Raw genomic sequence first — 58,250 nt, forward strand, 5'->3', positions numbered from 1 at the left:
GGACAAACCTTATGAGGAACGACTGAGGGAAGTGGGGTTGCTTAGCCTGGAGAAGAGGAGGCTGAGGGGAGACCTTATCACCCTCTACAACTACCTGAAAGGAGGTTGTAGAGAGGTGGGGGCTGACCTCTTCTCCCTGGTGACAAGTGATAGGATGAAAGGAAATGGGTTCAAGTTATGTCAGGTGAGGTTTAGATTGGATATTAGGAATTTTTTTTTCACTGAAAGGGTTATTAAACATTGGAATAGGCTGCCCAGGGAAGGGCATCCCTGGAGGGTAGATGTGGTACTTGGGGACATGGTTGAGAAGTGGCTTTTGTCAGGGTAGGTTAATGGTTGGACTTGATGATCTTAAAGGTCCCTTCCAACCTCAGCGATTCTATGATTCTATGTGGCTGGATGGTGAAAAAAATCAAAGGTAGTTCATCTGTTCACTAAAATAACCCAAATCTCAACTGCTGACTACACCACGTAACACTGGCTCCCACGGACCCCAGAGCATCAGGGCTGCTTTGCCAGTGGGGCTCTTGGAAGCGCCTCCTCCTCTTCCTCCTCCTCCTCCCAGCATCAGGAGCAGGGTGCACAAGGCCTGTAAAAATCACCTTTTTCCTACCATGAGTTGCTTTACGCACCGTTAAAAGAGCAGAAATGCCATGGCACAAGGGCAGAAATACCTCATTTCTCCAGGTATTACCCCGGGGGGTTCAAATACAGCCCTTTCCAGGGGCACTCACAGCTCTCCGTAGATATTTGGAGATATGCCTCCGTGCATCCCTCACTGCCAAAGCCAGAGGTAGATGAATGCGAGGAAGATACAGTCCTGAAAATACAGCCCTCCGTGACCACGTAACCACGTCCCCGGTGTGGTGAGGCAGAGGGTCCCTCCGTGCACTCCTTCACCCTTTCGCTTCTGCGGACCAGAAACACGCACAGGCACCTGCAGCGAGACCCCGATAACCGCACACGCCCCAACCGGTTTGCAAAATCTGAACAAAGAGCAGTTAGATCGCCCGGAAAAAATCCTTACGGCGTGCCAAGGGCTGCAAGTGATTCATGCTGAGGAATGGTTCTGAGGTTTGTTTGGGTTTGTTTTGTTTTTTTTTTTTTTTTTTGCAAGCCACGTGAGTAATTTCTCATCAGTTTATGCCCTGTTCATGCGTGAACGCACAAGTCAGGGGCTGCGTTGGCATGAATGTTTTCATGTATTTCCCGCAATAACGCTTTCGGTTTTATAATGTGTTTTTAGAAATGTGCTGGACCTTTTCAAACGAGTCTTCGTTTTAAATGCTCCCTCTGCTGGCTATAGTGTGAATTATTACATTTTAATTAAAACCCTCAGACTCAAATTGGATTGCACTGAAATTACTAGGTTAACAGCAAAAATCCCTTTTCTTTAGTCCCCCACCGTACTCTGAATCCCGCATCTCGATGGCACTGAGTGTACTGCACCCATCCTGATACTGGCACAGTGTTTGTGGGAGCAGCAGGTTCCTAAAACACCAATTAGTGCTGTTTTAAATATCTTAATATAAATTATATTCTCTCCTTTAAGAAACTCTGTCTCTCCGATATCCCTGGAGTGTCTTATGATTGGAAGCGCTGTGGGTTTTGATAGAACTTTTGCTTCAGAACAGAACAAGTGGTTGTGATGGAAATATTTAGTGTTCTCTTGCTTATATAAAGCCAGAAAGAGGTATTTAAAATGTAGTTTTTGTAAAAACAGAGCCATTGCAGGGTTTCTTTTCTTTGTTTTCTTTTGCCTGTCTTCCTGTTGAACAGTTGATAAACACTTTAAACTGCTGTAGAAAATCATAATGAAAAATTATTACATTTATGTTAGGGGTAAAACGTAGTCTTATATTAATGATGTGCTGCCAACTATTTAAACAACATTTATAAAAGAAATAAATTGGATTAGGGCCAGGAAAACAAAACAAAACAAAACAAAACCAACCCCAAAAAACTGGAATTAAGAGCAAGGAGAAAATGTGTGCCTCCCTTGGGGATGAACGAAATTGTATGCGGCCCTGTTCCCGAGAGTTTCCGAAGTGCGAAAGGAGGAGGGACACAGGCGAAGGAGGGAATTTGGGGATGCAGGGACACCCGGGTCACAGCCCCACCACCCACCCACTGCTGCCGCGGTCCCGCCAGCGAGGGTAGGAAGGAGGTGGGAGACAGGGTGCTGCGATGGGAGCAGGGAAACACAGCTCCAGCCCCATGGAGGCACCCAGCGCAAGCAGAGGTAGGCTTGGCACCGGGCTCAGCCTCCAAGCTCGTCTCTCCCCCGAGGTCTGACGTGTCGCACTCAACAAACGCGTGGTGTACCTCTGGCAGATCAACGCCTGAGTAAAGGTGCCTCACGTCCTCACCTCGTGCCATTTGAAGGTGCTGTTGAGGATTTTGTGCCAACCGCTTTGTCAGCCCTCAGGTGGCAGCTGGGTGCCTGCGTGTCATAGAATCATAGAACGGTTTAGGTTGGGAGGGACCTTGAAGCTCATCGAGTTCCAACCCCCCCTGCCCCGGGCAGGGACAGCGAGAGGTGTAGGTCCAGCAGAGAGGGCAGCGGGTACTCGCTCTGCATCCTCCCGCCGCGGCACCCGGCACGGGGCGATGCGCAGGGCTGCGCCCAGCCGTGGGAGGCACTGCCCCGGCCTCGGCAAGCCCTGCACAGTCAGACTTCTCACTAAATCTAACAAAGACTGATTGGGAAAAAAAAAAAAAAAAAAAAAAGTTCTCTGGGGCCCAGCCTGTTTTTAATGCATTCAGTTTAATGCAAGCAGGCGTATGACTCCCGCTGACTTAAAAATAGGCTTATAAGACCTTTGAAGCTTTTTTCCCCAGCACTTTTTTTTCAGTAGGAGGAAAGCTTTATATTCTGTGAAAGCCACAGGACCCTGCTGGACAAAATGGCAACCCCCCACATTAGGGTATTTCAAAAGTAATACTGCTATGACCATTAACAAATGAGAGAGCAGGGGGAGAAAATGGGTAACGGTTCAGAAAAAGAAAGGAAGGCAAACAGGAACGAAAGCAGAACTAGGGCTTCCACTGGCCGAAACAGATTTCAGATGTATAAATAATGTATAAACATATAAAAATCTGTTTATAGATCAGAACGGAGAACACGAGCTGCGCTGTCTCTCTTGAAAGAGAGCGGAACAGCAGCAGCGCAGGTATTGTCCATTATTCAACGCCAGCAGATGCGGTCACCGTTAACCATTTGACTGAAACGAAATAAAAGGAGGGGTCACCCTTGCAGCCCACAGACACGCAGGCAAGGTCTCCTGCCTTGAAAACACCCACCTTGGCTTTCGTTCAGCATTTCTTGAGGAACCCTGAGGTCTCCCGTTTTGTTTCACTGACCTCTGCTAAGTGAAAACTCAAATTGGAAATGTTGTACAGCGGAAAAGAAAAGTGGTGGTCCCGGGGAAAAACAAAATAAATAAATTCACAAATCTATTTCACTTTATTTATTTGTTCTTCATTTTGATAGCACATCTCAATCACACTTGCTAATTAGATCTTACAAGATCTTTCCCCTGCACTGGGAAAGATGCAAAAAATGGTCATGCATAAGATATTGAATGCATTCACATCAAGTATGTTGTACTTTGGGGTTTTGAACATCATAAATAAGCAAAACGGTAAACAAGTCGGTTTGGTTTTTTTTTTTAAACAACGTTTCAGATCATAGCAGCTTAAAAGGTTTAACACAGGTTAATCTACTTCTAAGATTATTGTTGGAAAAAGTTTCTAATAAAGTTTGGTAAAAGATTAAAAAATATAGAGGCCCAAACTCTACAAAAGAACATTTTAAAGATAAAGCATTTCTTTTTAGTTTGTAGGGCTTAAACCCCACAATGGCCTTTCTGCTTTGGCTAGGGATGCAATTTTGGAATTACTTAGATGAAGGTTAGGAAATTCAACTTATTTGTGACTTTTATGCACCATGAAACATCTTTAAATGGGGCCGGATTTTTAGAAATGCTGAACAACCAGCCTTTAAGAGGTCCTAAGCTACGGAGAAAGAACCTCCATTTATTCCTGTGAATATTGGCCAAAATACTGGGGACCTGCTAATACAGTTCCCAGGGCTGTGCACGTAGGTTACAAAGGACTATAGGTTTTGTTATGCGAGCTTTTTTCCTTTTTTAAAGTTTACATTTGAATGCTCTGACGGCCATCAGGAACAAGATATTCTTGCAATGGGTAGATAAAATCTAATTATAGGAGGGGGTGGGGGGAGAAGCAATCTTCAAAAAGTAGTTAGCCATAGCTGTTGATTTAATGAAAAGACAAGTAGACAACTTTATTGACTATCTTCTTTCAGAAGACTGACTTCTTGCCACGCACAGGTGCAATACCCTTAGAAATACTGATCCTACAATATGCAAAGCGCCCTAAACTGCTTTGTGAAATAACGGCGGTGCTGGGTACGCCTGAGGAGAGACTTCAGGAGGCGTAGGACTAAACACACGGACAAATCGAGGTGTTGTAACATGCATTAATCTTAATCTCTTGCTCTCAGGCGGCAGCTTTCTGTCCCCGTGCCTGCCAGCCCCGGCCGAGCTCTCCGCCGAGTTAGCGCTGTGCCGCCCGCAGCCCCTCGGCTGGGAACGTCCCTCTACCTTCAACTTCGGGCACAGGAACTGCGTGCAAAGGAGAACGACACAAAACAGGAGGAAAACCGAGTATGGACTAACGCTTACTTCAAGGTTTACACTGAATTTTAATCGAGTGTCTTGTGCAGCTATATAGGAAAAGATCTTTTTATAGCTGGAATTCAGACCTTTTTTTTTTTTTTCCTATGTTATAGGACCCATCACATATCCTTGCAGCTATCACGTGCTTTAACCGTAGCTCTGCGTGATAAAAGCAGTCAAGATATTTTGACAGAACTAGTTAATACTGTAACATCTCATCCAAGTTGTGCAGCGACCCTGGATGTCGCGTCAAGCTGGTGATGACTTAGTAAACACATTCAGTCCAGTTATATACTTGCTACCATTTCTTGTGCCAAGACTTTAATGTGCTTCAGTGCATGAAGGAAATTTACAACCGACTCAATGAATATATATATATATATTCCAGCTCTCCATTTCATTTCAGTTAAAAAAAAAAAAGCAGCAATTCAGCAATTATATTATAGCTTCATAGGAGATATTTATAACTTAGCTATAAACAAATGCTGATCTAAAGCTTTGCAGACAGCTGTCAGAAAAACTTAATTATTATAGAATTTATAGGAATATTAACCACTTTTTTCCCCAGTACTACACTTACTGCTATCTTTTAATGACAGTGGGTGGATATAAATTACATCTTTTCTGACATGGGTTTGCTCTTTAAGTGGGAAAGCCAGGAAGAAGCCTGTTGTTACAATTCAGTGTAACAGTATTTTTTTTTTTTACTCTTCAAATCGTAATTTAAAGTCAGGTAAATGGAGCTGTCTCCATAGAGGGGAAGAGACTCCGGAGGAGATTAGTAATTTGTCTTATGAATGAACAAAACAGACAGTGACCAAAGTTATAAGTGCAAATTACATCTACTGAAGTTGTGTTTATGGGGGAAAAGGAGGAAAGAGGGTTTAAATCCAGAAAAAATTTTGAATTCTTCTGCAGTGTCAATTGGCTATCTTGACCAAAATTTATCCTGATTCGGATTGTCACTCAGCTGCTCTAATTCCACCGAGTCTTTGTAACGATCTAAATGGAAGAAGAATCTGGGGCACTGTTGAGAAAGCTTTGCCTTGTGAACCTATGCCCAGAAATGAGTTTCAGCCTGTGTGACTGATTCTGCATCGCGGCCTCGTTCATCAACAGCTTTTCGTAATATATACAACCACATTAACAACCTGATGTTTCTAGGAAGCAATGATTTGGCAAAGACATTCCCTTATTTAATTTAAATACCAGCGAAAGTGGACTGGTCTGTATATACTTTTTATTGACAGATGGCAGTTTGATCGACCAGTGCCTTTTTTCCTTTGTTGGTTTTCTGTTTGTTTGTTTTAAAAAAAAACAACCAAACACTTTTCAGAACCCTGCCATAAGAAACGCTCTCATGAAATTGCCTTTGTCATGGTCTCCCGGCAGCCAAGCAGTCTCACCTGGCGGTAGTCTGAGAGGAGCCAGGACAGAGATGAGCCAACTGCCCGGGAGGACCAGCAGCACCACCCGGCATGGGGCAGGATGCTCGGGGCCAGCTACGAGAGAAGGATGGAAACTCAAAAGCTATGGGAGCCGTTCAGTGCCAGCCAGTCACTGTCATATCCCTGCTCTTCGCTGATGCCTGCGGATTCAGCTTCACAGCTCCCTTGTGAGGTAGGAAATTCCAGCTCCCGCTCTTGCGGAAGAAGAAAGTGAGGCGTGAGGAGACTCAGTTGTTCTCCTGGAGTCCCACAGGAACTCTGTGGTAAAGCTGAGGATGAATTTAATCCACTAGTTTAGTCATGGGGCAGCCTTTCTCTCCTCTTTGCCTAGAAACACTGGGCTTTTGTCACAACCTTCATTTCTGCAAGCAGTAAGCATCCTGGACAACAGACACTGTCGCAAGTGGTTTCACTTCCCTGTCCTGCTCGGCTGGAATTTACAGACCGGCTCAAACTGTAGAGATTTGTTGCACAACAGCAACATCGTCTTACCTAGTGTTTTGGGTCAGTCTACAAGACAAAGTTTAACTGCAAAGCTCAGATTTAAATCTTCTGTATACATTACAGCCCACTTCTCTCTGCTTGCTTCCCTCTTTCCAGGAAGCATGAAATAGAATAAACACTACAAGCACAAAAGAAAAGTCAACGAACTAAAACTACTATTAATTACAAACATTAGTGCAAACCACACAGTAGATTTTTTTTTTTTTTAGTACGTTCGGTATTTTCTGTAAGGAGGTCACGAAGCTGAGGCTTTAAACACAGACGAAGTCACATTCTTTAGCCAAAGAAGTAGTCAGCTCTGAAGCTCGCTCGCATAAACAACCTGGATTCTGCTGCTACACATAGTATTTTTTCCTATGTATCTGTATGTATGCTGTAATACTTTTTATTTAAAATATATTTAGTCCTGTGCTTTTATAAAATATAAATAAGTAAAAGGCAATAAAGACCAAATTCCAAAGCTGAATTACACGTTTGGCTAGGAGACTTGTCTAGCATCATCTTAACTGCCTAGAAGAGCCTCTTTTTTTTTTAAATTTAAGTGAGTCATTTGTCTATGTGCCTAAAAGCCAACACCTAAATCCATGGTTGACATTCAAATGCATGGCTCTGCTGTCAAAGGTGAGAGCCTCACACTATCTTTGACATCAAGTGCTCACCACTGTTGAGCACTAGCTCCCATTTTTACATATTCAGATGTAGATGTAGGCGTTTGGCTTTTCACATCATTTGAAAATTGGGGCCTTTGTGCCTAATTAAGAGTCAAAGCTTGAAAAGTTCCAGCCAGTTAAGAATGCTACAGGAATGCTGATCTCCCTGCTCAACATTTGTTTATGTTTGGCAATTGTCATCTGCAAGAAGGTGGGGGGAAAAAAAAAACAAACCAAAGTTTGCAGAAGTATTTCTCAAAATCCTTTGCTGGGCGAGGCCAACGGAGCTAGTGAATGCTGTAGTTAGTGGTCTGTCACCCCCAGCAGCTGAAGTCTGAATTTGGAAAAGTGCACTTTTTGATTGCTTGCTCTTTTGCAAGAACAGATGCCAGAGTTGGACACCCTGTGTCTTCTAGAGAGACTCTCTCTTCAGAGGTTTTCATCCAGCCATTTTATATAGCTGTTCCTGGTCTGAATGCCTGCAGAGAAATCAGTAGGCCAAATGGTGAATATCATACAGCCATGAAAGCAGTCATCGAAGTGATCGAGCGTGACTTCCACGCCAGCCTTCTCCAAGCGCTTGGCGTACATCACCCCGTCATCTCGCAGGACATCGTTCTCACAGGTCAGGATGTAAGTCTTTGGCTGCAGCTGCAGAGTTTCATTTTCCGCAAGGAGCGGGACTGCCCGTACATCAAGCAGCGCTGGTATCTGCTGGATGATTTCAGCCTTGCCTGTGGTTTGTATCACAGGCTTGTAGTTCTTTTTGAAGGACGAAGGCAGTAGAGATGTCCAGTTCAGACGTCCTCTGAAAGAGAGAGCTTGGCCAACGTCAAGAGCAGTGTGGTTGTTAATCAGCAGCGAGTGAGCCAAGTCATAATTACCATTGAAATAATCTATCCAATAGTTGATCATGACATAACGAGGCAGAACGGGCATATTCATGTTCTGCTGATAAGAAGGTGTATTGAAGTCAAATGCCTGAAGGACTGGGTAAATTAAGGCCTGCAGTTTTGGTCTGATGGTCAAATGCTCATCTTTGCTAAGCTGTGGGGAAAAACATAGCATAGATTTGGGATTACAAAGGAAATAAACATTACAATACCAACCTAGAACTTCATACAAGAAACCATTCATTTTACAATTTTTAGGCTGAATTCTGCTCTTACGCAGATAATGTTGCTGTTTTGTCTGAAATATTAGCAGCCTGATCTTTTTCTTCCCTTGTAAGGACAGCCATTCAGGCAGACCTGTATCCTGCCTCCAACAGGAATCAGTGGCAGAAGTCTACTGAAGGGTGTAAGAAGACAAAAAAGTGTAAAGTGGCATTTTGCTAATGCAGTTCCCAGTTTAACAATTTGCAACTGAAGAACTTCCTGAAGCAAAGGAGCTACTCTTACTTTTAACAGTTTTTCGTGGATTTTTCTTCCATGAACGTATCCAATTGGGTTTCTGAGCATATGCAAACTGTTGGCACACGCAATTTTCTCTAGCAAAGGCTCACCATGTACAGAAGCACCTCTCTGTTTGATTTGAACCTGCCATCTGCATTTGATTTGAGCCTACCAGTTATAAATTTGGTGCCCCCTAATCTTTTTCTGGAACAATCAGCAAATACTTGTTTTGCTTCATCTTCTACACAAGATACACAGTTCTCTGTCATATCTCATCTTGTCTGTCTCTTTTTCCAGGCTGAACAATCTTTGCGTATTTAACCTCTCCCTGAAACAGACCTACATCACTGATTTTAAAAGGCATTACACATTAGGGAAACGAATTAGGAATGCTGCTTCCAAAACACGGTACTATCGTGTTTATCAGACCTCGTTATTGAGACTTTTAGTGTAATTGTCCCCTATTAATTTTTTCACCCTAATTCAATATTGCAAGGTTGTCATGATAATTAGTCGCCTGGACATGGTATCCGCTTTCTTATCACCAATGGTTATGACAGTACAAAAAAGCTAATAATAATATTTCATTCAACCATGAAAAATATTATTACATGCCCCAGGCTGCCTTTAAAATCTTTACTAGATTATATTCAGATTACATTTAAACTGCAGATACACAAAAGAAATTTCCTTAAAATTGCAAAATGCTACAGGAGGACAATTTAACAGAAGAAATTAAACTTCATTAATTGTATTTTTTGTCCTTCATTTGAACTTGAAATAAATAAAAACATGTTTTCATAGACAAGCAACTAAAAATAGGAAGCTAAATTGATAAATTAGGCACATACCTAGTTACCTACTTAGAAAAATAAAAAATTCACCAGCAACAGGGGTAAAAAAAGTCATTCAGCTCCTTGCTTTTAAAATCCAGTCCATGATAACTTGCAACTATAGTAAGACATCGCAAGCTATGTGATTCATACTGCAATTGACTCATTTTTCTTCTGTAAAGTGAGTAGATGCTGGCTTTCTACCATTCTGTCTTCAGGGTTGGCACATCACCTTGTGATGATGCAGCACAAAGAATCTGTCAACTTATATGCATCGCTAAATTAGGGACAGTCATAGTGTAATACATAACAGGCACTGGATGTTACCTGCTGACACACAGCAGCTGCCAAATTTCCTCCTGCACTATCGCCAGAAATTGCAATTCGACTTGGGTCAACTGAATACTCAGCTAAGACGTCAGGCTGCAAAAAATGCTTAGTAGCACGAAGAGCATCATGGAATTGCTCCGGGAAGCACACTTCTGGTACCAGCCTGTATCTACAAAAGAAAAGAGATGAGAGACAATTATTACCGTCAGTGTACCTCTCTTTCAGGATTAATAGGCGATATCAGGTATTCCTTAATGGCAAATAACTATTTCATTAAGATAAATATTACAGGAAAAATATGAGGTGTGTAACACTTATGTAAGACTTAATCTTATAATTAATGCTCTAATTCTGAAAGATTAATATGAACCTACTAGATATGAATAATACCAAGACTGTATAAAATTGTGCAGCACTTTCCTAGGATTTCCCAATGGAGGATTTCATCATACATTATAAAAATGATTAAATATTTAAAACACTCTTGGCAAGGAAGTCATTACAGTCAGGCTGTGTTTGACCCAAATCCCCACCTCAACTAGGATGAGGGAGAATGTGTCATATATGCCCAACAGATTCCACTGAGCCAAACACCTAAGCAGTTCTGTTTCCCAAATTCTCACTTATGCTCAGGAGAAAGTGAACCTTGCTATACCCCTGTGCCATGAAATGAACAATAGCCAAGAAGTGAAGCAATACCAATTTGTTCCAAAGCAATAGATTCAATAATTCCTCTCCTTTGTGGAGGAGAGGAGCGGGAATACACCCATTGCGCAGGTGGAAAGACTGAGGCACAGAGAGGAAAAAACAGTCTGCCCAGGAAGAGCCAGCAGCTAAGTCCCATTCATGAGATTTTCTCAGTTTCTAAATAACAGTGCAGGAGAAGTCTGTTCATATTTACTCAATAATATGTAATATAAGAGTTGTTACTAGGCCTTATGGTACAAAGTATGCCTTCTGCTTGTAGCTTTTCAAACAACAGATTTTACATAGTCTCAGCAGAGCCCAGCAAAACAGGCAAAACAAATCCAGTTTCTGATTCCAAACATTTTCTTTGGAAGCTAAGCTAAAAAAGTTTCATATGCAGAATAAATTTTAAACTTAAGTTACACAAAAAGTGTTTCAAACTCCAGATCTGACCTGCTTTCAGAAAGCAAGCTATATATTGCATCAACTACAAAGAAGTATGAGACAGTCCTTTGGGAACTCCTTGCAAAACTGGATAACAGACTACGCATATATCATGAAAGTGAGACATGCAATTAAATGAATGAGAAATCTAATTAGACTTCACTAATTGAGTACAAACGCCTTGACTGAAAAATATAATGGCTAAGGAGGAAAGGTAAACAATAACTCAGAAACAGGCAGAATTATACCACCATGAATCAGCAAAGGGAACTTTTCAATACTGTGATTGCTGCTCGTCTGGAATAATCAACAGCTCCTTTTTTACTTTTCATTGTTTCTGCTAATAAACAACAAAGAAGGAAAAAAACCAACCCTTTAAAGTATAAGTATTGAATGAGTAACATCAACTCCATATAATTAAGTTGCAATTAGATCACAAAACTTGGTAGGTAACCAACTGCAGGTGGGAAACCTGAGTAGTTATATCAGGTGATTGGATTTGCAACAGAAAATATTGAAGTTGACAATAAGGATGGGGAAAGTACCAATCAAGCTGGAGTCATCTAGGTAATGTAGTTAGCTAGTTGAGAAGTTTGTTTACCTTGGAATTGCTCAACGAGTTAGAAAAAGCAGCCCTGCTTCTCTGTTGTCTGGCTCCCTGGCAGTCCTCTGCTCTTGAGTGGAGTACAAGGCTTAAACGAGATGACTGGAACAGTGGGAGATTGAGAGAGCAGCAGGAAACTGCCAGACTCCACAGCGTATTCTGGTTAATGAGCAGGGGTAAAATGATTTGATAGTTTTCATGTTGCAGACCCTTGCTCAATATGACTTAGAAACTGTGGTTTATAGACAGACTTCTGGGGGGTTAATGTATATATATATTTTAATGTTTTATATATACATAAAAACTTTGTTTTATATATATAAACATACCTTTCAGCAATGGGAGTGGCCAAGTAGCCACTGAGGATGGGAAAAATCCCTCTTGCGACATGAGGAGGGAGAGAGATGTGGGGTTCAACCTTCCTTCAGGTATATATCATGTCCAAATATGTCTGGGTTTTTTGCTTGATTGTTTTTAAGGTTCACAAGTATTTACAGAATCATAACTATGTTACATGTATCTAAAACCTTAAAATTACTCAATCAGTTTTAGATTACTTACTCAACTGAGACAACAACAGCGTTGAGAGATTCAGCCATAATTCTGCAGAGATTGTTATAAAGGCTTGTTCCTGGAATGAAAGGACATAAGTGTTATGGATGTGAATCGATTTATGTCAATAGTTGCAAAGCCATCATACGTAAGCCTTCTCAGAAAAATATAAAGACATCATACAAATATAAACAAAGTAAATGAGATCAGTTTGCAATAGATTAGTTGTGCCAAACACACATTGTAGCAGAAGGAACATAATTCACGCCTTGAAGTCGTGCAGTCTAATGCCTTCTTTCTCATCTGTTTCTTGGTGTCTTGGGCCATGTAATTTCATCCACCTATCACAGTTCTCTCGGTTGGGCAAAATTTAAGGTACCCAGTGGCTTAGCATCCAGCACCTAGTGGCATTAGCATCCAGAGACAGTCATCACTGTATGAGTCACTGCTGCTTGTTCATTTTATTATAGCATGCATTGCTTTGACTCAAATGAGTTGCCCTATTAACGTCAACTGAACTACTCATTTAAGGGAGGATTAATCACAGCTATCCTATTTATCAGTGGACTGATTTTCTTTAATTTTATTCCTTTCCAGTTACTTAATAGTTGGTTCCCAGTACTATAAAATATACTAAGACACTAAACGTTTTCTAAAGTATCTAGTCTTAGAATTTAATATTCAGCTGTAACATTTGTGCCATTAACTTCTGCATCTTGGACTCAAGGATGGCATCTGACATAGCTGAGCTACAGTCATCCTAACAAAGTGCAGTAATTTAATATAAACTTTTTGCACAAGAGTCATAGGCAAACTGTTACAGCACAAATGAGGTGGGCAGGATGCTAACAAACATCCCTTAGGCAGGCCTAAGAAAACTCATCTCAGAGCACAATTCCTCTGTAGGAAGAGGAGCAAAATTTTGACTGCAATAGGACTATAGGACAAAAAGACTGGGATTTCCAAAGCCATTTGAAGGCTAGATTTTAAAGTTATTTAGGAACTTAAATCTCTACTTAAATCATGGTGTAAGTGACTTATACATGCACAGTCCAAAAGCAATCAATACAGTCTTTGTTTTGGAACATTTCAGAAAAACCCATTAATGTTCTTTTTCCATAGATGAAGCCATAGATTGCACAGGGCTGTATGGATTTCACGATGTCACGGGAGCAATGAGGAAGGAAAAGGAGGAAAGACTCCTATCGGATCTGGATCTTACAGCAGCCATGAGAACCACGTCCTTTCTCCTCCCACGGCTTTTATTCTCCTGTACAATGTGGTAGGATCAGTGGTTAGCTTATTGTTGTCTATAGCTGTACCTTACTTTCTCTGATCACGTTTGTGGCTTCCAAATTAATTGGAGTAAATAGCATTAATTTCCAAGGCAGTTTCTGCTAGTGGTGGCAGTGGTCCCCTAAGGGAGGTGGCCAGACCATGGGACAGGAACCCACCTCATCACGCTGCCCGTTGTCTGTGATCAGCAGCACGCATTCCAAGTATATGCTATTTAAGAGCCAAACATTAGCAATGCTGTTACATGCAGTGTTGTTCAGCCCACTTGTGTACTAATTATCGTGTGAAAATGGGGCAAAACCCTTACATGTAGTCACTGGATCCTAATTACCAAGGATTGACTTTTGCACGTGACCACAGAAAACCGGGGACTGACGCAAACAGCCCATCCAGGCATTCCAGGAATTTAACCAATAAGCTATTTTGTCCTCTCAGGATGTAACTAAATTATCCTTTTGTTCCTTTTATGGCTTATGTGCAGATAAGATATGCACGTTTTCTGTGTGTTCGCAATATTTTTGCCCTCTCCTTCCTTAGAGCTGATTTAACAGAGTGGAGACAGTTACTACCGAATTCAGGTCTGTCCTAGCAAAATTGTCATCCCTGGCAAGAAAACCAGCGTTTGGCTTCTCCTGCTAGGAGGAAACCAGAGCAGAATCCTATTTAATTACTGGCAGACACATACTTGCACTTGCCAAGGCCCAGCCCCCTCCGTGGATGTAAACAACGCTGCGCTTGAGTCTTTCATCTCGCTTCGCAGGAGGTTCAAACACTCTGACTTCCACGCCGTCAAAAACAGCATCCGTGATGTTAATGTCTTCGGAGGAGACAGACTTCAGCTTGTCGAAGGTACAAATCAAATAATTCAGAACTATCAAGTGATGGCTGAGTCTCAGATAGTGAATCAGGTGACACTAGGGTGGGAAAAAGAAGAAAAAGCAAGAAAAAAGGAGATTTTTGTTACTTCAGAGCGTATCATATGATACTGCATTGATGTTTAATGCAACTGTCTTCAAAGGGCAGGTGCTATATGAAAACGAATACGGATTCTTAGAATATTCACTGGAAAATGAATGATTATCAAAGACCTCTAATGCTTTTAAAGCTGTATTAAAACAAAACCCTGTCCATAAAAGATTCTCTGTTGTCAAAATAAATCAAACCACGAGTGCTTCGTGGATCAAGACAACTGTGAACGAGCACTCAGATCCTTGCCTTTGAAAGATACCTCTGAAAGGAGATGAGCCCCACCAGCGTGCTCCGCTATGGGACCTCTGAAGCTCCTCAGACCAGTGCCACCAGAGGGCAATACCACACAGGCAAAGTTTCTGTGGTGGTAAGGTATCAAAAATGCAGAGTATTTCTCTTATTTCACCCCAAAGCATAAGTCTTTCCACTTCCAAATTAAGAAAGTTCACAAGGATTGCAAAGAAATCTGAAAACAGGAATGGTCTTAAAGGAATATAATGCTTGTTTATTGGCTTGCCATGTATTTACCTGCTGAATTGGGAAGGATCCGAAATGCTATCCAAGAACTGTGGCAGGTTAGTGATTTTTTTCTTTCCCAACCCCTGAGATTAGTGTGTGTTGCTTTTTTTTTGGGGGGGTGGGGTGTAAAACACTACAAAAATGACGAATGATCTGATATTTCTGTCCACTTACAGTAGAAGGAGAGATTTTATCCCTTTTGACTATCCAGGATGTTTGTTTTTTTCATGTTTATTATTTAAATTTTGCCCTGAGTAGATTAAAAACCTGTTTCTCTCAGCAAACAGTACTGGGATCCAAGGCACTCCTCCAGCAGGTCACAACCTGCTCCCCATGCATGCCCTGCACACTACTTGTAGTGCATACTGGCTCCCATTCCCAAGCTGGTGCAAAAGGGGCTGCAAAGGGTAAGACAGAGGACCACAGGGACCTACAGTGTCCAGACTGGCCTTTAAGAAGTATTGTAGGGTCTTTCCCCTTTTGCAAACTTAATTATCCTAGTGATGAAGGCTAGAAATTGGGTAATCAGCTAAGCCTTTTGGACAACTCAATCAAGGCAATAAAGAAGATTATGGCACTACCATAAAGAAAACTATCAGCTGTGACCTTTTTTTTACATACAGGTAACAGACACCTGGAAGAAAAAGTATACTCTTAGGAGCTGCGCAGCTTGTCTACGCACAACTGTTTTACTGTTTTAATTCTGCTAGTACCAGCAGCACAGCGCAAACCCGCTAGTATGAATTAAAGATGCTGGCGCTTGAGTGAGCAGGGTCACCCAGGTACCGTCTGACCGCATTCACATTGTGAAGAACGGATAGTTGCCATAGTTTAACCCATCTAACAACAAAATGGAAGCCAAGTCTGGTTCCTTGTGACAGACATGATTTTGCAAATAAGAGTTTCACAGTCCCTTTCTGGTTTCTGTTATCTGTTCACAAGGACAGCTATTTCATTTTCTCGACTTGGGTTTCTTTACTGTACTCCTGCAACACCACTTTCAAACCCCTCTCAGTGCCAAGTTTCAGCTTCTCTGCCAGGAGCTTCTGCTCACGGCGAAGGAAGGGTTAACAGAGGCAAACACAGACCCCAGAGGAAAAGCAAATTTTGAAGCACTGGGCAGCATCCATGCCAAAGAAGATCTGTCTTCTTAGGTCTACAGCCCCAGCTCCTTACATGTGACTTTTTAATCTGACATAATTAGTTTGAATGTAAAAAAAAAAAAAAAAAAAAAAAATATACTGGATTTCAGTCAGGTGCTGTATAGAAAAGACCCTGCACAGCCCCGCTTCCACTCCAGACTGCTATAGAAAAAGACAAACTTTGATAATTTTCCCCCAAAAGTCTATGCCAAATACAATGGGCTGCTATGCAAGCAGGGAGAGGAACCCACTTCCAAAACAAGAATTTACAAAAATGACTTTCTTTTCTTGCTTTAGCTTGTGGTAACATCACCCTGCTGAGATAGTTTGGTGGGAATCCAAATTTTAAAATGTTTGCTGCTTTTTGGATGGAATATCATTTCTTTATACTGCAAAGCTTTTCTCTGGGACAAGAAACACAAAACATCCACCCAGCAAGGAGAAATGCTGAATTCACAAGGCTGTTTGTATCTCTGAATTTCAGATCATGCTTTTCTTCCACCGTCACTTAAAAATTCCCACAGGAAAACCCAGTTTGAGTTTGAAATCTGAAGAGCAACACATCTATTAATAATTTGGCATGCAATTTGTTGGGCTGCCACTGATGTAACCAGCTAAAGATCTGATCCTCTATGTGCCCCATGGAGGCTCCTGGGGGGAGGTAACCACTGGGAATCAATTTAGAAATACTGCCAGGGAAAACAATGTTTTTGTAGATTTTTTCAGCCTGACTGTGCTGCAATAGACGTCCCATTTTACGTTTCTCCCACTTTATTTCACATTCTTTGTAGACGAGATTACCACATGTTCCCTGGAATCAGAAATGTTTTATTTTCAAGGCTAGTTAGGGTTGTTTACCGAGAAGTGTTTTTGCCCTGTTCTTTAAACCAGAGCACCGTGGCCATATGCAGGTTATCACACCCTTTCATGCCTTTTTTCTCCCCCCTATAATAGACAGCTCTTTCCAAGAATCCCAAAACCTGGAAGAGATGCTTTGTACACCAGGGCACAAAAGCAACAGTCTTCATTTTTTTGTTAGGCATAGGCAGTTTTTTTGCCAAGCACTTATCAGACAGATTCTTTGGAAGTCTATCTATCTAATCAGCCTATTTGGTTGTCATTTATAAGACACAGGATTGCACATTTTGCTGGCAAAGAGGTAGTCTTGTCCAAAGTTCTTACAAATAAAATTCTTATATATTTTTTTTCTCTATAAATAAATATTTAAATTAGATACATAATATCTTATCACTCTGTAATATAACTACTGGCAGAAGAAGATGTGTTTCATAGTTGGCTAACTCTCTTCTAGGACGCTGTTGCCACCCAAAGGGCAGACTGCCCATCCTGTTGACTGTGCTTCCCTGGCACCTCTCTTGTGTTGGCACTAACGAACGTGAAGCCTCAGAGCATGACGACCTTGCTGCACCAGCTCAATGTGATCCCAGCAAAACCAGAGAAACAACAGTAAACTTCAGTCAGGTCACCATCTTACTGATAACCCAAGGCAGGAAAGAGGGAGCGGGGGAAAGGATGGGAACAGTTGTTTTGGCCAGTCAACAGTTGGATTGGCTTAAATGTGTTATAAAAACTGTATCTGGTCATCTCACGTGAGCAATAATTGGTTTGGTTTTTTGCTGGTATTTGTGATTTTACCACCCTCACCGTGACAGCATGCAGGACTGTTACAGGCTATCAAATACGGCACTTAAATATATAGGAATTACGTGTGCGTGTATATGGAAGAGAGAAATGGTGATGTTCTCTAGTGAAGAGAAGCCAGTGTTGTAATAATAACAGCTAGCAAAAAGCAAGAGAAAGCAAGAGGACAAGGGGAAATTAAAGAGACTACAGAAAAAAGTAAAGACAAACTCACAGAAAAGAGGAGATAGCACAAAGATGAAAGCCCTGTGGGCAATTAGCCCAGAATGGCTGTGCCAGCCACAGTCACCGCCCATCGCTCACTCTGGGTCACAGCTGCAAGTTTTCTCATGTAGCGACTGGTTTTTATGCATCCCTCTAAATAAACACTTTTGTTTTCTGAACAGGTAACTCTGGGGAAACGTGGCTGGCGAACTTCAGGGCATCACGGGCTGGACCGAGCAACGGGGCTGACACGCAGCGAGAGAGCTCAGCGGCGGGGAAGCGGGGCAGAGCGGGATGAGCAGGAGGACCCCAGGAGAGGAGGGTTAGGCAGGCTGGTGAGGCAAAACGGAGTATTTTGTTAGCGTTTGAGCCAATTCAGCAAATAACCACCGTGAGCATATCACAGTACCCCTACTGACAATCTACGGCTCATTTCCGATTGCAGCCTTTCATTTTGGAGCCGTTGGCTCCCTGTGACCCGTGGCTGCCTCGGCAGCACTGTGATTTACGCTCACACTGTAATGCTCCCCAGCTCTCCAACACATCAGGCAAAGCAACCGCTACAGCCACAATCGCCTTCTCTTTTGCCAGGACATTCTCGTAGCAGGGAGTTTCAGGTAGGGACAACCCAGGGAACCCCTAGAGACTAAACCGTTCGAGACTGCCACCTTCCTCTTGGTAAATTCTTCAGTGAGGGCCGCCAGATGTTGAAAGATTTAATCGATGTAGGAGCAAATTTTCAATAAATGAAGAAAGAAGTCAGGGTTGTGATAAAAAGCAGACAGAATGAAGAAAGAACTGCCCTAGAGAGGCACCATTCACCTTTAATCACCAATGTCTGTCCCTAAACTAGTAGTATCCTTCTATTGGCTTCTCAGCTAGTAATTTCAGGAAGAATCCCAAATGCTCACTGCTCCTATGATTATCTCCCTCATGGACTTGTACTCCATATTAGTCGTATTCTGTATTTAAAAAAAAAAAAAAAAAAAAAAAGTTTTTCTGTTGCTAACTTCTATTAACCTCTAACAGTATTCAGCACACTGGAATTCTTTGTCCTCATATGCCTTCCACAGCTGACACTGCCGAGCTTCACATCTCTGACCTCTAGCCACGAAATTATTGCAACAGGTCGCATTCAGGCAGTGCACAGAGGCAGCGTGCCACTAAAGCCAAGCTGAATGCACGAGCTGCTTCCTCTACTGCCTTCGCAGCTGGGCACACCCCGGGTGCCGCGCTGACCTTTCAGGCCTCAGCGGGATCAGGAATTAAGCAAACAGCTAAAGCTCTTTTTTCATACACCACTACTTGGGACTAAGCCAAATCTCACTCATGACTCAAACGAGTACTGATGCTGGAACCGGGCGACAGAACTGTCTAAGACTAAACTTCCTACCTTAGAAGATGCAGGTACTGTCCTCAATTCTGGCATCACTTCGCAAAACACATTTCTATAACATTAGAGCACAAAATGCCAACTACAGTATCGCTAGCCAATAATAGAGATTAGTCAGAAATAAACAGGATCGTTTCCCCATTTAGCTGTGTGCAGAACAGTTTTGTGTGCATTTCAGGCATTTTATCCTGTTTAGAGGTGAATGTCTATTTTCTTTTATTTTACACAACCATTTCTTAATGCATATGCATTATTGCCCAGTAAAGAATATGTACTTTTAATGCTGTTACATAAAGACAGTCCTCAAAGACAAGTGCTCTTAGTTCTATAAGTTTCCTTTACAACTGGAAAGAAACCAAGAAGATAGTTTTACAGTTTATCAATTCGAAGCAGAAACAAGGTTATATTTTAATGTAAGGTTTTGTGCATATACCTATTCACCCATGATGATCTGCTTTTATAGGACATAGAGACAAAAGTCATCTGCTACTGCAAACAGGACTCCCTTTCAGTGTGGTTCAGTTTCTGCTCAGGTGCTACTGCTGTGAGACCTACCTGCCACAACTAACAACTTGGCGTACTGTAAACCAATTCCAAGACTTTGTTCTCGAATGCAAAAACATCAACAACTTACTTGGCTGGCTACAACTATGATTTACATCTGTCCAGAAGTCACATACTCTGAAACATGCTGGTAGAGAGATATTGAAATGTTAGAAAGAACTAATTTTTCTCTAATCCTGAATATTGATGTCCCATGCCTTAGATTTCATTCCAAAAGCAAGTGACCGGCAGAGAAGCATGAAGGAATCGCCTGGCTGATTAGGACAAATATGAGGATAGTTTTCTCCCCTGTACAGCTGCCTACATTCTTCCATATACATCTGTCTGATGGCCTCTATGCTAACCCATCTGTCCTTCCAAACCTCTGCTAACAGCTGTCCCAGTTCCAAAACATCCCTTCTTCCTTGCCATGCACCAGAATAGCAAGTATCTTGACAGTGGTGTTCAGAAATAACTTATTTCAAAGGGCTTATTAAATAAACATATGCCGCTCTCTTTACTCCAATAAGGGAGAATGGTTAGAGGAAGAAGTGCAAAAACCACTGCAACAATCCTGCTGTTAACAGCAGAATTATGAAATGTTGCTTTAGACACTTCTTTACAGACAGCAAGTAGAAGAATAACTACGGTTTAATCTATGGCTCAATCACATAATTAATTTTATGTGGTTGTCCAAATTTCAGTGAAGCCAAGTTCTGATGTACCTGTATACGTACATATGTATATAGCTTTTCATTTCTGATCTAAAATTGTGTTACATCAGAGTTTTCTCTCATAATGTAACCATGATCCATTTTGAGACAGGTTGAGAGGGCCAAATTACTCTCATTCTCAGTTAAGCACCTTCACATCAATTCATTAATAATATTAAAGTCTAATTTTCTCTGTTTTCATTCTGGGGCAGCACAGGACATTAAAGAGAGCGCAGGAACAAGGCTCTGAAAACCCAGCTCCGTTTCCAGCTCTGCCACTGGAATTTTTGTGACCTGAGATTAGGCACGCCATCTCTTCCTATCTCTGTTCCCCCAATTTAAGATTAGGATAATAGTATCAGTCCTTTTCTGAAGTAGGTTTTGAAACCTACTTACAGAAACTGCCCTATAAACATTATGAGGGTTTTTTTTAAACCACTGACTGTTGAAGCGTCTCATGCTGAGCCAGGACACTGAGTCAGTCCCACACTTGTAAAAAAAAAATCTGTAGCTGACTGGGACAAAACTCTACATGGAAATACAAAACCTTATCATTAGTACACTGAAAGCCAGTGACAGTTTTATTGGTAATGATTATTAATGCACTGAGAAAACAAACACATTATCCCTTACAAGAAAACGTCATGCTTAATTGTCAGTCTTCGCAAGCCTATTTCAAAATAAGCAAAAGACAATCAATTGCATTTGAACCACATGCAGTACAGCACATTCCAGAGAGTTTAAAATCGGAAATATACTTCTGTCTGCTATCAAACCTATAAAGGAAAGTAATAAATAGCATCTGAAAATACATTCAGAAGTGGGTGAGAGTTTAATGGTCATATTTAGAGAAATGTTAAACCATTTGGTCTTGCAATAGCCAGTAGAGGAAGAAAGGAGAAGCTGAGCTCTACAAAAGGACAGACACTTTATACCCACAGGAGCTGCCTAACAAAGTAAATACTCAAGATTAACTTTTGCAATCCTAGCTTCCGTTCACACAGTTCCTTTTTAATGCCAGTCATTTATTCTTGACTTTGTGCTGTGTCTCAGTGTTGGAAAGACTTCTGAGCACTTGGAAAACACCTCCTCTTTCTCTCCAAAAACGAATGCCCCGAGGCTTGTGTGATTCACAGCACCTTTAATGCCTCACTTTTATGTTCCTTCCTTTGGTTTGTAAACTATGTTACAGGAGCTGTTACTTGTTTAGTAATTTTTCTCACTAAAGAAGTTTGTATTTCTAAGGCCAGAGGTGTAAACAATTAAGAATTTACTTCCCCCTAACAGAGACACCACAGACTGCGGGACAGATGTGGGCACCTCAGCCCTGCCTGCCACTGTGCTCCAGCTGCCACCCGGCCAGGGTCTGTCCTGCCAACTTCTCTTGGGATATGACCTCTACAATATCCTAAGAGACACCTTTCAGCCTCCAAGCTAGAGGCACCAGAATTCAGCTGACTATGCCCCACATACCACATAAACAAACCGAATGTGTACATAAGCCAATAGCAATATACATATATATAGTCACAGTCATATGATTTTCTAAAGATAGGTCTCCTTCAGCTGGAGGTTATGGCCTTGATTCAGGTGTTTGCGGCTGAACTGTTACGGTGTGGTTTGCAGGCAGCATGCTGGGGGGGCATCGCTGCCCTTCTGTCGGCACCATCAAGGGATTTGGTCAAGCTGAGCACCTGCTGTTCAGTTACTCCAGTTAACAGCATGGAGCGAGTGAACGTCAAGCTATCGATTTTACTGAAGAACAAAGCTATTACGGGCATGAAGTATGCATGCCTGCATAATATACAGGAGGGTACGCAAGCAAACAGGTTTTAACCTTTCATCCTAGAGATGTGCTTTGATTCAGCAATACATTTGGACCATGAGAAGATGCCCCAGTGACTCAGATGAACAGTCTATCTACTCCCAGACTCTGTCTCCAACAGTGGCAACTAGAGAAGCTATTCAGGCAGAACGTTCAAGTCTGGACACTGTGTGTGGTCCACTCTCCTCACGCTTCCCAGCATCTGCAATTATTGTATTAGGCACATAGGAAGTCCAGTCCCATCTAGTCTTTTAGTACCCACTTATGGGCTCTCTGTCCATTAATTCATTTAATCCCTTTTTGAACACGCTGATGCTCTCATCCACTCAAGCTACAAGTCTTTGTATATCTCAGACCCAATTTAGCAAACTGAAATGCGGCTAGGAAATTTAAAAAAACCAAACACAACCACAAACAAACTTTGACATACATAGTACCTTAGATCAGGCCTGACCCTTGCAAAGGGTCAGACCATCCTAGAAGGAAATAAAGTTGACAGCTGAAGCCGCTATCAGAAAGTTTGTGATCCGTTTCGTGTCAGCAGAGAAACACTGGCAGAAAACGAGGGGGGACATCAATGAAGTGACAGAACCGACATGTGCGTCTTGTGACAAAAATCAAACGTTCAGATTTCTGTAAGGCAGTTTAATAGCCGAGACAGCTTCCCCAGGTCTTCTTTCCCTGAGTCACAGCTTACGAAAAACACTAATTTTTTTTTTTTTTTTTTTTTGGACCAAAATCCTTCAAGTTGGAAACCAGAGTGAACCGCATCTAATACGATCTGCACCGTGACACCCAGGAGCGAAGACGGGCCGCCAACTTCACTACAGAACTCGCCCGCTCGCATTCACGGATGAGGAGGAAGCCACGGGCAGCCCGGGCCGACCCTGCCCGGCGCCGCTCGCCCCCGGGCCAGCACAGCCCCGCACCTGAACCCACCCCCCCCCCCCCCTCCGCCTCCTCCGGGATGCGGTAACAGCCCGCTACGGCGGAGACCGGCCCCGGCATCGGGCGCCGACGTCCCTGATGCCGGCGACTCCCCCCCTGGCCTCCGGGTCGGGTCCCCCTCCGGCCCCGGGAGGGCTGTGCGGGGGCCTCCGCCCGTACCGAGCCCACCGGGAGAACGGTGGTGGTCCGTGTGGGGTCTGCCCGCCTCTCCAGAGCCGCCTTACCGTCTGCTGCACCGCCCGGAAGGTGGCATCCAGCAGCATCAGCTTCCAGGGGTCCGACACGGTGCCGGGCAGCGGCAGGTAGATGTAGTAGGCGGAGAGGGCGGCCAGCGCCGTCAGCAGCACCCAGGCGGCCCGCATGGCGGGGCCGCCTCAACCGCGGTTCACCCCCGCACCGCACCCGCAGGGCCGGCCGGCCTACCCCCCAGAGGAAGTCCCGGCGTTTCCGTCCCCGCCGGCCGTGTACCAGCCCCGGCTGCCGGCGGCCTTATCGGCGCCTCGCCTCGCCTCGCCTCGCCCCCGCGCCCGCGCAGCGCCGCCCCCGCCCGCCGGGGGGAGGCCGCGCCGCGGAGTTGGCCGCGCCTCTCCGCCCTTCTGCCGCCCCTGAGGAAAGCGGCATACGGCGGAGGGGGGGGGGAGGCCGCCGGGGAAGGGGCTGCTCCTGGCCCCGCCGCCGGGCCCGAGGGGCAGCGCGGCGGGCGGCCGGAGCCCCTCCATGGCGCGGTAGGCCACCGAAGGCCACCCGAACCTCCCGGCTCCCCTCAGCCGCACTCCGGCCCCGGCCCCGCCTGGGGCGGTCAAAAGCACCTCTGCGGGGCCGGACCCGCAGGTTTTATTTTGGACTAGAAATATTAATTTTTTTTTTTTTTTTAGCCTAGGTCAGTCACAGATTTTGGCTCAACGCAGGAACATTCCCTGTACCTGAGACAACAACGTTTTCTAAATAGGTCTTTTTCATCCCCATAAGCACTTTCTGGTCAGGTAAAAACCCTCTTTGCAACGTGCAGGAAATATAAATACTATAGAGTTCAGCCTCGACACAAATGACTCCTTAATACTTAGCCACAGAGCAAATTCAAATATTTATTTAAATAGCCAGATTCGCATGTATTATGAATCTAATGCAGAAAAAAGACTAAGCACTAATTTTAACAATAACATTGCTTTTAAGAATGAATTCATAATACTAAAAAGTCACACAGAAATATAAATGGGGTCCTGGAAAGGACAATTTTCCTTTACAAAGGGACATGAAAAGGTAATAAAAGAAAAATATGTTTCTAAGAAGTAAAAGGTCAGCTTTTAAGCCCACTTTACTGGAACTGAAGTAAAACCTCACTGATTCTAATGGTTGCAGAAGAAAGTTTCTGGAATTTGTGAGGAAATAGGACTCCCGAGCATCTTTAACCTTTTTTCTTAACAACAGCAAATAGTTTCTGTAATTTTCAGTTTTGAGTAGACTATGGATGTGAAAGGGCTGTTCAGAAACAAGCTTGCCAAGAAAGCACACGGTGAGATTCCTGAGGTCTCAAGCTTTTCGTACAGTTATCCCTTTCTGTATTATTTTGTGCTCACACCTTCTCTTTTACCCTGTGCCCTCCTCTGTTGCCTCCTTTGCTTTCCACACTCCCATTCCCTGGCTTTCCCCAGCTTCTCCCCTAATGTCCGCACCCAGGATCCTTGAGTATAATTATTTGTACCTGTCTCTTTCAACAAAAATCATTGTTCTCAAAGCTCTGGCAAAACTGGGTCTAGTCCCACTCCTCTCTCATCTACTTATCTCTTCGAAAAAGAGATAAAAAGGCTGGGTGGAATTATTCTGAGGTTTCTTGTGCTCCCACTGACCCCCACATACATCTTGCGCTTCATCTCTCCCCTTCTGCATGTTTTGAAAGCTCCCGCTCTGGCTAAAATGAATCAATAACTCATTGAGGAATCTTTTTTTTTTTTTTCCAGGCACTTACAAAGAAGTCAATTGGTTGCAAAAATAAAACACTGTGGGCGGAGAAAAATTCCTTTAACCAAAAAAAAAAAAAAAAAAGAAAAAAGACAGATTAAGCCCCAAAACACTTGTATCTAGGGGACAAGCAGTCTGTGTAAACTCACACCCCAAAGCCAAGACAGCCAACTTCCAGAGACAACGCAGGGCTCCAAGGTCTCCTTCAGGTCTCTCGGGGTTCCATCAGCCTGCCTGGTGTGACCTCGTTGTCTTTTTCCACAAGGTACGAGAACCCTGCTCCCACGAAGCGGATGTGACAGGATTCATTTAATGATTTAATCTCCTGGAACTTTCTCCCTGTGGGTGTTACTGTGAGAGGAAGCTATTTAGCCATTAAATAAATGTTATATTCCTGGGTTACTGATGTCTAGAAAACTGATAGGAATGGCAAGTTTTGACTCCGTGTTACATTTCACACCACAAAAAAAACCTAATAGGTGTTTCTATTTCAGAGCCTTTTATAAGGAAAGCACTTAAGATTTTTAAATGTCAGACATATAAAGAATAGTAATAATTTTTCTCATCAGTCCTGATCTAAACTTTAGCGAGAATAAATGCACTTGATTAAAAAAAACATAGCCACTTTTCTTAAGTGATTGCTGCCTAAAATTTGGCTATGTCCTGTCAGTCCCAGGAAGAAAAGCTTAAGATGGTTCATCAGAATACCTTAGTTGCTTTATGAGATTGTAATTCTACATTTTCAAGTATATTAAAAAAAATGGCCAACGTCCAAAACCATTCTTCATATGTATAGCGAGCCTCTATGTACTGAACATTTAGGTATCACTCACATTCTTTTTCAACCTTTAACTGAGAAGTGATGCATATATCACCCGTTAATCCCTGATGAATATACTTCTCCTGTCTTTGCAGGCACGTTATATATGGCTTTCTTGAGGATCTAGAGGTTAAGTGGAAATTAATATACAACCACCAGTATCTTTTCTAGAAGCGATACTGCAGAATTTGTTCCAAACCTAGGAGAAACCTGGTCCCTGGTTCAGGGTGTGAGGGAATCTGAAGACCTGGCCAAAAAGGACTTTGAAAGAGTGCAAAGAAAGGAGGGAATGGGAAAAGCCGGTGAAGGGTGGCGTGGCCTGGAACTGCAAAATGATGGCCCAAACTGGTACTTCAAGGTGAGGAAAGGACCTCAGGTTAGGCTGTATTTTGACACTGTTGCAATTACTCTCTATGCAATAGAGTAATTATATGACTGCATAATAATTGTCTGACTGAAGATCGAAATTGAAATGACCTCCTTGGTTTCCAGGCTGTTACTCTGAAATCTTTTCCTCAAGAAAGTAATCCTAACTTATGTATCCCCTGCCAGCAAATAATAAACTCACAGAAGCAACACCTCCTATCATCTTTTTCCGCTTTTTCCTTTTGTGTTTTTCTTCCAAATCATAAAAAGTCAGTGGTCTCTTACTGGCACTAACGACTGCTGGATCAGTCATGAAAATGCCTAAACTAATAAAAATCTATAATATAAAAAAAGAGAGTAGAATCTAAGAACTCTATTTGGCATGAGAATCTAGCCTATAATAGAAAATTCTAGAAATAGAAAGTATCTCTCATTCTTTTTACCTGGCGCCAGTGAGACGTTATGCTAAATCCAGTTTCAGAGATGCTGAGCCTGCACGACATAATTCCTTTCCAGATCAGAAAGATTAAAAAGAAAAAGACGGTAAGGCATTTGGTGTAATTAATTTGTTTTTGGGGTTGGTGCCACCGAGTCAAGCTGATTTGACTTTCATCATGGCCAGTCCCATTTTCTCCTGTCAGCTCTTCTCCCTCGTTTCTATAAACTGATTATTCTGAATATACAAGCGCGCTAATGTCCTCGGCAAGGCAGAGCTTACTAAATTATTAATAGCATTAATATTTTTATGGTGGCCACGGTGATTATTTATCCTCCCTTTGGGGTGGTTGGAAGGACAGCCGGACACGCCATGCCCTGCAGAGCCCACGACATGACGCTCCGGATCATGACACGCTGAGGAGAGCGGCGACAGGCGGGCTGAGGGGAAGACCCCTCCCACACACGCTGCGGGCCGTTAACCGCTGTCTCCGTACGACCACCGGACAGCCGTTAAGGGAGCTCCCCGCCATTCGGCCTGCCCTGGGCAGCGCCTCACACCGGCGGGCGGTGCCCACTCCCGCCGCTGCCTCCGCCGCTCCATCCGGGTCTCTCCGCCCCGGCCGTTGGCAGCGTTCGAAACTCGCCAATAGCCAATCAGCGCAGAGCGCCCCCCCGCCCATTCAGCAACCTGATCTCGGGCACCGCGACAAGGCCTGTGCGCCTGCCCAGGAAACGTCCCACCACCAATGGGAGACCGCTCAACTATGAGCGGCAGGTGCGGTATCCAGTCAGAAAGGGCAGGAGGCGAAGCCCGGTGCAAAAAGGGAGGGGAAGGGGCGGGAAATCTCGGAGAGATGCCGAATGAGGTGGCGGCTTACACAGGAGCGACGGGGCGGACAGCCAATGGGCGACGCATTTAGTGTGGCGGCTCGCTTTTTGAATTGGTGGCGGCGGCCGCTTATGGCGGAGGTTGTCTTTGCGGTTGGCGGCGGGCGCCATCGGCGGTGAGGGGGGCGGCGGGAGCGGGCGGGTATGGCGCGGAGGACGCGGAGCGGCCGGGCCGGGCCGGGCCGGGCCGGGCGGGTATGGCGCGGAGGACGCGGAGCGGTGAGGCCGGGCCGGGCGGGGGCGGACAGGGGGTTGCGCCGGGGTACCTGTGAGGCCTGGGGGCCTTCCGGGGCAGCCCCGCTGGTCAGCGCCGCTTCGGGCCCTCTTTGGGCCGCTCGCGGTGTCCCTCGGGCAGAGCGGAGGGCCAGGCCCGCTGGCACCTGCTAGCTCGAGAGGTGAGAGAGCTGGCCGCGTCTCAAATTGCCTCCGGCCACCCCCAGCGGGGAGCTTGGCCACGGTCCTGGGTGGTGCCTTGGGACAGAAACGAGCAACAAGGGAAGCTTTTTTTTTTAAGTGTTTTCTCCTTACTTTAAAAACATATTTTAGCGCATGGATGTTTTGTGACCTTCAGGGTTTTTGCAAACTACTGGGAGGTCGTTTGTAAGTGTAATGCTGTAAGGGCATTCGGGTTTCCCTGTGCCCTGTAGTGATCGTGTTCTGCCTTTTATGCTTTTTTATGCGAGGGGAGATTGTTATGTTCATATTTTCTGTGTGCTGTTTGTTCTCTTCTGTATCTTGGCACTTTCAGTGTATAAGTTTAGTGACTAGTATTATGTTATCAATTAACATGTGAACGTTAAAACAGGGAATAGTTTTTTCAATACACCCAGAGTGGAGCCCTATAAATAAATAAAATGGAAAAGCCATAAAGAAAATCAATGCACAGCCCAAAGTATGGGCTTCTCTCAAATATACTATGAAGTTCTCTCTAAGTGCTTTTTCATATACATGTCATTAAACAGAACAACAGCAGTGTGACAGGAATCGTATTGATGTCTCAGACTTTTTAAAAATAATCTGTAGGATTTAAATTTAATAGTACCCTTAACTGGAGGTGGTTTTGGGGCTCTGATTTTACATATAACTGTGTGGTAATCATTATTAACAATAGGGTTTGAATCTTCTAAGATTGTGCTTCCCTCCACCCTCACTGCCAAAGAAGAGGTAATTGTATAACAATTCCAAGTGGTATCATTAGAACTTTCTGGACAGGTGATCCATAAAGATTCTTTCTGGTTCAAGTTACTTTCTCTTCCTGCTAGGTCTCAAGCTATTCTGAGATAAACTAGCAGGGTGACTGGGACTTACTGGTAGGAAACTTAGTCCTGTGGAGCCTGCACAGCTGTGTCTGACATTAAAATTGCAACTAAGGTGGCAATTACCTGATCTATTGTGAAGACATGAATCCTGTCCAAGAGTCTCAAATGTGATCTCCTAAACTCTAGAAGATAAACACTTTTCTATACCTATTGTTTTTTGTCTTCTAATTTTTACTTTGCTATGTAATTGGGCAGGCATTGCACACCTTGAAAAACAGTATGTGCTATTCTCCAAGAGTTTTACTACCTTATGAGTCCTCTTTCAGACAAAGCTTTAATGTATTATTTGGGTTGCTACTGTTTAGAAGGACCATTTGCAGTCATGAGAACAATTTCAGTTCAAGTGCTACAGAGGGTTATACTACAGCAGCTTAGATACAGTGGCTAGTCTAGGTAACTTCTGATATCATTGTGCAAATATTTAAATTTGTGTGAATGATGAATCACAGGAAATGCGTGTGTCTTGCTTCATGCACAAAAAAATGTGCTACTTGTTTGGTAGGTGTCTTAGAACAAATTTTTAAGTACAAGATTTGGGTAGTTACCTGTACAAAATATGAGAGGAATAAGAATTCTGCCTTTCCAGTATGTGACAAGTTTGGTTGGGCAGGGAGAGCACAGATATAGTCTACCTGTGAGAAGACAGGTGGCCTCTTTATCTGCTAATGAATGGATACCTCTATTATATTATAGTTAATGTAGGACAATAGACTAGATTGTGCTCATAGACATGTGCACGTTTTGTATATAACTATACCTTTGTATAGGTATGCATTTTGAGAAACCTAATTTTTCTTTTAGTAAATACTGCTGGTTCTATGCCCTGGGTGGTCATTTTTATGTAACCAGAGTAGCTCTAGCCAGTTCACCTGAAAAATCAAATTTTAGTAAGGTGCGTACCCTAATTCTTCTGCTAATGCTTGACTTTAACAATGCTAACCTGGGTCTCAAATCTAGCTTATCCTAGTTTACCCCTGAAGCAAACAAGTGCTTTTAGTTTGTTGGTGTTTTGTGATGAAACTTTTAAAATGTGTGTTAGAGTCTGTGCTTCCCTGCTGCTCAAAGTTGAAGTACCCTCTCTGCAGTTTTCTGTGTAAATGAATTATTTCTGTGGTAAGCTGCCTGCTTGGAACCATTTATGTAATAGGTTTGTTGTCAATCCTTTCTACCAAGTCTGTAACTCCTAATACTCTTTCAGAACTACTATATCAATGTGAGTGGGATTTTAATAAGAGTCTGAATGTTTTGTTTTCAAAGTCTGAAGTTACCTTTGACTGCCTTAGTCATAGAACTCTTATTATGAGCTTTTTGCAACTGTCACTTAGTTTAGCACATATCTTCTAGCTGTTGAAGAAAGAAACAAGACGCAATTATGGCTGACAACAGTACACTGGTGTCTGAAACCGGGAGGAGCCTCTTGGCTGATTCTTCTGTTCTTGATTCAAAAATTATGGAAACCTCCAAAGAGAATGTACTTCCTGGATCTGTTTTGGATGTTGAAGGTAATGGGAGAAGCTTATTATAAGACTACTCTGTTTTTGTAATGACTGATTACTTTGTAGGTATTTAGTAGTTTTGAAAAACCAAAAGCGCTTTGCTGAACTACAGAATTATATTTAGGGTAGCCAATAGCGTGTTGTTTTGGTATCCTTTCACCAGGAGAGGGACTGTCTTTATTTTTAACTCACCTTGTTATAACAATCTGGGGTTACAGCCATGAAATCAAACAGGTTTTCTGGCTGATGTACAGAAAGCTATTAGTTCTATTTGCCTTTTCTGTGGAATAAATCATTCCAGGTGATATTTTGACACCAGTGTTTGAAACTGCAGCTGCTCTGTTGTGTAGGATTACAGGTGGTCCTTAGAGAGATGAATAGTCTTGAGCTTGAAATTAACTCAAGAACAAATCTTGAAATTAAAAAACAACAAAAAAGGTATTTTTGTTTTCCTGCAATGCAGTAGCTAAAATCCAGTGGCAGTCTTTTGGTGCAAATGACATGGAGGCCACACTTGTCCCTTCCTCCTGATATTTTGAAAGCTTATTAACACATGGAGGAAAAAGAACAAGAAACCTAACTTCAGTTCTGATATTCCTTGGTGAAACCGAGCATTTAGTAGGAAGTAATGAACCTGGTCAGCCAGGAACAGGGAAACTAGAAAAGAACAGCTGTCTGTTTTCCTGCAAGTCTTGGTATCTCATTCTGCTAGAAGCATTAAGTCAATAATTTTGTTTTCTTCCTTACGCTCACTGATTCTTCTTGCATGTTCTTGCTTTGACTGTTAAGTAACTGGTCATGAATTGCAGGATCTTGTTTCAGCATAATACTAGAAAGTTTAGGCTCTAGTCAATTTGGTATGCCTTAATTAAAGGACAGGCCTCTTGAGGCAACATTTATTTTCAGACTTGTTCCTGATAAACAAGGTATCTTGAAAGGATGCAGTCTGCCTGTATTTTTCTATGTGTTATTCCTTGATTTAGACCTAATATGGATTTTTCTGTTAAATATGAATATTATCCTTGTTTCTCAAAACAGAAGAAATGCCTCAGATAGAAACAAGAGTGGTTTTGGTTCAGGAAGCAGCAAAACGCGAGGAGCTTCTGAAAGCCTTGGAGGTATGTGGGTCTAAGATAAAGCAGTCACTGGAATGAGATGGTATGCTTTTAGAATTCTAGTAACCAGTTTGGTTCTGTACTAAAGTTCTCCTCTTCTACAGACCATTAAAATAATGGAAGTACCAGTTATAAAGATAAAGGAAACTAGTCCTGGTAAATCAGAAGAAAAACTAATAAAAAGTATTATTCATATGGTATGTCATGCAATTAAGCACATGTGATTGCATGCAGCATGTTGTACTTCACTGGGGCTGAAATGTGTACATGCTTTAATTTATGTTAATTGGGTATAATGGTCACAATATATGCTAATGTTTCTGATGCTGTCACTTAAAGTTTGTCAAAATTGGCACTTTTTTTACAAACACTTTCTCAGATATGGAAGTAATGTCTGCAGCTCTTAACTAGTGGTGTTTTCTAACCAGGGGATAGAAATATCAATGGAGACATTCAACTAACTGCATGCGTATATTCAGTCAACGCATAAGTGTTTTGCTATGAACTGATTTTGTAATTGGTTAATTGACTTCTCTTTCAATTGAAAACTGCATTTAAACTTAAGTGTAAGAAGTGGTTCTCAATTTCTTGACGTGAAAAACCTAGGAAATAAAATTTGGAACTAATGATTGAAGTTGGAACAACCCAAACTTTTAGACCCCTTAAAGATACCAAGCAATGAAATAAATTGACTTCTGTTCTCTTGATCTTATGCAGCTTGCTGTTGCAAGCTGGATGCTACTAAAAAGTAGCATCCAGCTAAGTAGTAGAAGAACCTTAAACTGTTCTGATAATCTGAAATGTCATGTTTCTTTTGTGCTTAGCTGGGTTTTTCCTATCTGTAGATATTTCCGATACTATATTATCAGTGTGAACTGATACATAAAGTACTAAAATAACTAGAATTTTTATTCTTCAGAAGCAGGAATTGCTTTAAGATTTTTTTAGGTGCAGTTCATAGCTATTCTTATGCTATAGGACAGTGCATCTCATTCAGCTTTCACCAATCCTAAGAGTCTGCCTCTGTTAAAATCTGAATCATACATTTTTGTAATGGTCCAAAAATAAAAATCAGTTGAATTTTGACACTAGTGTAACTATGTTGCATGAATAATGCTTTCCCCTTTCATGCCCATAAATCAAGGAAATTAAAGTGCCCTACATAAAGACAGACACAATAGAAGAGCTTGGAGATTCTGACTCCCCAGAATTTGAGACTATATTCGTTGTATCAGACTTCCAAGATTCCATCTTTAACAACCTCTGCAAAGCAGATTGCCGTGTCCTTGGACCTCCAGTAGTACTGCACTGTGCACAAAAAGGAGAGGTATGTGCTTTCTTTTGAAATCAGCTGAGGAGTTCTAAATATTAAATGTTCAAAATAAAATCTATTTTGTGTTGTCAATCAATTCTAAATATTCTTAGCATTGAATTTGAAGAAAAGCAAGTTTCTAACGCCATGTTAGGCTATTGCATTTAGTGAGAAAGCCCAGGCAGATAGTAGTAAGGCTAGAACTACTGCAGTAGTTGGGGGAGTTGTTGGCCCACTAGTTGGGATTGTGCCATTAGGAAAGGTAGCATACAAACGAAGCTTCAGCAGACACTTTGTGTTTCCAAATCTTGTCATGTAGAGGGGATGGAGTGCTACCTTGGGGTGCTCAAGTTACTTTATCAGAACACTGGCAGGTCTGGAGCTGAGGTATAACTGAATACACAGACTTGGAAAAGTGTTTGATACATTTTAATACCAGGAACAATAGTACTGTTAAAGACATTGCTTCCATTAAAGTTTTAACATTATGCTTTTGGCTAATGAGCTTACTTCTTACTTTCAGCCTTTGCCTTTCTCCTGTCGTCCACTGTACTGTGCAAGCATGTTGAACTTGGTACTGTGCTTTACGGGATTCAGAAAGAAAGATGAATTAGTAAGACTTTTTTTTTTTTCTTTGGATGGGTAAAGCTGTGTTAAGTTTGTTTTCAAAATACTTTTCTGTTCTATCACCCATGGGGTTTAACCATAACTAGAGCTCGTATGGGGGAATGAATTGATTTATTTTGTTCTTTTGTTTTGTTGCATGTCCAGAGGCAGTGATATTTGAGGATGGGAACAAAATTGTTTCCTTGTGCCAGTCCTCTGATGCCACTTTAGGTCACTTTTTTTTGTTGAGTGACATTAAACAGCTCTAATTCAGTTGGGCTTAAAGATTTGTAGACTTAGGCTTCAGGTAAGATGATGTTTACCCAATAGTGTCCTCTTACTTGACCATGCTACTATACAAATAGAGGCTTGTAGTCCTGTTCAGACCGTTTGCAGACATGCTATCTTGCTATCAGGACTTCAGTCTTGACATACCTAGGTATGAAAAGATTTGATGCTCTAGTACTTTGATTTTTCCACTTCAGTGATGCAGTTGGCACCTAATTTCCCTATTGGATATCTGGGAATCGACAATATGGCTCCACATCTTCACATGGATGGGGGGGAACCCAGAACAAAAACCTTTGCCTGGGTGGTTTTTTTGAAGATTGCAATTTTTCCAATTTGAATCTAGCAGAACAAACCAGTTAGGTTTGTTATGCAATCTTATGTAAATTCTGGCAATTGCCCCTTCAGCTAGAATTGATGAAATCAGTGAGGATAACATGCTTCAAATCTATTGTGTGTGAAAAGGTGAAGGCATTGTGTATGATGATCACAAGAGTACTGGAGGCTTGGGTAGTCATCCTCAAGCTACACAGCAAGAGCATATTAAATCTTAAAAAAAAGAAAAGTTAATAGCTCTTCTGATATATCAGCCATATCTTCTCCTGTAGCTGTGAACAAGTTGCTTTAAGAACAAATTGGACCATTTCTATTCCTAGTCCTTTAATGTAACCTCTGGTAGCTTGCTTTGTAAACTATATTTGTACTGCTCTTGCTCTGTATTGTACACTTCAAAAGGTATACTGAAAACTTACATTGTCTTTGTTTTTCAGGTTAAGCTAGTGACCTTAGTTCATCATATGGGTGGAATTACTCGAAGGGATTTTAGCTCCAAAGTTACACATCTGGTGGCTAACTCAACACATGGAGATAAATTCAGAGTATGTAAGCTTGAGTTGGTACTTCATGGAAACTTTCAGAATTTGATTCTTGTAGACTAAGTCTGTAAATTATACTTCAGCTCATAAGTTGCTGATTTCTTTCGTGTACTAACAGCAATGACTTCTAATGGTGAGTTCATCTCCATCTGCTGCTGAGCTTTGACGTGTTTTTGTCTCTGTTAGAGATCTAAATAATATAAAATGCCTGAATGCAGAGATTTTGAAATAGACAAGTATAGTAAATGATAAGAAACAAAATGTTCAAGTACTGATGTTATCAGTGCTTAAGACAGGGCTGAACTTTCATCAATGAACAAGTGTTTATATATCAACATGCCTACTTTGTCTGTCCAAACAATAAACCTTGAGGTAACTTGCAAAAAACTTTAGTACTCAATTTGTGTGCGTTAACTTCTAAAAATTATTTTTAACTTGTTTATGTGTAATTGTTCAAATCTTCCTTTATGTGTAAGTATGTGTGCACCCTGTGTTGGTGTTGACAGGAAAAACAAACAAACAATCCCAAACAAAACAAAAGGGAATCCTTCAGGAAATTTATGTCCAGTTGACAAATAAATACAAGTTTGCAGGTTTTTGTACTATGGAATATGACATAGCAATGCCTATGTCCCTTGATTTCACCTTGTTTGAATTGTTGGTAGGCTGTTGCTTTTTTCCTGATAGGTCTTTCTAATCTTCCAGTTGGAAGAGAAGACCTACTTTCTGACTCTGTTTAAATACTTCTTTCTGCCGACTCAAAAGGAAAAAGTAGGAAAACTGTAGAATCTCTCTCGAGCGGTCATGGAAGTTACCTTTGGAATACTTGCTTTCCCTTTGGTAAAAGCAGGCTGGGATGTCTGGCTTCATACAAAGTATCAAAAGCAGAAAAAAGATCCCATATTCCACTGGAACAGAGATTTGGCTTTGTGTTTCTGTGAGTGGTGAAGTGTATAAGATTAACAAAATGGTGCACTTTTGAGTAAGTGTCAAAAGAGTTATTGATCTCCTAGTCACTGAAGAATTAATACATTATAACTCTTGGGAGTTACATCTGGACATAATTCTTGAAGGAATATGTTCACTTTTTGCAGTATCTGTCTTGAAATGTAAAACCAAGATTATGTATTTTTCTTGGCATGGGAAAGACTTAAATGGAAATAATTGGTACAACTTGTGTTTTTCCTGTTTTGTAGATTGCTGTAAGTCTTGGTACTCCTATCGTGAAAGCTGAGTGGATTTATAAAGCGTGGGAGAAAAGGAATGAAATGTAGGTGTATATTTTCCTTCAGCCTTTACCTTGCAACCTGGTCACCTGTAGTGTTGAGAGCTTCTGTTTAAATAGTGATGTAGCCCTGACTTATCGACTTTTTTGTGCATTTTTTTCTTTTTTTTTTTTCTTCTTTTCCCCCAGTGATTTCTGTGCAGCTGATGATGACTTTAGAAATCAATTCAAGGTTCCTCCCTTCCAGGATTGCACGTTAAGTTTCCTTGGATTCTCTGATGATGAGAAAGCTAACATGGAAGAAATGACAGAAATGCAAGGTTATTGTTTATGAAAGTTGACCTGTGGAAAGAATGGGGTTTATAGCTGATAAGTACTTCACTGAAGCTGAAATGCTGGATCATGAATCCTGAAGCATTAACGAAGACTCTTCAAGTTGAAGAACTATAAACTGCTCTTTAGATGTCAGTGTATGCCTAAGTTCTGCTAGCGCTTGAAGACTTCGAACTTCCTAGGCTGATTAAAACTAGACAATTTAAAAAGAAGTAATTATAGGATACTTGAACATACCCTGGAAAACTTGCTTCGTAATATGCATATTCAGCTTCTGTTTTCATAATCAGTTTTGTGGTATGACTCTTTACCTAAATCACATCTACAGTGTTTCCAACTTGGATATGAATTGTCACTGGTAAAACACTTGATTGGAAGTGTTCCATTTTTCAGTAGTGTAGTACAAAATTAATAATCACATTGACAGTAATGTTGTAACAGGTAACATACGAGTCTTCAGCCTTCTATTAGAGTTGCATGTAAAAACTATAGAAATGGGAATAGAGCAAGCTTGTAACAGAAAGGCTTCCTCAAAAGAGATGCAAGTTGCCTAGGTTTATTTCCCCCCCCGACCTGTTTACCTGAAGCTACTTATAAGATTGTGACAGGTTCTAGCTTGTGAGTGTCTTAAGGGTGTGCGTTCCTGGTTTGTTCTTCCAAGAAACAAGAAAAGCTTTCAGAAGAGTATTAAATGCCCTCTGAACTTCATGTACTCCTGACTTTTCAATGTGGACTTTGCTACTGCATGCTACATGCTATTTCCAAAATCTGTCAATGGCTGATAACATCTGGAGTGTTATGTAAGCCCATCAACTGATCGATTCACTCAAGAATGATAGGTGCCACATAACTATCGAGTGGGCTACTAATTCCTAACAATAATATTCTTCAGTTTCACTAATTTGCCTTTTTTTAATCTAGGAGGACATTATTTACCAGTTGGTGACGAAAGGTGTACGCACTTAGTGGTTGAAGAAAGTACAGTAAAAGATCTCCCATTTGAACCTTTAAAAAAACTTTATGTTGTAAAGCAAGAGGTTAGTGCTGACAAATTCTTTAAAGACTATTTCTATGGAATGCATTTAGTATCTCACATACCAAGTAAACGTGTGGCTTTTTCTGAAAAAAGTGTGTGAACTGCCTTACTATTGTATAATTTTGAATATTTTTAACTTTGGATGAAGCCCTGTAATGTGTTTTTAATGTGTTTTCTTTTTTTGTGTAGTGGTTCTGGGGAAGCATTCAAATGGATGCCAGAGCTGGAGAGTCCATGTATTTATTTGAGAAGGTATGTCGAAATCTCACATAATGCGCAGCATGTGGTGGTGGTAAAACTAGCATGCACAATAGCATGTGTGGGGCCACAGATCAACTGTTTTAAAGCAGCATTTAAGTTCCAGATAATCCATTATAGATTTTATACATAGGATACTAATTTGGAAAACTTTTTTCTTTTTCCCAAAGGTTGAACTTTTTAGTCAAACAAAATACTAGTGTGGTTTCCATTTTCTTAAAAATAAGTAAATAAAGGGCTTTGCCTGTTTTCCCTGAGCTTCCCTAAGAAGAGTTGTGTTGTGTGCTGATCTCTACAATTAACTTACCTTTGCACTGAGTTGAGCTGGACACAGCGGGTAAAACCACTAAACTTTTCTTTTACTACAGTCAGAGAGTCCTGGCCTCAAGAAGTCTGTATCACTGCTTTCTCTGAGTACTCCAAACAGCAATCGCAAAAGACGTCGCTTGAAAGAGACTCTAGCACAACTGACCAGAGAAACGGACATGTCACCATTCCCACCTCGGAAACGCCCGTCAGCTGAACATTCGCTTTCTATTGGGTCCTTGCTGGATATTTCTAACACTCCAGAGTCGAGCACTACCAATGGAGGTAGAGCTAAAACCCTTCATTCAGGCACACTTGCAATGTTTAAGAGCTCTCTGCATACAAGTGGTAATGTTAGTGGTCAGGAAGTCTTACAGGTTTTGCTACAGGTTTCCTAAGTAATTTCAGACTTTATCCTTTTTGAAGCGTGCAGAAAGCAGAATGGGAGTGAAGAGTTCAGACAGAGGCCAGGCTGCCTCTTGTTATTGCAGTAAGCATATTCGTACACGAAGGAAAAGATATGTATGGAGTTGATAAATATGAAGTACAGTACAGTGTTACTCTGAAATGCTTCAAATACTCTGCTGAAAATATGCAGCAAATAAGCAACATAGTTAACAGTAAACTAAAAAGCTCTCCACTAGGTTACTTGGAGAAAGAAGGACAAAGATTCTTTTCTAAAGGAATTAAAGGGAAAATTCCTGCAAAGCCCGCTCCTCCTAGGTCTTTGAAAGTTTCTGTTGCGGTAATGCTATTTGTGGCAGCAAACTGTCATGTCAAACTTCACAAGAATATAAATCACCACCTGGTTTTGATCAGTTAATTGGCAAAGAGCTTTTAATGTCTCTGCGCATGGCTCTTATGGAAGAGAGGAAACTGCAAAATTGTGGATTAATCAAAAGCTAATACCTGAGGGTTTAAAAAAAAAAAAAGCCCTAGTTTCATCATATAGAGAAGGTATTTGGAGTCAGTACTGCTTTAAAAATGCCCCTGTATACAAGTCAAGTTAGCCTAGTGAGGCAACCTGTAAGTGATAATTCAGAAGGAATACAGGAAAGATCAGCTTAGTCTCAAAGACCAGCTTTCTTGGATCATGCTAGCACTCATAAACCTCTGGTACGGAAGCTTCTTCTAATATGTCAGACAGTTACAGAAAAAAAAGTGCTGTTTTGAAACAACAGGTATGTATTTCACAATAACTGTGACGGTAGTGAACTTTGACATCAGAACAAGTGAGTACAGATCTGCTGTCCAATACGTGTGCAAGTATTTAAAGCTAATGGACTGTTCCAGGTCTGCCTTGGCTTTAGCTTTAAGAGAAATGAACCTTCTTGTGTCTGTCTTTTTTTTTTTTTTTTTTTCTGTTGTTCTCCTCTCCCCCTTCCCCAATAGGGTGAAATGTAAGTATTACATTAAAATCAGTCCTTACATGCATGGTTTTGAGCTATATACCTAATGCAAGGATGGCAGGCAGCTGAAAGATGGTTGTTTATGTGGCAAAGTGGAAGTAGAAAAGTACTTTTGTACATAGTGTATGTATAAATAAAGTTCAGCACCGAATCCTCAGTTTCTACTAAACATAATAGGGTTAAGTCACTGACCTGCCTGTAAATGGCTTACTAGTTTCAGACTAATTTTGCGGAATAATATATTACTATTGTTCTGTAATTAGGCTGTAATAAAGAAAGCCATTTTGTAGAAAGAGCTCTGATAATCTATCTACATAATAGCCTTTTAAAAAAAGCTATCTTCCCTTGAAAATTGTGAAGGTGTGTTTTTCTGTTTTGAGGGTGAGCTTTATTAGGGACTCTGTAATAGAGCTCTTATTTTCTTTTGGGAATACCTCTTCATCAGAAACACCAAAATCCTGTGCAAGGCCTTCCAAAAACTCAACTCCTCTTCCTCTGAAGCAGTCTGCCAGATGGCAGGTCGCAAAGGAATTGTATCAGACAGAAAGTAACTACGTTGACATACTGACAACAATTATTCAGGTAAGCTGGCTTTAATGCAAGTACAGGTCAATTTTAATAAGGCATATGGTGTTTACATCAATGATTACCTTCAACCTGTGATCTGCAGGCTTTTGAGGGCTTGTGTGTATCAAAGGTTCATAAAAAAAGGTGACAGTGTAAACAGTCTTAGGTCATTCTACAGGCATGTAAAACTGTTTAGGATCTGTTAATAATAGAAGCTGGAAAATAAAATTTCTAATCTGGGATCTGCAGTGGAATTGTAGTTTGCATGGAAATCCTAAACTTCAGGAAAATATGGTCTTTGTGACTCAGATTTTTAAAATACTAGTTAACAGAGAGAGATGGCAGGAGGATTTTTTCTTTTTCATTATTCCAAGAAGTGCTGAATAGCAAGCAGCTTAGAGGAAGAGCTTAATTTCTAGAAAGTTTGTTTCCATTGCATCTGATAATCTACTTAATGAGCTAAGATGTGTGTGAGTAGGGAAGTAAATCAAAGGGGGTTATGCTGTAGTAACATAAAACTGAATTTTGTATCTTAAACCCACTCCTGCTAAATGGCAACAGAATGTCTCATGATTGTGACTGTAGGAAAGAATGATCTGGAAGGAAAACACTGTTGCTTTTGTAACTATTTCTAACACAGTGTGTGGAGATTGAGAGGGCATTAACTTTTTTTTCGAATTCATCAGTTATTTCAAGTTCCGTTGGAGAAGGAAGGACAACTTGGAGGACCAATTCTTGCACAGGAAGAAATTAAGACCATATTTGGCAGCATTCCAGATATTCTCGATGTGCATACTAAAATCAAGGCAAGCTGCAACTTCTCCCCTGAAGGGGAAGCTTTGATACACACTTTGAGTCTTTTCTGCATGCTTTAAGTTGTATCTGTTCGATGGGTGTAGATTCGTTCTGGTGTTGTTACATACTGTTCAACCTGTGGAATTAATATGCACATCCAAAGTATGCTTTAAGATTTAATACTGATTTATAAATATCTGAAGGCTGATTGTTGTGCATGTGACTAATATTGCTATTCACAAGCTGGCTTGTCCTCTTCCCATTTTAATACCTCTTCCTGTAGGAGTTTTTTTTGTAACTGATACAAAACTGGTCAAAAGGGCCAGTGGTATCAAATAGTAGTCTCACAAGTACTTGTAACATCCATGTTTTTATTAAAGCAGTAAGCAAGGACTCTTGGAAGGATAGCTAAAGCTGTGGAATTAAAACAAACTAAAAAACCAACAGCTGCCCCCCCCCAATTCTTGTTTTCCTGGGCTTTAGATATGTTTGTATAAGGATAAGGCGGTTTTGTGTCAGAGACTTCTATCATTTGGTAGGAAAAGCTGATCCTTCTTTAAATGGCTTTGAACAAATTTTCAGAAACTACCAGCTCATAAAACTGGCTCACACTTCAACCTCTGAAGCGGTTGACCTGGTACTGAGGCCTAATAAGAGCTGACTAGAATCCCCTATCAGCTTGTTTTTGTGAGGCTTTCTTTATTATATGTTTTGATCTGGATTGTAAGCACTTTCTGAAGCCATCTCTGGGTCTCATGATAGATTATGATGTGAGTCTTCCTCAAATATGAAGTCATAAAATCTCTGTCACATAATGGCATGCCTGTTCCTGTCTGCATTTCACAGTAGGCTTTTAAAATAAATAGAGGGACTTGCAGACTGTCTAACTCAGTGGTTTGGTGGTTTTTGCTGTGTTTTGAGTTTTTTTTTTTTTTAAGGGTTGGGATCCAGTCTAGTTAATCACGATGGGCATTGATATGTGCTTGCTGAGACTGAGATGAAAGTAGAGCATGTGTGTCCATGTGTAGACAAAGTCGCTTGGATGTTGTGGTTGTGTTTTCTTTCATCTTTGGTGTAATAAGAGAAGTGGCGGCAACAAACCACTATTAATGGTGAATCCTTTCCACTTGAGGAGAATCCTGAACCTTCATCTGTACCCTCCTGTCCCTGTTATTAGCAGACTGAATAAGCTTGATCCTTGTCAAGCTGATACAGGCTTAACGGCTTGGTCTCACTTTCCTTGATACCCTGGTGCAGCAAGTGAGGGAAATCTGTGCTAATTCTATTTCAGTCCTATCTTGTGGACTTAAAAGTCCTATATTAGTTGCACACTCTTAATTAGAATTGGGTCAACTGTCTTCTGTGTATACTTTTCATAATCACTTGGGATATGTTCTGTAGTGTGTCGGACACAGCACTGTTATCCTGTTGCAGAGTTGGCTAGTGCTGGTACTCTGCTTGCATTCATTCAAAAACTACATATTCAGTAAGCCAGAGGTCTCTTGCTTGCAGCTTTCAGTAGACTGAAGAGGCCTAATGTGAAATTGTACAACTTCCAGGATTGCCTGTTTTGTCAACATGGAAACACACAGCTAATTATATGTGTTTGGCAGAACACTGATTCTATTTTACAGCTTTATGCAATTCATTCTCATCTTATTTTCTTCCCCCCCATCTCTGCATGTGTTCTAGGAAGACCTGGAAGATCTTATGATGAATTGGACTGAAAGCAAAAGTATTGGTGATATCATTCTTAAATATGTAAGTTTCTGTTTCTTTTATGCAGTAGATCTATTATCTTGCCGTAAAAATAATCCATTTGTAGGAGCTAGCAAACACAAGGAAAGCACTACTGAGTGTGAGGAACACTAACTTGTATCGTTGTATTTTCTGTTCAGACTTTTCAGTGGAGTTAGATGATATACTTTGTATAGGTAATCCCTGTTAAGTTTATGTTCTGCCCACTTATATGAGGGGATAAAACTCTGATAGATACTGTTTGAGAACTGCAATTTGCAACGCTACAGACATGCTTTTTACTCAGACATTAAAAGGGGCTCTCCTGTAACCTTTGCTACCTACTGCCTCTGATGAATAGTAAATAACTTTTCATGGAAACTTCTTGTGTTCTTCCTTCAAGACTGGAAATGTGTAAGTGAATAAGGACTCCTTGTTTTCCCAAGTACAGAATGTACAGAGCAGGAAAGATAGGTCTGGGACTGCAGTGCATTTTAACATAAGTAGTCTGCTAGGTATCTTGTGCTTTTGCTGACCTGATCATTTTAAGGCAAATAGTGTTTGGCATTCAAAAGGTTTCAGTCTCTAAGGTATTGCTTCTAGTGGTTTAATGTTTTTTAATAGTGATTGCAGTAACTGGAGAAAATACCTGTCTGAAACTTCCAAAATTCTCACCAAAAACATCTTGCTAGGTGAGAATCTACTTGAGCTGCTCAGCATCTTCTAAGGTTGTCACATGTGTACTTGGTGTTTCTGAGAGCAGTCTGCATTTAATCAGCAGCATTGAATTTTGGGCATCTGGCATGCAAAAATGTCAACTTGTTCTGTGAACACATGTGGGTTTACAACACATTTGTTGTTATTCTTTATTGAAATGTGCCTTTGAGCAGCTTTGTGTTGCTCAGGGCATATGAACATATGTACAATGCTGCATAATATGTAAAGCAGAGCCATAACAGTTGTTTCTTTCAGTCAAAAGACTTGTTGAAAACATACCCTCCGTTTGTGAATTTCTTCGAAATGAGCAAGGAAACTATTACTAGATGTGAAAAACAGAAGCCAAGGTTTCATGCCTTCCTAAAGGTAAGCGTCTGCAGAACTAGTCTTTTGAGTACAATGTGGAGACCATTATGCAGTAAACTTCTCCATGCAGTAGATGAAAGAATGTGAAATTTTGGAAGCTTGGAGCGTGAACATCTCTTGGTGAGACAGAAATAGGAAGGACTTGAACTTCAATCCTTCAAGCTCCTTGTAAGACTCTTTCATAAGAGGTCCAAGTTCCTCCTCTGTTATACAGCTTTCAGGGTAGTTTGATTATATGTGTTTGCTGCTGGAAAAAGTGCATTCTGATTACTTTCTCCCAAATACATGTCTTCTCTTCTGTAAAGATAACTAGAGCGGCTGCTTTTTATTGGTCCCCCTCCCTGTGTTTAAAAGACTTGTATTTCTGAAGTAGCTTTTAACTTGCTTTCAGCAGCTGTGAAGTTCCAGGGAGGTAGAATCTCTCAACACTCTTGTGACTAATGAATAGGAGCATAACAGTGGAGTTCTAACAGGAAGATGATCTTCAAAGAAAGAGTTATCTGAAGATGAGTCTTAGGACTCTTGAGCTTTCAGATAAAGGTATATAGTTGATTAATAGTGCAGCATAGCTTTAACTCCTCTTCTGTATCCAACAAGTGTCTATCAAATAGTGGAGTAATCAAACTGACGGATTTCAGCCCATGTTTTCTGAGGTACCAGGAATTATATCCAAGTACTGATATTTAAAAGATGAGAAAATGAATAAGAGAACAGGCTGCCCCCATTCCCACTCTGTGTTAGCATCTGAAACAAAGACTAGGGGTTAAAAATATGGACTGTTTAAAACTAAACAATCTGAGAACATAAATATGTTATAAATACTGCGCAGATTTGAATATAATGTGATTTTTAACATGATCTGTTAACGACTTGAGTGTCTGTGACAAATGATTCTCAAACTTTTACTGCATTGCTAGTTTCAAGGAAGACAATTTTTCTCCTAGTGTCTTTCTTTTTTTTTTTTTTTTTGGGTGTGTGCATGTGGGGGAAAAGATAAGAATTATTTTCTTTCTCCCCATTTTTTTTTTTCCCCAGATAAACCAAGCTAAACCTGAATGTGGCCGCCAAAGCCTAGCTGAACTCCTTATCCGTCCCGTTCAAAGGCTGCCTAGTGTTGCTCTGCTACTAAATGGTAATGTATTTTATTTTTTTATTAGTTTGTGAAGGTGTTAAAACCAAGATAATGTCTCCCTTTGTCATAATTGGCAACAGCTTTTTGCCTATAAACCAAATCTGATTCTGAGAGTTAATTGTGCTTAATGGCAGTCAGTAAGACCAATTACTGAAGAAAGCATACTTTTGGCTAAATTTCACTTGTTCATATATTTGTCTGCAGGATATAGGTAGAGGAAGGACTTACTCTGACCACAGTTTTGTCTCTTCAAATGCAAATATAATCGACATTCAAATGCAGCTAGCATAAACTAGAGAGCAATTCGTATTCACGAGGTTTACGGCTTCATGTGTTCCACCTGGTATCAACCATTTGCTGTAATAATGATTATGTTAATGATGGTAAAAAACCACACTACCACCCCTTGTTAGAAAAAGACTTCTCTGCTTGTCTCTGCACTTAAACAAAACCAACATGTAGTCTTGTTGATTTTTGAATAGTTTGAGGGTTTGGTTTTGTATTGTAGGTCGGTTTTTCCTTAATGAGATGCATGAACAATTGCTACTCGGGCTACTTTCCCACTTAATCAAGGCTATTTGGACTCCAGGATGGCTGTAATTTCTTCAGTCACCTTACCTGACTTACAGTTTAAACTTGAATTTTTCATATTTCTTCTTAGGTGTTTGTAATGTGGGGTTTCTTTAATTTTCTTAAAATGTAGATATTAAGAAGCATACAGCAGAAGAGAACCCAGATAAAATAACTCTAGAGAGAGCCATTGAATCATTAAAGGAAGTGATGACGTAAGTGGTGTTCATTCTATGAAGCATACTGTTATAGATCTAGATCTCTCTGTTCCTTCTAAGTTGCTCTTTGTGTGTTGTTACAATTGCGTATACTTACATAGCGACTAAAGTTATGGCATGTGTTCTTCAGCCTCCCTTTTGCCACTGTTGTCACTTTGGCATTCTGTGCCAGAGCTTTTCGAGTCTGTGGTGGTGTTACACAGCAATTCTGCCTGACTTTCTGCCTCAGCACAAAGCTGAACCTTTTGAGTCTGTTCTGTTCCAAGTCTTATTTCTATCTATTCTCTCCAGAATGGAAGAGATGTTTTTTTATCTTTAAATCTTCCTTCTATGCATCTGTCAACTGAAAGGACATGCTATTGGTGGAAGATTAGCTTCTCTTCTGGTCCTGTGTTAGTTATTCTTGGCACCATTCCACAAGTTAATTAGCTTAAAGCTGAAGCTGCTTAGATTGTAAGTCTCACCTCTTCTGAAGTGTAGCGTATGTCTCCAGCAATGAGACGTCCTGTATTAATTGGGTAAATGTTTGTCTGATTTTAACAACAACCACTACTTTTAAATTGTAGTTATTCTTGCATTTGCTTCTTGGTGAGCTGTAGCCCTGACTTAGGGGGATAAAATGCAGACTGTAAAGAAGTTGGGTTGGTCTCTAGTTCACAATCTTATGGGGCAAGGGAGGGGAACTAAATATATTAACTCAATGGTGTGTCAACTACTGATAACATGACAAGAATAATCTGAAGTTTCCTATGTGCTTAGCATATGGTATTTGGATACTTCAGTGAGCAAGTGTGGTTGATTCTGTATTTTGCAGTGCTGCTGTGTAAACTATATCTCTGAATGTTTAGCTTCATTATTTTTGTATGTCTTAAATGCAGTGCATTTATTTACTCTTGCTTGATATTGAAAATAAATGTAATATGCTTCCCTCAGACATATTAATGAAGACAAAAGAAAAACAGAGGCACAAAGGCAGTTCTTTGATGTTGTCTATGAAGTTGATGGATGTCCAGTAAGTAATTTCTCTGAAGCTGCAGACCTGTAAAATGACTGTGCACTAGTTTGCTCCTTCTGCAAAACTATGTGAGGTTAAAATGCAATGGTGCTGGTTTAAACAGATTTCCAGTGTTAAGTGCAAACAGTAATGCAGCCCTTGAACTAAATGCTTAATGAGCTTTTTGCTTCTGTCATTTAGGCCAATCTCTTGTCCTCTCACCGAAGCTTAGTTCAGCGTTTGGAAACTGTAGCGCTTGGTGATGACCTCTGTGACAGGGGAGAACAGGTCACGCTCTTTCTGTTCAATGATTGCCTAGAGGTAAGATGACTGTATAAGTGCATCTCATGAACTGAATTATAAAAGGCTTAACACTATTTATGACTGTAAACAAGTAAAATTTAAAAACTTTGAAGCGGAATTCTAAGTCATGGAAAGCTGATAGCTCAACACATGCTGAAGTTGCCTTTTCATTAGCTATTGTATAAGCCAACACAAATAGCTAGTCAATTCTGGATGAATGAGAGGTGTTAACGTAGCTTTGAATGTCTTGCAGCCAGATAAAAATTTTAAAAGCAGCTTAATATGTTAAGAAATAAATGCTTATCTGAATACCAATTTGAGTAGTACCAATGGATGAAAAACTGATGGAGTCCTTGGCTCAGCAGGATGTTTGTCCTTTTAATGTTTAGTCATATTTAATGTGAGTAAATAGTGAGCTTCTGGGGTAGGTCTGTCTGTGCTTAGGCTACAAAAAATAATAAAAAAATTCGTGTATTAAAGGCCTTAGACTAAACAGTATGTTAGGAAGAACTAGGAGAGAAAAGTAATTTAACTGGGTTCTGGAGACTTATGTGGAGAAACTGAAGTTGTAAAGGACAGCTTATGAAAGTTGTTGTTACTGCCTACAGCAGTAAAGAACACTGTCTTCATAGAAGACCAACTCTAAAATAATCCGAAATTAGTGTTGTCTTAAGCCGCCCTTGGAGACAGAAACCTATTGTTGTGACTAGTGATGAACTCTTTCTGGGAGTTGAGTTGACTCAGCTTCATCACTTCTTGTAAAGAAAGGAAAGAAAAGTTAAAACACTTTTAATAATGTGTCTTGGCTTATGTCTTGTACAAGATACAAGCAACTGAAGATACCTTACTTAGAAAACATGTGAGATATGTAAGTGCTAATGTAAAGTAAAAACTGACCGACCAGCCTCCATTGCAAAACCCAGTTGATGGCTGCATGCACAAGCTACAGCAAGGGATGTTTCTAGGACATAACACACCGCAGCCTAAGTTGGTTCATGCATATAGATGTTGTTTTTTCCATTTAAATCTAGATTGCCTTGTGGTCTGTTTCAAAGGGCCCTTGCTTGTTATGTAGGGTAGAATTGAGGTCTGTAATACAAAATTACTTCCCCTCTTGATTTTTTTTTTAAATGCATTTGATTTGAGGTGAGTGTGTTGATGCTAAGTAGGAAGTATTTCTGGGCCACTTCAACTGTAGACAGTGAATAGCGAGATAAGTGGGTTCCTTAGAGATTTGTGTGGTAGAGTAAATAAAGTATTCTGTAGAGTATTTTTCTGTAGCAAGGCTTTCTGTGCCTTCCTGTATACTAGAAGGTAAAAGAAGAGAAACGAAACAATGACAATAGACTTTCGAACTTTAACCTTTGTTATCTATTTCACTGCAGATTGCAAGGAAACGGCATAAAGTTATTGGTGCTTTCAAGAGCCCGCATGGCCACACAAGGCCTCCTGCATCTCTCAAGCATGTTGTTCTTATGCCTCTCTCCCAGATCAAGAAAGTCCTAGACATCAGGGAGACAGAAGGTCTGTATGTTTTGAAGTGCTGTGATAGCTAATGAAAACTGTGGTTCAGCGTATAAAGGATGAAGGTCTGTTGTCATGGGATAGAATGCTAAGGTATATTTGTTCTGTAGTATGTTTGGTATGTGATTTTAGTATAAGCTTCTGTTTGAAGCTCTCTATGAGCTTGAGAATTCCTTGCATTGACACCTTTTGGCTCTTCAGGAATTGCTGCAGGATGCTGAATTTGGCAGAACTACTAGATGGCATTAGCGTAAGCCAACTGAATGGCAGTGTGAGCATACTTGACTGCTCTGGATTTACAAAACAAAAATCCCAAACTTCATTCAAGAGCATGAGACTGAGTAGAGACAAGTGCTGTTGCTGCAAAACCGGATCTTCATTTAACTGGTGATAACGATGCTCAAGAGGAGCTGTAGTTAGCATTTTAGACATATTCAGATGGCTTAAATTCTGTGGCTGCTTTGCCATACTGAGACTGTAGGTGTTTCTTTAAGGTAATGCATTGCTACAGCAGCAGAACTCATGCTACAATACTGTTCCAGTCTTGATAGTGACTTCTAAACAAGTCTAGTCAGACTAGTTTCTAGATCTATATCCTAGAAAATTAGACTTGATATTTCACTGTAGGTGATGGCATGCATGTCACACTTGTTCTGCTTTCGTTCTCTGAAGCAGCTGAATATAAAACCCAATAAAAAATAGAAATGGCAATGAGGGTAGGTAGTAAACATGCCTACCTGCATTTTTAAAAGGTACTTTAGGGTTTCTTTTTTAAGAATTCTCTTTAAATTACTGTGTAACACTTAAGTTTATTTTGGGACTTGGGCAAAGGGAGCCATTTGTAAGCATACCATTTAATATTTGCGAGGAACTTTAGTATGCGAATCTCAGGAGAGCACAACTAGCCTCTCTTATACATACTGTCTTATAGGGCTGCTTTTCTGAACTGGTGATGGGCGGGGTTTTCTTTCTCTCTCTCAGCTGTGTTTAGCATGCTTCAGCTGTGTCTGCTATAAAGGAGTATCAGTGATGGATTAACTTTCTGCTATCAAGTGAGCAGTGTTTGTCAAGCTTAAACAGTAAAACCATTGTAACTTGACTATTTTAATGTGTCGTATTTAGTACTGATATCTTTGTTGCTTTTTCCTGTTTTAGAAAATAAGGTAAATGTTGTTTTCCTTGTTTCTGTTGTTGGACAGATCATTTCTTTATCATTTAATGAGTTAGAGAATGAGATTGATATTTACTGCTATATCCAGTAAAGACTGATTAGTCTGCAGACTATGGTATGCAGATTATTTGGTGAATAAACAACTGTTGCATGAACAGCTGATTGCAGCCTCTTGATGAAGGATGCAGACAGAACTTTGCTCTTGCAAGTAATACAACAGCTAGTGTGTAAATGAAGATAAAAACCTTGAACCAAATCTTATTCTTCCTAACTCTAGCTCATGGTAGATGGAGGGTTAATTCTTTTGAAGGTTCCCCCCTGAATTATATGAAAAATGTTTATTCCTAGTCTTAACTCTTTACCTCTCTTCACTTTTATTTTTAATAAATTGTAGATTGCCGTAAAGCTTTTGCCTTAGTTGTGCGGCCACCTACAGAACTCAACAACAAGCTGCTCAGTTTCCAGATGACAACTGAAGAACCTCCTAAAGAAGATTGGTTGAAGATGTTGTGTCGGCACGTGGCTAACACTATTTGTAAAGCAGATGCAGTAAGTGCTCTGGAACCATGTTGCTGATTGGACATATTTTTTTTGTGCTTGAAGCACATGGAGCTAAAGAACTTGTTAATAGTGGACATGCTTGAGATGAAGTAGAGCAGAAAATATTTGTGCTAGCATGCTGCAAGTGAGTGGTTAAAAGGTGGAGAAGGAAACAGCCTGGAAGTTAGCTTCTACAGAAGCTAATAAGTACTTAAAAATGAAGAATCGTGCCCTTCCCCCACCACAAATTAATTATAAATAACTTAAACTCTGCACTGCGGGCCTTCAGTAGGGCAGGTCTAAACAGATTGTCTTCAGCTTGCTTCTTTCACAGCTTTGTTTCAGTTTACAATCCTGCATTATGAATCATATGTTCTAGTTTAATTTTCCCTGTGTTATGTTGAATTTGTTCTACACCCTGTCTGCATGGGCACCATAATGTAAGAGACACGAAGCATTTCCCTCCTATAGACAGAAGCCTACAACCTTAAAAGAAAGAAAGAAAACAAGGAAATAAAGGAGGCACTGGCGTCCTCACGTTTCTAGAAGTTCAGTGTATGGGCTTTCCACAGCCAGAAAACTACTAATTTGAAGAGTAGATCCTCTCTGATTAGGGCAAGAGACTGATCTAATGTTTTAGTTATGTAAGAGTGTATGCATATCAGTCACCAAAATTTGCTGAAAATAGGTGCAGTACATATAGTTGAAACAACTTGGGTTTAAGATAGATGTTTCTATGTTCTGCATTGTACTCTTACTGTCCAATGGTTGCTTATAATTTTTAAAGACTTAAAGCTTGTTTCAGGAGTGGTAATTAAGGAATCAAAATAGCAGCTTAGGTTTATTTTGTTTGGCTTGTCATCTAGGGACTTATGAGTAAGAAACTTGGCTTTGTGCTTCTTCTTTTTTAGGTACTGAGTAGGAAAAGTACTGATTCAGAAGTGTTAATTTACTGTAATCTGTCTGTCGCTTATACTTCTGTCTCTTTTTACGTATAACACAAAGGGATGGAAAAGTATTGGGTTTTATAATAGAGATGAAATCTTTGTGTAATAAATGTGTCATTCCCTTTTGCCCTGGGACATTGAGAATCCTATCGTAGAACCATAGACTGGTTTGGGTTGGAAGGGACTTTTAAAGGCCGCCTAGTCTACCCCCTCCCCCCCCCCCCCCGCCCCCTGCAATGACCAGACCAGGTTGCTCAGAGCCCCGTCCAACCTGACCTTGAATGTTTCCAGAGAAGGTGCATCTCCTACCTCTCTGACCAACCTGGGCCAGTATCTCACCACCCTCAGAGTGAAGAATCTCTTCCTTGTATCTAGTCTAAATCTTCCCTCTTTTAGTTTAAAGCCATTACCCCTTGTCTTATCACAACAGCCCTGCTAAAAAGTTTGTCCCATCTTTCCTGTAGGCCCCCTTTAAGTACTGGAAGGCTGCAGTAAGGTCTCCCCAGAGCCTTCTCTTCTCCAGGCTGAACAACGCCAACTCTTTCATCCTGTTCTTGCGGGAGAGGTGTTCCAGTCCTCTGTCTTTCTGGCCCCCTCTGGACCCGCTTCAACAGCTCCATGTTTTTGCTGTGCGGAGGACTTCAAAGCTGGACACAGTACTCTGGGTGGGGTCTCACCAGAGCAGACTGGAGGGGCAGAATCGCCTCCCTTGACCTGCTGGCCATGCTTCTCTTGGTGCAGTCCAGGATACAGTTGACTTTCTGGGCTGCGAGCACACAGTCAGCTTATGTTGACCTTTTTATCCAGCAGTACCCCCAGTGCCTCTGGAAGGCATGCTGTCCCTCAGGCGTGTCAACTGCACCACTCAGCTTGGTGTCATCAGCAAACTTGCTGAGGGTGCACTTGATCCTACTGTCTATGTCACCGATGAAGATATTGAACAATACTGGTCTCAGTACAGACCCCTGAGGGGACACCACTTGTCACCAGTCTCCATCTGAACATTGAGCTGTTGACCGGTACCCTCTGGATGTGACCATCCAAGCAATTCTTCATCCTTCAAACAGTGCACCCATCAAATCCCTCTCCAACTTAGAGATAAGGATGTCATGGGGGACCATGTTAAAGGCCTTACAGAAGTCCAGATAGATAACATCTGTAGCTCTTCCCTTGTCCAGTGATGTAGTCACTCCGTCGTAGAAGGCCACTAGGTTGGTCAGGCAGGACTTGCCCTTGGTGAAGTTGTGCTGGCTGTCTTGAATCATCGGCCATTATGTTTGCAAATCACCTCCCATATGCTGACAAATTGTAACCTACTGTGTCGGTTCCCATTAATTATAACTTCTGTAACTACTGCTTTGTAGCAACTATATAATACTTTTTTCTTGCTCATTTAAATGTCAAATTGAGCTTCAATTTAAGCACACTTTTCCCTGGTCTTCAACAACTCTGTTGCATCATGTGAAAATGAGATACTGTTGACTTTGCCACATGGTGGCAGTAAAGGCTTTAACTACTACTTTGTTAGGCAGTAGGAATGGCCATACAGCTTGCTGTCTGGTGTCCTTATTTTTTCCCCAAAAGTGGTTTGTGGGGTGTGTTGTGTGTGTGGTGTGGTTTTTTTTTTTTTTTTTTTTTTTGGCAGACTGTTTCTTCTCAAAATAAAAAACAAAAAAACCCAACTAAAAAAACCCTAGCAACTTCCCACTCCCATGCATCCCCACTGCCCCAAGTTTTGTAAGTAGCGAGCCAGAGCTTGCTTTGTGCATGCTAGAGTTTAAGAATGAAGCACCAAAAAAAACCCCAAAACATGTGGCTATTCTGAAACATCTATTGGGTTTAAGCTGAAAGGTTTAGTCTACCATTTGACAGCTGAAGCTATCAAGATTTCACTTAAGAGTGTTAGATGTGTCAGTAAAACAGGGGTATGCATGTTGTGAAACTCCCTAGGTATACTTCAACCTGAAGGTCAGTCCTGAACTTGAAACTGAATCCAACCAGATGTAAAACTACTGATGAAGTGGTTTCACAAGCTGATTGCACCAGCAGTTAATGTCATGAAATGGCATGAAAACGAATAGCAGCTTAACTGTATATTAAGAGTTAAATATGGAGGAATATGGCAATTAAAACCTCTAAATCTCAGCTAATAAACTAGAGAATGATATTTTGGCAAGTGGTGATTTTTGTTGACCATTTTTAAGACTCCCCTTGTCTACAGGAAAATCTCATTTATACTGCTGATCCTGATTCAGTTGAAGTAAATACTAAAGATATGGACAGTACTTTAAGCAGAGCATCCAGGGCAATAAAGAAAACATCAAAAAAGGTAAGATACTACAAAGATAGTGTTTTACAGTAACAACCCCCTTTAGTCAGGGAATTGTGCTAGTATTCCTGTTATAGTAGCGGCAGGAAAAACTTAATCTGAACTAAAACTCTTAAGTATAAGCTCCTTAAAGAAAGAAGGTGGGGAGTGTTTGAGGTTTTGACTGAGTAGTCTTGGTGTATCTGTGTATAGTCTTAATCTTAAGTATTATGGTCATAAGTTCCATAACAGACTCAAAAATGACCATATAATACTTAGTTTAATATTTTAAATATTTTTAAAATTTATTACAAAAGGCCCCACAACCCTCAGCTGTAACTGTTTTTAGCATGTTGAATGGAGATTTAAAGCTACATGCAATTACCTAAGTAAGTACCTTCAAACGTAGGATGGGTGTACAGTGTGCATGTCCTGGTCATAAATAAACTTTGAAATAGTAAGGAAGTACTGAATGCTAGTGTCTGCCTGTGTATGGCTTAGCTGCTGTCAACTAGTGGACTGAGGAACTGTGCCCTATTCTGCTCAGAGGACCTGGCTGGGAGGCAGGAGGAAGGCTGCCTGGCTGCTCTCTCGTGTTGGCTGTGCACTGGGTTTGGTTCTGCTGAAGTTTGTGGCATGTGAGAAGGGGTGACGCAGAATGATGCAGCAAGGAGGAATCTGTTCCCCATTCTCAGCAGCCTGGCAGCAGGCTTACTATCTTTGTGATGATAATACCATTTCTTAAAGAAAACTGTAGCGGCTGCTGTAGTTTGAAAGCTGCTGGAGACTGAATTGAGAGCAACTTAAAGGAAGGGGGGCTGACTTTGCAGCACCCAAGGGGTGTGGGGAAGCCTAGTTGACTAGACCTTGATTTGACTTTTCCCTGAATCTCTGCCCCCACTGTTCCCCCACCCCCCCATCTTGTCTTCGTACTTAGACAGAGCAAGAAGAGCAGGGGTGATGGGGAACCTTAGAAGTCAGATCACCTTGTGGGGGTATGTGTGTGTTTGGCTAGTTTTGATACAGTCACATTAACATTTGATACGTGCCCTACAGATGTTCAAACTTTGAATGGTAGCCTATATTGTAGCAGTTATTACAGCCTGATTTTTGTCAGTGTGTAACTGCTTGTCAAACTTTTCAGGTTACAAGAGCATTTTCTTTCTCAAAAACACCAAAGAGAGCTCTCCGAAGGGCTTTAATGTCACATAGTGCAACAGAAGGAAGAAGTCCCAGTTCAGCTAATGAGAATTATATAGGCAGCCGACTGACTAGTACGTCTTCATTAGCGGTAAGTGATTTGGCTGTGCAGGCCAAATAAGTAACCTTTTTAAGACTGCAGTTATTTTAATGTCTGGTGCTGATCTTACTTTAACAGTTTCAAGATCCATGGTGGAAAAATTTATTTTTAACTACATGCATAGACGTGTTATTTTCTGAGCACAGGTTGTTTAATGAGAAGGCATACTTGCTGAAAAAGCAGAAAAATCTGCTGTGTGTACTAAAACTGGGAGTTGCCTTGTACAATGAAGTTGGGGGGAAAAAGCTTCCCACCCTCTTTTTTGCCAGAGATGGAGTATGTGTCCTCTTCTGAGAATGAGAAATTGTAACACAGTCTTACATTGGTTCATGCTTTTGATTTTGGACAGTACACACAAATGTGGTGTACCACCCTGAATAGTACAGTGAAAGTAGTGGTGAAAGCAGTGAGATGATAGACATCCTGTGAAACAAACTGGGAAGGAAGGATAGAGAAATACAGATGCTGCAGCCTGAGAGTCTTTAAAAAGGCAAGGGAATTATCTCCTTATACGTGTTTGAAAAAAATGGGTAGAATAATATGTTGTTCTACGTACTACAACTCTTCTGCTATGCCTGGCTACCTACTGCAGCTTTCTTCTGCTACATTAGGTCAAACTTCGTTTCCCGGTACAGTCTAAAAAGCAGACTAGATTTGGAGGAACTTTTTCATCATCTTCGCTTTTATTCTAGTGTTTGAGTAAACATCTACTTTAAAGCCTATAGTTTGTAGCACAGAAGGCCAAGAACAGGATTTTCTGTGTACCTTTCTACTATTGCCTGATATGTCAGTACCTTAATGTAGAGATAACTTGGTATGTTTGAGGGGCCATTACATTGTACAACAGAAAGGTACTGTCCTGCTCTCCCACATGAGATAAGAATGAGAAAATATGAATTAATAAGGGAGGAAGTATCACAGTGGACTCCCTTGCTTTAGAGGAAATAATAATAATAATAAAAAAAATCTACTAATGTGGCTATACCCCAGATCTCTGCAGAGATTTTCTTCCTTCAGCTATGATTGCTCCAACAGTTGCTTTCAAATTCTAATGTTCTGTATTTGTTTTGATATAGCACTGTATCTCATTTCTCAAGAAAATGCAAGTCATGCACTTTTCTCTGTGTGTGTCTACCTTGTACAAAAATACTTTTTTCCACAAAATGATAGGAACTGGTAGTAGTAAGAACTATTTTCCTATTTTAAATTCTTCCCAGAGTTCTTGGACCTCTAAGGTAGCAAGCTGCAGTTTGGCAGCAGAGCATGTGTTGTATGTGATGTCGTGTGTGGTTTTGTTTAACCAATGCCACGCATCACTGAACTTGCATAAAGCCTTTTTGGTTGAATTGTAAGGTTAAGGAGAAAAGAGAGGTTTAGAATCCAGCCCCTCAAGTTGGGATATCAGTACAGTTCTTGAGTAGGAAACTAAAGCTGTAAGAAAACTGTCTGAGTCAAAGAGTCAAAGATGTTATTCAGACATACTGTTTTATTTAAATAAAATTCTGGCCTGTATGGGGATTTTTTTGGTGTGGAAAAACTGTAGAGTAAAAATATCAGTAAAGGTTGGATGCTTGGTTGTTTTTTGTTCCTGTTTGGACTAACTCTTCAACTGCTTCCTAATTGTAGATTGCTCGTTCATCTTCTACGTGCAGCCTAAATGGATCTGTCAAATGTGTTGTTAATGTTCATCGCTCCAATTCTGTTGATTGGAGCTCTCAAAATTCCAGGCCTCGACCTGTGCTGTGTCCTGGCTCTCCAAACAGTCACCTTTCAAACGCTGTAGAAGAAAAAACCTCTTCCAACTCAGAAAGCTTAAATGGTCGTGCCTTGGACAAATCATGTCCTATCCCTATTATTGTTACCACTTGTGGTGATGCTGAAGATGATAACCAGTGTGGTGCTGAAAAATTCTGTACATCAAATCCTGACTGTTAATGCTTATCTTGTATGAAGTGAGCAAAAAATCTTGATTCCTCTAAACTTAAGACAGCATGGTACAACTCTGTATAAAGACCCTAGCATCCACAAAGTGTTTTAGATGGTGTTGGGTTTTTCTTTGACTTGTTCTAATGCACGGGGTTGGAGTCAACACTCATACGTGGTCTAGTTCTATTTCTGGTTCTGGGTGCAAAGTTAATTCTTTCACATATCCTTTTAACTTTATTTTTTCTGAGATTTTTTTCTTAATTTCTATGCAATTGAATTATTTCTTGTTACAGTTCAGTTGTTCGAGTGGCAGTGTAGCTCACTGGCCAGAGTTCTGAGGACTTCAATAACTTGGTTGCACGGAAGTCTTGAGCAGCTAATTTTACCTGTGGTTTTAAGTTTTTGTTCCCTTATCTGTAAACAGAAAAAAATACCCTGTATAAAATACTTTAGAACCTAATAAGAGCTGCTATATAAAGAGGTGTTTATCACTTAATTCTCAAATATTGCCTATGACTGCAAGTAGAACATGTGCCATAAACAGGTATTAGACTTCATAGTGAAGTGGTATATCCTTACCTGGTCAAAATATCCCTATTTAAAAGATTCTTGAAGCATGCAGGTGCAGCAAGATGCCTAACTACCATGACCTGTTTATATGCTGAAAAGCTTGGCTGTGCTATAAAGAGCAACAGAATATTGCTTGTGAAAGTATCTTGAGGGCTAATGTAAAAAGAATATAAAATCTCAGCTGATCCAACAACGTTAACTTTTAGTGCTACATATTGATGTGCTGGTTTCACTGTAATTTTAAGTCCCAGAAGCAGCCTATGCTCTTAGCACCAGAAGAGTCAGCTTTTTGCCTAGTTTGTGCCCATCCAGGCACAGCTAAAGCAAGCTTTGACAAATCGTTGTGATGCATATTGCCTTCTGTAGCCAAGAAGGCATGCGTTCAGCATCTAATTTGGGGCTCAAAGCTCCTAAGAATATAAAAAGTTGTAGGATCTGAGGGGAGCTCTATTTCTCTAGGAGATTATCATAATGTAGCTTGCCTTCAGTTTGGAGGGGGATTACTATTGCAAAAAGTGTGATGCAAGATGTACACTAATACTTGGTTAACAGCTGCTCTTCAAAAACATGTTCTTGCATTCTGAATCTCTGAAGGCTGAGAACAAGGAAAATCTTTCTTCTGCATTTCTTTTAAATATATGCACTCATTTGATGGTGTTTAACTGTGCTGTTATATTCCTTATACTATGTGTCAAGGTTGAGAAATGTCTACTGCACTATTGACGTTGGCTAATAAATGATGAAATAACTTTTTTTTTTTTTCTTTCCCCGACAGGGTATTCCTTCTCCTTCCTTGGTCAATCTTCCCTCAATCTTTGAAAAGAGAAGTCATACGTTAAGTCGATCAACAACCCACTTGATATGAAGTAGGTTTAAAAGACAAAGCTGTATGGTAGTGACTGACAAGCAGCTGGCTGTTCAAATGACCTGTTACCGACATTAATGGTACCTTAGTCATTAGCACTTAGCAATGATTAGCAAAATGTTAGATAACACTAAGTTAATCACAAGGGGTTTTTAGTTGTATTGAAGCAGATCAGCTAATCAGTGGAATAAGTAACTTGGTCTTCATTTAAGGCACAGTATTCCCTTGCACAAATTTATTTGCTTGCCAACATAATGGAAGCATTTTCTTCTGTGGAAACTGTCTCCT

The 58,250-nt window shown here is 40.9% G+C and overlaps 2 protein-coding genes across 5 annotated transcripts; one reads left to right on the plus strand and one right to left on the minus strand.

Annotated features, from left to right (window-relative positions):
* Window positions 1-7,620: 7,620 nt before the first annotated feature.
* Window positions 7,621-23,725, minus strand: NCEH1 (neutral cholesterol ester hydrolase 1; the record flags this gene model as incomplete). Its single annotated transcript, XM_082487081.1, has 5 exons — window positions 7,621-8,352; window positions 9,860-10,031; window positions 12,159-12,228; window positions 14,131-14,359; window positions 23,588-23,725. The coding sequence occupies 5 exons, from the start codon at window positions 23,723-23,725 to the stop codon at window positions 7,735-7,737; spliced, it is 1,227 nt and encodes a 408-aa protein (XP_082343207.1). The 3' UTR covers window positions 7,621-7,734.
* Window positions 23,726-30,525: 6,800 nt separating this feature from the next.
* ECT2 (epithelial cell transforming 2) lies at window positions 30,526-57,962 on the plus strand (the record flags this gene model as incomplete). Of its 4 annotated transcripts, XM_082487116.1 has the most annotated exons (24): window positions 30,526-30,655; window positions 31,688-31,767; window positions 31,869-31,961; window positions 32,909-33,091; window positions 33,600-33,689; window positions 34,741-34,848; window positions 36,042-36,115; window positions 36,260-36,390; window positions 37,325-37,440; window positions 37,629-37,691; window positions 38,066-38,288; window positions 39,858-39,994; window positions 40,666-40,785; window positions 42,467-42,535; window positions 43,484-43,594; window positions 44,630-44,726; window positions 45,430-45,511; window positions 46,448-46,526; window positions 46,710-46,829; window positions 48,197-48,335; window positions 49,901-50,055; window positions 53,215-53,322; window positions 54,446-54,592; window positions 57,873-57,962. In XM_082487116.1, the coding sequence occupies 24 exons, from the start codon at window positions 30,526-30,528 to the stop codon at window positions 57,960-57,962; spliced, it is 2,745 nt and encodes a 914-aa protein (XP_082343242.1). The 4 variants fall into 4 exon arrangements, with proteins under 4 accessions (XP_082343242.1, XP_082343243.1, XP_082343245.1 ...); XM_082487117.1 differs by lacking the exon at window positions 31,869-31,961; XM_082487119.1 differs by lacking the exon at window positions 31,869-31,961 and having other exon boundaries at window positions 38,066-38,201.
* Between the last annotated feature and the right edge of the window lie 288 nt (window positions 57,963-58,250).

Source organism: Vanellus vanellus (assembly GCF_965231255.1).
Source record: "Vanellus vanellus genome assembly, chromosome: 8".
NCBI lineage: Eukaryota > Metazoa > Chordata > Aves > Charadriiformes > Charadriidae > Vanellus > Vanellus vanellus.